The 60,948-nt window shown below is 43.2% G+C and overlaps 2 protein-coding genes and 2 pseudogenes across 6 annotated transcripts; 1 reads left to right on the top strand and 3 right to left on the bottom strand.

Moving 5' to 3' along the window:
* The first annotated feature begins 7,785 nt into the window (after positions 1 to 7,785).
* Positions 7,786 to 9,531, top strand: LOC106597996 (aerolysin-like protein; annotated as a pseudogene). Its single transcript, XR_014379928.1, has 2 exons — positions 7,786 to 8,615; positions 8,943 to 9,531. The product of XR_014379928.1 is annotated as an aerolysin-like protein (transcript).
* A 10,906-nt stretch (positions 9,532 to 20,437) lies between these two features.
* LOC106566390 (aerolysin-like protein) lies at positions 20,438 to 27,807 on the bottom strand. 2 transcript variants are annotated; one of them, XM_045692889.2, is made up of 4 exons: positions 27,671 to 27,807; positions 23,595 to 23,625; positions 21,480 to 22,001; positions 20,438 to 21,187 (listed from the first exon to the last, which is right to left on the bottom strand). In XM_045692889.2, the coding sequence occupies exons 3-4, from the start codon at positions 21,960 to 21,962 to the stop codon at positions 20,738 to 20,740; spliced, it is 933 nt and encodes a 310-aa protein (XP_045548845.1). In that variant the 5' UTR covers positions 21,963 to 22,001; positions 23,595 to 23,625; positions 27,671 to 27,807; the 3' UTR covers positions 20,438 to 20,737. The 2 variants fall into 2 exon arrangements, with proteins under 2 accessions (XP_045548845.1, XP_045548844.1); XM_045692888.2 differs by lacking the exons at positions 23,595 to 23,625; positions 27,671 to 27,807 and having other exon boundaries at positions 21,480 to 23,281.
* Positions 27,808 to 34,186: 6,379 nt separating this feature from the next.
* nattl (Natterin-like protein) lies at positions 34,187 to 43,900 on the bottom strand. Of its 2 annotated transcripts, NM_001140837.1 has the most exons (4): positions 43,658 to 43,786; positions 39,116 to 39,149; positions 35,283 to 35,792; positions 34,189 to 34,993 (listed from the first exon to the last, which is right to left on the bottom strand). In NM_001140837.1, exons 3-4 carry the CDS (start codon positions 35,763 to 35,765, stop codon positions 34,544 to 34,546), a joined length of 933 nt encoding a protein of 310 aa, NP_001134309.1. In that variant the 5' UTR covers positions 35,766 to 35,792; positions 39,116 to 39,149; positions 43,658 to 43,786; the 3' UTR covers positions 34,189 to 34,543. The 2 variants fall into 2 exon arrangements, with proteins under 2 accessions (XP_013989832.2, NP_001134309.1); XM_014134357.3 differs by lacking the exon at positions 39,116 to 39,149 and having other exon boundaries at positions 34,187 to 34,993; positions 43,658 to 43,900.
* A 9,795-nt stretch (positions 43,901 to 53,695) lies between these two features.
* LOC106566389 (aerolysin-like protein) lies at positions 53,696 to 57,103 on the bottom strand (annotated as a pseudogene). Its single transcript, XR_014379982.1, has 4 exons — positions 56,723 to 57,103; positions 56,229 to 56,395; positions 55,127 to 55,952; positions 53,696 to 54,773 (listed from the first exon to the last, which is right to left on the bottom strand). The product of XR_014379982.1 is annotated as an aerolysin-like protein (transcript).
* Positions 57,104 to 60,948: the final 3,845 nt, after the last annotated feature.

Raw genomic sequence — 60,948 nt, 5'->3', positions numbered from 1 at the left:
CACACTATGTTTGGGAAAAAGTATTTTTTCTTGTATATATTTCCCATTTGAGTCTATAAGGAGTACAATCTGTGTCTTGTGTATGTCCTCAGTGGGTGTGGGGGGGTTGTCAGGAGGGCTAGCAGGGTGGCTGACAGGGGGGGTGCTCAGAGGGGGTGAGATCCCCTGGGCTTGTGTCACGTCCTGACCAGCAGAGGGAGCAATTGTATTAGTTTTGGTCAGGACGTGGCAGAGATTTTTGTGTTACGTGTGAGTTGGTTGTTGGACTCCCAATTGAAGGCAGGTGTGTTGAGTTGCCTTTGATTGGGAGTCCTACATAGTAGTGTGTGTTTTTCCTTGTGGTTGTGGGTAATTGTTTCTGTTCAGTGTGTTATGCTGTCAGTACTGTTGAGCTGTCGGTTGTTTATTGTTTTTGTAAGTGTATAGTGTTCCGTTTGCATTACAGATGACGAACACGAACTCCGCTGCATTTTGGTCCACTTCTCTCCATGACGACAGCCCTTACAGCTTGGGGTTCTTCATTTGTCTGTTTTGCTGTGATGTCGACGCTATGGTCAGGGTCTGGTGTGGACTGTTCTGCTGTGGTGTCGAGACTTTTGTCGGGAGCTGAGGTGGACTGTTCTGCTGGCTTCTCAGCGGGTGTGGCTATCTCTCTAGTGGGTTGTTCTCTGTCACACGCCATCCCCTCACCTTCTCCTCCAGCAGTCTGATCCTCTCCTCTAGTGCTCTGTTCTTCTCCTGCTCTTGATTTTTATATTCTTGATGTTGTCTCCCCACAGTCCAGAGTGCAGATATGTCTCTCTCCACCCCCAGCTCTCTGGGTCTGGTTAAGGGGGGGTTGTTGTGCTGGACTGTTGTCTGGGTCTGTGCTGACTAGAGTGTAATCACCTGCTGTTCCAGCTGGGTAAATGTATCCTTCATTTCAATGAGGTAGTACTCTGTGCTGGGATGTTGACTTTCTGCTTGGGGTTGCTCGTCTATGGAGTTATATAATGAAGAGGTCTGGTCTGACCAGCTCGGGGTGGGGGTATCTTTCTCAAGGGAGAGCTTCTCCTGCTGGGCTAATTATTTTATTAGGTGAAAATCCAGCTGAAACTGTTTTGGGTTGCCCTGTATCAATAATGTTCCAGACTTTTAGAGATTTATATTAGCTGACTCAGAGTCGTCGTTGTCTAGCATCCTGAGTTTCCACCCCTCGTTAACACCACCACCCCATTTAACAGAGGGGTAGTGTACTAATAAAGCACTGTGCCATGCCAGGGGATGGTTTGTGTGAAAGATGAGGATGCTGATGTTCCCATTTTTATAATAGTCAGCAAAAAGTGTCTCTTGATTTTGCATAAGGAGCTTCATTTTCTTGCCTTATCATTCTTTACATACACAGGGTACTGTATTTTATTATATCTATATATTTTTTTGTACAATATATTTATTGGCATATTTTTTTATTTTATTTAACAATCAGCAAAATATGACACAGATAATGCCCCGTTATTCCTTCCACCTACACAGAACACCATGCTACATGGAGGGTACTGTATTTTAATTACCTCTGAACAGCGGGAGGCAGCTTCTAAGGCATCTCCATTTGGTTGGAGTAGACTGTGCGGCTTTCCTGCCATTGTTGGGCTAAAGGGCTTTGACACCTCTCACTTGACACGTCAGTGCTAATTGTATCAAGCTTGGCAGCCTTAATTTAGCGTTCAGTCCTTATAAAGTAATGTAATGTATTTTTCTTCTTGGCTTTTGGAAATAAAATATAGCTCCAGACTAAACATTACTCACTCAGTTCCAGGTTGGATGGTGTTTTCAAGATTCTGATGTTTTCCAGAGCATTTCACTGTAGAGCCTCCAGCCCTGCTTAATATGCCTCAGCTAACCCTCTTGTCCCACCTCCCACACATGCGGTGACCTCACCTGGTTTAATCGATGTCTCTAGAGACAATACCTCTCTCATCATCACTCAATGCCTAGGTTTACCTCTACTGTACTCACATCCTACCATACCTTTGTCTGTACATTATGCATTGAATCTATTCTTCCGCGCCCAGAAACCTGCTCTTTTTACTCTCTTGCCTCCCATCGAACGTACTAGACGACCAGTTCTTACAGCCTTTAGCCGTACCCTTATCCTACTCCTCTGCTCCTCTGGTGCTGTAGAGGTTCATCCAGGCTCTGCAGTGCCTAGCTCCACTCCCATTCCCCAGGCGCTCTCATTTCTTGACTTCTGTAACCGTAAAAGCCTTGGTTTCATGCATGTTAACATTAAAAGCCTCCTCCCTAAGTTTGTTTTATTCACTGCTTTAGCACACTCTGCTAACCCGGATGTCCTAGTCATGTCTGAATCCTGGCTTAGGTAGGCCACCAAAAACACTGAAATTTCCATCCCTAACTATAACATTTTCCGACAAGATAGAACTGCCAAAGGGGGCGGAGTTGCAATCTACTGCCAAAATATCCTGCAGAGTTCTGTCATACTATCCAGGTCTGTGCCCAAACAATTCGAGCCTTCTACTTCTAAAAATCCACCTTTCCAGAAACAGGTCTATCACCGTTGCCGCTTGTTATAGATCCCCTTCAGCCCCCAGCTGTGCCCTGGACACCATATGTGAATTGATTGCCCTACATCTATCTTCAGAGCTCGTACTGTTAGGTGGCCTAAACTAGGACATGCTTAACACCCCGGCCTACCTACAATCTAAGCTAGATGGCCTCAATCTCACACAAATTATCAAGGAACCTACCAGGTACAACCCCAAATCCGTAAACACAGGCACCCTCATGGAATTCATCCTAACCAACCTGCTCTCTAAATACACCTCTGCTCTCTTCAACTAGGATCTTAGAGATCCCTGCCTCATTGCCAGCGTCTGTAAAGGGTCTGCGGTCAAACGTCGACCCCTCATTACTGTGAAACGCTCCCTAAAACACTTCAGCGAGCAGGCCTTTCTAATCAACCTGGCCCAGGTATCCTGGAAGTATATTGACCTCATTCCGTCAGTAGAGGATGTGCTTTCCTCATCATCTTAAATAAGCATTCCCCGGTCAAAAAGTGTAGAACCAGGAACAGATATAGCCCTTGGTTCACTCCAGACCTGACTGCCCTTGTCTAGCACAAAAACATCCTGTGGTGTACTGCATTAGCATCAAATAGCCCCTGCAATATGCAACCTTTCAGGGAAGTTAGGAACCAATATACACAGGCAGTTAGGAAAGCAAAGGCTAGAAATGTGCATCCTGTAGCATTAATAGAAAACGTTTTGGGACACCGTATAGTCCATGGAGAATAAGAGCACCTCCTCCCAGCTTCCCACTGCACTGAGGCTAGGAAATACTGTCACCACCGATAAATCCACGATAATTGAGAATTTCAATTGGCATTTTTCTACGGCTGGCCATGCTTTCCACCTGGCTACCCCTACCCCGGTCAACAGCCCTGCACCCCCCACAGCAACTTGCCCAAGCCTCCCCATTTCTCCTTCACCCAAATCTTGATAGCTGATGTTCTGAAAGAGTTGCAAAATCTGGACCCCTACAAATCAGCTGGGCTAGACAATCTGGACCCTCTCTTTCTAAAATTATCCACCGCAATTGTTGCAACCCCTATTACTAGCCTGTTCTACCTCTCTTTCGTATCGTCTGAGATCCCCAAAGATTGGAAAGCTGTCTGGTTAGACTGTAAACTCTCCTTCCAGACTCAAATATAGCTTCTCCATTCCAAAATTAAATCTAAAATCGGCTGTCTATTTCACAACAAAGCATCCTTCACTCATGCTGCCGAACATACCCTCGTAAAACTGACTATCCTACGGATCCTTGACTTCGGCGATGTCATTTACAAAATAGCCTCCAACACTCTACTCAGCAAATTGGATGTAGTCTATCACAGTGCCATCCATTTTGTCACCAAAGCCCCTTATACTATCCACCACTCCAGGTCTTCTATACGTCTTTGTAAAGCCCACCTTATCTCAGCTCACTGGTCACCATAGCAGCACCCACCCATAGCACGCACTCCAGCAGGTATATTTCACTGGTCACCCCCAAAGCCAATTCCTCTTTTGGCTGCCTTTCCTTCCAGTTCTATGCTGCCAATGACTGGAACGAATTGCAAAAATCACTGAGGCTGGAGACTCAAATCTCCCTCACTAACTTTAAGCATCAGCTGTCAGAGCAGCTCATAGATCTTTGCACCTGTACATAGCCCATCTGTAAATAGCCCATCTGTCACGAATTCCGCCGAAGTCGGTCCCTCTCCTTGTTCGGGCGGCATTCGGCGGTCAACGTCACCGGTATTCTAGCCATCGCCGCTCCACTTTTCATTTTCCATTTGTTTTGTCTTGTTTTCCTGCACAACTGGTTTACATCTCCTCAATATTACTATATGTATTTAGCCCTCTGTTCCCTCTATGTCTGTGTGGGGTATTGTTTATTGTCAAGGTTGACACGCTAATGGCTGGTTTGCGCCGTGTTTTGTTTTGTACCCGTCCTTTGTGGCAGCCGGTACTTTGTACTTGGTTTTCGTACTTTGTGCTGCCTCACTTGTTCTTTGGGCATTTGTTTTTGTGGCACGGTTGCGTTCTGTTCAAATGATTGCCTAAGTAAAATGCTTTGTGCTCTCATCTCTGCTCTCCTGCGCCTGACTTCCATGCACCAGCTACACCCACCGTTGACACCATCCAACTAACTCATCCCCATATTGCTATTTATTATTTTCCTTCTTTGCACCCCAGTATCTCTACTTGCACATTCATCTTCTGCACATCTATCACTCCAGTGTTTAACCTCTCTAGGGGGTGTGGGACGCTAGCGATCAGTTACTTTACCAACTTTATTATCCATAATGTAAATTTAATGCATAAACAGGCATGTTATCAACAAACGGATGCTTATCTGGCTCCAACTTCTGCTCCTCTGTGTGCAGCGATAGACCCTGCCGCAGCTGAACAGGAGGGGAGGGACTCAACTCTCTCACACTCTTGTTTGCTTTCTGTGCCTTCTGCCTTGATACATAACTGCTAATAAATCCAAAATAATGAAGTTGATATAGTTCACCACGTATATTTATCTGTTGAAATCAAATTATTTGTGGACATTAGTCAGGTGCATCCCTAGAAGAGACATGATTTGCTGGAATGATTTTTCAGAGAGTGATTGCAGAGTGAGGGGCAGTCATAGAAGCTGGATTTTCTCTCAGAACATTTTACATACTGATAGCTGACAGTGTGTAATGACAATTTCACCATATTGTTAAGTCTTACCTAGTGCATCTTTAACATGGAAGCTTACATAAATGAGATGATTTATATCCATCTTCGAAACTAAGGCCTGCATAAGTGTTTTCACATGGTGGACGTTGGCCTGCCCTGCTGATCCTGTGTAATATGTTCAGGTCAGTGACTAAACACATGTTTCTCTAGCTAGCTGCTGATCCTGTGTAATATGTTCAGGTCAGTGACTAAACACAGGTTTCTCTAGCTATTCATATTTATTGTTGCGTGTTCATGTTGTATTTATACTACACTGCTCAAAAAAATAAAGGGAACACTTAAACAACACATCCTAGATCTGAATGAAAGAAATAATCTTATTAAATACTTTTTTCTTTACATGGTTGAATGTGCTGACAACAAAATCACACAAAAATAATCATTGGAAATCCAATTTATCAACCCATGGAGGTCTGGATTTGGAGTCACACTCAAAATTAAAGTGGAAAACCACACTACAGGCTGATCCAACATTGATGTAATGTCCTTAAAACAAGTCAAAATGAGGCTCAGTAGTGTGTGGCCTCCATGTGCCTGTATGACCTCCCTACAACGCCTGGGCATGCTCCTGATGAGGTGGCGGATGGTCTCCTGAGGGATCTCCTCCCAGACCTGGACTAAAGCATCCGCCAACTCCTGGACAGTCTGTGGTGCAACGTGGCGTTGGTGGATGGACCGAGACATGATGTCCCAGATGTGCTCAATTGGATTCAGGTCTGGGGAACGGGCGGGCCAGTCCATAGCATCAATGCCTTCCTCTTGCAGGAACTGCTGACACACTCCAGCCACATGAGGTCTAGCATTGTCTTGCATTAGGAGGAACCCAGGGCCAACCGCACCAGCATATGGTCTCACAAGGGGTCTGAGGATCTCATCTCGGTACCTAATGGCAGTCAGGCTACCTCTGGCGAGCACATGGAGGGCTGTGCGGCCCCCCAAAGAAATGCCACCCCACACCATGACTGACCCACCGCCAAACCGGTCATGCTGGAGGATGTTGCAGGCAGCAGAACGTTCTCCACGGCGTCTCCAGACTCTGTCATGTCTGTCACATGTGCTCAGTGTGAACCTGCTTTCATCTGTGAAGAGCACAGGGCGCCAGTGGCGAATTTGCCAATCTTGGTGTTCTCTGGCAAATGCCAAACGTCCTGCACGGTGTTGGGCTGTAAGCACAACCCCCACCTGTGGACGTCAGGCCCTCATACCACCCTCATGGAGTCTGTTTCTGACCGTTTGAGCAGACACATGCACATTTGTGGCCTGCTGGAGGTCATTTTGCAGGGCTCTGGCAGTGCTCCTCCTGCTCCTCCTTGCACAAAGGCGGAGGTAGCGGTCCTGCTGCTGGGTTGTTGCCTTCCTACGGCCTCCTCCACGTCTCCTGATGTACTGGCCTGTCTTCTGGTAGCGCCTCCATGCTCTGGAGACTACGCTGACAGACACAGCAAACCTTCTTGCCACAGCTCGCATTGATGTGCCATCCTGGATGAGCTGCACTACCTGAGCCACTTGTGTGGGTTGTAGACTCCGTCTCATGCTACCACTAGAGTGAAAGCACCTCCAGCATTCAAAAGTGACCAAAACATCAGCCAGGAAGCATAGGAACTGAGAAGTGGTCTGTGGTCACCACCTGCTGAACCACTCCTTTATTGGGGGTGTCTTGCTTATTGCCTGTAATTTCCACCTGTTGTCTATTCCATTTGCACAACAGCATGTGAAATTTATTGTCAATCAGTGTTGCTTCCTAAGTGGACAGTTTGATTTCACAGAAGTGTGATTGACTTGGAGTTACATTGTGTTGTTTAAGTGTTCCCTTTATTTTTTTGAGCAGTATATATCACTGGGATTAATTTGACTCCGATATGCAGATGTTTATGACAGTATGATGTTTCGTTGTTCCTATATAGTAGATTGAGTCTAGTGCTTAATACCAAGCTTTCCTTTTCATCTTGATTTGACTAACACAGCTAGTACTTCATCTTGAAATGACAGATTCTAAATTATTAAACTGCAGGTAAAGGTGAACTGCACTGCAGCTCTAACATGTCTAGTGTCTAAAGCGTTTATGGGTGTCTGTCTACACTTTCTACCAGGCATTCTGGAGAAGAGCAGGCGCAACCTTGTGATCATAGATATTCATATTTAGGGTCTTAAAGTACATAGTTCAAGAATAGGGCAATACAATTTATGACTACACTACCAATGATGCAGCTGTTGCATTGCTTGCATACTACAGTATCTTCACATGCAGGTAAAATAAAATACTTTAGCATTCTTAAACCATTTAAAATTGAAGTAAAGTTTGTATCTACATTCAATAATCAAGTTTGAATTATTCAGTCATGTTTTAGGTGTTACTTGACTAAATCTGATGTTTGTTTTAATTGGACAGATACTTTAAAAGGTTGACAGACCCTGTTCTATATTAGACAGTGTCATAATATATTAATGCATACCTGTGAATACTGCAGCCTGTGTTAATGAATATTGTTATATATTAATTAATAATATATTACATTTCAAAGTGGCAACTTTGTTTGGAAAGGTGAGTTCCAGCACCATAACCATCGTCATATTCTGAAGTGGAATCTGTAACATTCATGATTCTTCGTAGTTATAGCAACATCAGAATTAATTTTAGAAGTGCATAGAGACTTGCTCACCAACACAACAATATGTTTACATACATCATTACACAAGTCAGCAAGTTGATCAGGAAGAAACAGCAGGAGGTAGAATGGGGAGGTGCTGAGAGTAGGCGAGGAACTCCAAGGCTTTGAATGTCTGAATCAGAGCTCCTTTGAGTTGGTTGCTTCTTAAATTGATCTGTACAAATTGGTATTTGAGGTTACGTGACGCACACACATGGCAACCACACTGCAGTTGATCGGTGGTGGAGGAGGCAGTTCATTTGAATTCCACGGCATGAAAAACGGTGCCACCCTCAAGAAGATCGGAGTGGCGGTGGAAGGCTGGCAGGTCAAAGCTGTGTGGACGGAGCTTACCGACGGGCGTGTTGCGACGTTTGGAGACGCGAACACTTTCAATTAGTTTGAGTTGTACCTTGGCGAGCGCATCACCAAGCTGTCTCTGTGGGGTAACCGCGCCGGCACACGTCTGGGTGCCATCAAGTTCACGACGAGTCAGAACCGGCAGTTCTTTGAAAAAATGACCAGCTGGGGACTGAAGACTGAGTACACCATCGATGTGGGGTCCGGAATCTGCCTGGGGCTGCAGGGCAGGTCTGGCTGGGACCTCGACAGCATGGGCTTCCTCTTCATCAACACCATCAAGTCGTCCGTGCTGACCGACATGGAGTATCCCACCCTGTCCCTCTTCAAACACCAGGTGAGCTCTTCTATAGATGTGTGTAGACGACTCAGGAAAACTCTACCGATGCTCTAACATTAACAGGGCTGTCCACTTTAAAACATATAATCCAATATGGGGGTTGACATTCATCAGGCATCTGTTTAATTGGCCTTGGTCAGTAAAATAGCCCCCACACCCTTTTTTCTTTTTAAACCTTTACACATATGCACCAGGTCAAGATAGCACACACACCTGTTATTATTATTGGCTTTCTAAAAATCTATTTATCAGTTCCTCACTGATTAGTTCTTAAATTGTCTTTGTCTTGTTTGAACAACTTGTATCTTTGTGTGATGATTTTAGGTGACCCCAGAATATGTGAAATCTGTGTCTCACCACAACGACACCTTGGTTCAAGAAAAGTCCATTACATACAGCAAGACCCTGACCAAGACTTCCTCCTGGTCCGTCAGCAACAAGATAGAATCCACCTTGAATGTGTCGGTCAAAGCGGGGATCCCGGATCTGGTTGAGGCGTCATCAGTGTTCAGCTTGACTGTGGGAGTGGAGCAATCCACCAGCCTGCACAAGACAGAGACCATAACAGAATCGGATACCATCAACGTGAAGATCCCGCCAGGGAAGACCATGGATGTTGAGATCACAGTGGGGAAAGCAAATATCGACCTTGACTACAGGGCCACAGTGAAAGTCACCTGCATGAATGGCAGTCAGCTGGTCTTCCCATCCAACGGCATCTACACTGGTGTGACTTACACTTCAGCGAGGGTATCCACAAAGGAGAGATGAGACAAGTGTGACTTCATGAATAATAAGCACAGTAACAGAATGTGACACCATTACTGATTATTTGTGTGGCTTCTCTGTTATTATGATCATCTTTGACTGATTCTAATTGAACCCAGTTGACCCAGTTTTTTTATTTGTCTCAGCAGAGGGTATAACAACAAGTGGGTCATTCCTACAATACGGTGCCTTTTGTGTCCAATGACATGTTTATAACACATTTTGTGTGAATTATTGAACAACATTAATTTAAAAATGTTTTGTTACATGTTTAGTCCCCCATTTACCATAAACATAATGTTACGTAACGATAATTAATTTTATAAAGAATTTGTCTTGTGTGTTTGCCATATCTCCAGTTAAATTCCCATTGGATATACTATTCATAAAATGTACAAATATTGTAATTATCATTACATTGAGTTCTCTTTCTAACAAATTGTTTATTATGATTAACACATGCAGTCACTGAAACACGCGCACATTCACGCTACACATCACATCTGTTAACAGAGTTGTATTGTGATTGCTAAATACTGCACAATTTAAACACTTGCCCCAATCCCCCTAACCCAAAAGACGTGTAAATATTGGACTATACATTGTGTAGAATACAAGCAGCATCTCAGTTGCATATCAGTTACAACTAACAGCATTTTTGTTGTAATTCTAGTCACTATGGGGCAGCAGGTAGCCTAGTGGTTACAGAGTTGGGCCATTAACCGATAGGTTGCTAGATCAAATCCCTGAGATGACAAGGTATAAATCTGTTCTGCCCCTGAACAAGGCACTTAACCCACTGTTCCTAGGCTTGTCATAGCTGTTGAAGAGTGGGAAAACATTCCACAGGTCACAATCAACAGCCTGATCAACTCTATGTGAAGGAGATGCGTCGCACTACATGAGGCAAATGGTGGTCATATCAGATACTGACTGGTTTTCTGATCCACTCCCCTACCTTTTTTATTATGTGTCTTTGACCAACAGATGCATATCTGTATTCCCAGTCAAGTGAAATCTACAGATTTGCCTTTTCCCACATGTGTTATGTTGCAGCTGTAATGAATTCTCAGGGAGAAAAAGGTGTAGATTAGAGCGTGGCAGGTGTTTATTTCGCCTTCGCAGAAGGCAGGAATCGTGGTCGCAGGCAATGGTCATACACAGGTAGGCAAACAGGCAGGTGAATCAAAACTAGGATTGAAGGCTATAACAGGTTCTGACAAATGAGCTAGGAAAAGGCTTAGTAGAGTCAAAACGAACAATACCTCACAAAGGCACAAACAGAATGAACTTAACTAAATAAGGAGCTTATGAGACCAGGTGAGTAACGAACACAGGTGAAATCAATGAACAAAAAGGAAAGACAGGGTTACGTTCAAGAATACAAAGAAACAGGGCTACGTTCAAGAACACAATGTTGACTAAGAAAATAAATACAGAACTTTACAGCAGCCTTGTTCTAAAATGTATTCAATAATTATTTTCCCTCATCAAGAGGGCTATGGCTTACGAAACTTGGCATCGGAGTAGTAGGGATAGGCTGGCGGAGAACAATACCCCATAATACTCCACAATACCCCATAATGACAAAGCGAAAAAAGGTTTTTTGAAATGTTTGCAAATTTTAATAAAAATTATTATTAAAAATAAAAAACAGAAATAGCTAATTTATGTAAGTATTCAGACCCTTTGCTGTGTCGAAATTGAGCTCAGTTGCATCCTGTTTCCATCGATCATCCTTGACATGTTTCTACAACTTGGAGTCACCATGTGGGAAATTCAATTGATTGGACATGATGTGGAAAGGCATACACCTGTGTATACAAGGTCCCAGAGTTGACAATGCATGTCAGAGCAAAAACCAAGTCATGAGGTCAAAGGAATTGTCCGTAGACCCCCGAGACAGGATTGTGTCCAGGCACAGATCTGGAGAAGGGTACCAAAATATTTCTGCAACATTGAATGTCCCCAAGAACACAGTGGCCTCTTAAATGGAAGAAGTTTGGAACCCCCAAGACTCTACCAAGAGCTGGAAGCCAGGCCAAATTGAGCAATCAGGAGAGAAGGGCCTTGGTCAGAGAGGTGACAAGATTCTCTGGTCTGATGAAACCAAGATTGAACTCTTTGGCCTGAATGCCAAGCGTCACGTCTGGATAAAACCTGGCACCATCCCTACGGTGAAGCATGGTGGTGACAGCATCATTCTGTGGGAATATTTTTCAGCGGCAAGGACTAGGAGACTAGTCAGGATCGAGGGAAAGATGAACAGAGCAAAGTACAGAGAGATCCTTGATGAAAACCTGCTTGAGGATGCTCAGGACCTCAGACTGGGGCAAAGGTTCACATTCCAACAGTACAACAACCCTAAGCACACAGCCAAGACAAAGCTGGAGTGGCTTTTGGACAAGGCTCTGAATGTCCTTGAGTGGCCCAGTCAGAGCCTGGTCTTGAATTCGATTGAACATCTCTGGAGAGACCTGAAAATAGCTGTGTAGCGACTCTCCACATCCAACCTGACAGAGCTTGAGAAGAATGGGAGAAAATCCCCAAATGCTTGAGTGCCAGGCATGTAGCAAGAAGATTCGAGGCTGTAATCGCTGCCAAAGGTGCTTCAACATAGTTCTGAGTAAAGGGTCTGGATACTTATGTAAATGTGATATTCAGTTTTTTATAACATTTGCCAAAATTTCTCAAAAAACGTTTTTGCTTTGTCATTATGTGGTTTGTTTGTAAAAACATTAATTATTTAATCCATTTTAGAATAAGGTTGTAACGTAACGTAAAAAAGTCAAGGTGTCTGAATACTTTCCGAATGCACTGTATATTATCTATTGCGGGTGTGAAAAGTAACACATACACTGAGTGCACATAACATCAAGATCACCTGCTCTTTCCGTGACATAGAGTTATCAGGTGAATCCAGGTGAAAGCTATGGTCCCTTATTGATGTCACTTGTTAAATCCACTTCAATCACTGTAGATGAAGGGGAGACAGGCTAAAGAAGGATTTTTAAGCCTTGAGACAATTAAGACATGGATTTTGTATGTGTGCCATTCAGAGGGTGAATGGGCAAGACAAAAGATTTAAGTGGTATGGTAGTAGGTGCCAGGCGCACCGGTATGTGTCAAGAATTGCAACACATCTGGGTTTTTCATGCTCAACAGTTTCCCGTGTGTGTCAAGAATGGTCCACCATCCAAATGACATTGAGCCATCTTGACACAACTGTGGGAAGCATTGGAGTCAACATTAGCCAGCAACCCTATGGAACGCTTTTGAAACCTTGTAGACACCTTATGTTCTCATTTACAACTGCGACCTGGCCAAGATAAAGCAAAGCAGTGCGACAAAAACAACAACATGGGATAACATGGGATGGGATAAACACATGTACAGTAAATAACACAATAGAAAAATCAATGTACAGTGTGTGCAAACGTAGTAAGGTTAGGGAGGTAAGGCAATAAATAGGCCATAGTGGCAAACATTTGGAAATTAAACGCTGGAGTTAAAGATGTGCAGATGATGATGTGCAAGTAGAGATACTGGGGTGCAAAAGAGCAACAAAAAAAATAACAGTATGGGGATGAGGTAGTTGGGTGTGCTATTTACAGATGGGCTGTGTACAGGTACGGTGATCGGTAAACTGCTCTTACAGCTGATGCTTAACCTGTTATGGCTAGGGGGCAGTATTTTCACGCCTGGATAAAAAACGTACCCGATTTAATCTGGTTACCACTCCTACCCAGTAAGTAGAATATGCATATACTTATTACATATGGATAGAAAACACCCTAAAGTTTCTAAAACTGTTTGAATGGTGTCTGTGAGTATAACAGAACTCATTTGGCAGGCAAAAACCTGACAAGGTTTCAGGCAGGAAGTGGCCTGTCTGACAAGGTGTCGTTCTTCTTGTCTCTGTTTATTGAAGAGTGAGGATCTTAGCTGTCCCGTGACACTTCCTACGGCTGCCATAGGGTCTCAGAAGGCGGTAAAAAGCTGAATCGTGGCTTTGCAGGCTCTGGCTGAAAAAAAGTAGCGCGTTTGGGTAGTGGCTGGTTACAGTACTGTGAGACTCAGGATCGTGCCCGCGTCGACCGAAAGCTTTGTTTACTTTCCTCTGTTTACCGAAAAGGAGATTCCCGGTTGGAATATTATCGCTTTTTTACGAGAAAAATTGCATAAAAATGGATTTTAAACAGCGGTTGACATGCTTCGAAGTACGGTAATGGAATATTTAGATTTTCTTTGTCACGAATTGCGCCATGCGCACGACCCTGATTTACCATTTCAGATAGTGTCTGGGACGCACGAACAAAACGCCGCTATTCGGATATAACGATGGATTATTTTGGACCAAACCAACATTTGTTATTGAAGTAGCAGTCCTGGGAGTGCATTCTGACGAAGACAACAAAAGGTAATCAAACTTTTATAATAGTAAACCTGATATTGGTGAGTGCTAAACTTGCCGGGTGTCTAAATAGCGAGCCCGTGATGCCTGGGCTATGTACTTAGAATATTGCAAAATGTGCTTTCACCAAAAAGCTATTTTAAAATCGGACATATCGAGTGCATAGAGGAGGTCTGTATCTATAATTCTTAAAATAATTGTTATGCTTTTTGTGAACGTTTATTGTGAGTAATTTAGTAAAATGTTAGCGAATTCCCCGGAAGTTTGCGGGGGGTATGCTAGTTCTGAACGTCACATGCTAATGTAAAAAGCTGGTTTTTGATATAAATATGAACTTGATTGAACAAAACATGCATGTATTGTATAACATAATGTCCTAGGGTTGTCATCTGATGAAGATCATCAAAGGTGAGTGCTGCATTTAGCTGTGTTCTGGGTTTTGGTGACATTATATGCTGGCTTGAAAAATGGGTGTCTGATTATTTCTGGCTTGGTACTCTGCTGACATAATCTAATGTTTTGCTTTCGTTGTAAAGCCTTTTTGAAATCGGACAGTGTGGTTAGATTAACGAGAGTCTTGTCTTTAAATAGCTGTAAAATAGTAGTATGTTTGAGAAATTGAAGTAATAGGATTTTTATGGTTTTGAAAATCGCGCCACAGGCTGCCAGTGGCTGTTACGTAGGTGGGACGCAAGCGTCCCACCTAGCCCATAGAGGTTAAAAGAACTCTGACACACTGTAATCACACAGCCACAACTCAGAACCCAGCTCAGGAGAAAACAAAGCTAAGTGAATCATACTAAGTGACTTCGCCATATAAAATAATATGTTGTGAGAACTCTGCTTCTTCCAGAGAAGGAGAAAGAGGTTGTGGTAGTGAAGTGGTTGAATAAAAAATGTATTGTTTATAATTATGCTGCACATTGTAGAATAGAAAGCAGCTGCAAATGGGAAAATTGAGTTGGCCACCTTCTCTCTGCCTTGGAAAACGTTTCAGCAAACACATAATTCTAACCTCTAAGAGCTTGGACCGCTAAAAACTGTTCGTTTTGAAATGAAATATCTTTGTCAGCCTTCATTTATCATGGTGAAGTCACTTTTATGCTCATTCTCACTTGTTGAGTTCTGCGAGTGAGTGGCTTCCATGGCTGATTCGATTTAATTTGACTAGCCACCCCCCAGACCGCCATGGTTTGGTGGGCCATTCACCCCGACTTCCCCCCATCTCAATCTCTCCCTCTAGACTCTCTTCCCCCTGTTCTTTCAAAAGCTCTCTGTGTCACCAGACTGTTTAAAACAAACAGCGGCCCTATTTTGGTATCTAATCCATTAGTTTTCTGTTTCTTCTCTCCGGCCCTGGAGCACGCAGAGTATTAGGTGTCCATGGGATCCACAACTACTCTAACCCTCCCCTCCGTGACTGATTTTAGATTTCAAACACTGGATGACATCATATATGGTAGGCAAAGGACAGGCGGGCCGCTTGGGCTGGCCCGGAGGACAGGCGGGCCGCTCGGGCTGGCCCGGAGGACAGGCGGGCCGCTCGGGCTGGCCCGGAGGACAGGCGGGCCGCTCGGGCTGGCCCGGAGGACATGCGTGCCGCTCGGGCTGGCCCGGAGGACAGGCGGGCCGCTCTGGCGGCTCCGGGCAGTCGGGCCGCTCTGGCGGTTCCGGGCAGTCGGGCCGCTCTGGCGGCTCCGGGCAGTCTGGCCGCTCTGGCGGCTCCGGGCAGTCGGGCCGCTCTGGCGGCTCCGGGCAGTTGGGGCGCTCTGGCGGCTCCGGGCAGTCGGGCTGCTCTGGCGGCGCCTGACTGGCGGGCGGCTCTGGCGGCTCCTGACTGGCGGGCGGCTCTGGCGACTCCTGACTGGCGGGCGGCTCTGGCGACTCTTGACTGGCGGACAGCTCTGGCGACTCTTGACTGGCGGACAGCTCTGGCGACTCTTGACTGGCGGACAGCTCTGGCGACTCTTGACTGGCGGACAGCTCTGGCGACTCTTGACTGGCGGACAGCTCTGGCGACTCTTGACTGGCGGACAGCTCTGGCGACTCTTGACTGGCGGACAGCTCTGGCGACTCTTGACTGGCGGACAGCTCTGGCGACTCTTGACTGGCAGAAAGCTCTGGCGACTCTTGACTGGCGGACAGCTCTGGGGACTCTTGACTGGCGGACAGCTCTGGTGACTCTTGACTGGCGAGGCTGACGCACTAGACGCTTGATGCGTGGGGCTGGTACTGGACGTGCCAGCCTGGACGTGCCAGCCTCAGCGTAACATGGCGCCCTCCACCTCATACGCACCTCCTTGTAATCACGGGTAGCTGGCTTACGGCTCTTCCTTGGCCTGACCAAACTACCCGTGTGCCCCCCCCCCAAAAAATATTGGGGGTGCCTCTCCGGCTTCCTCGCCAGCCGTGTTCTAGCATAACGTTCGCGTTGGTTCCTCTGTCCAGCTGCCTCCACTCTCCTGAGTGCCTCCACCTGTTCCCATGGGAGGCGATCCCTTCTGGCCAGGATCTCTTCCCAAGTGTAGACTCCCTTGCCGTCCAGGACGTCCTCCCATGTCCATTCATCCACCCTGTTCTCCTGTGGCTTCCTCCTCTTCCGCTGCTTGGTCCTTTTGTGGTGGGTAGTTCTGACACAATCGTCGTCAAGAATGGACCAAGGCGCAGCAGGTATGTCTATACTCATGTTTTTTAATTTAAAAAAAGGAGTAAAGTATCCACTGGACAAAAACAATAAAGACGACCACAACAGTCTTGCAGGCACATACAACGCAGTGCAAGGACAACTACCCACAATCCCAAAGAAAAACACACCCTTCTATATAGGACTCCCAATCAAAGGCAACTCAACACACCTGCCTTCAATTGGGAGTCCAATCCCCAACACAAACCCTTAACATACAAAAAACCTGCCACATCCTGACCAAAACTGATACAATACCTCCCTCTGCTGGTCAGGACGTGACACAATTATCCTCCCCCCGGGACAATCAACAGGTTGGCGTGAACCACCACACAGTTAAAATATGGCGCTCTCAACCTCACCTCCATGTGCCTGTCATCATCTCCAACCATGAAACATGAAGATCACCACTAATTACAAGGACAAACAAAGTTAGTATTTATTTAGTATTTAGTATTTATTTAAGTATTTATTTAGCTTAACTTTAGTGTTAATTCATAAATATGATCACTTTGTATTTATACTTTTAATCAACAAATGCATGAATGGAAAGAGTAGAGCTGTAAACAAAAGGTTTTGCGCAAAACTAAACTAAATCAATTGGCATGCCTCATACATTTATTTTCCTTTTCACAGGTGAACAACAATGGAAATAGCTGAGAACTTTGCTACAGTTATCAAAGGTCTTCCACTGTAAATAAAATAAAATCAAATATATTTATATAGCCCTTCTTACATCAGCTGATATTTCAAAGTGCTGTACAGAAACCCAGCCTAAAACCCCAAACAGCAAGCAATGCAGGTGTAGAAGCACGGTGGCTAGGAAAAACTCCCTAGAAAGGCCAAAACCTAGGAAGAAACCTAGAGAGGAACCAGGCTATGAGGGGTGGCCAGTCCTCTTCTGGCTGTGCCGAGTGGAGATTATAACAGCACATGGCCAAGATGTTCAAATGTTCATAAATGACCAGCATGGTCAAATAATAATAATCATAGTAGTTGTCGAGGGTGCAACAAGTCAGCAACTCAAGAGTAAGTGTCAGTTGGCTTTTTCATAGCCGATCTTTGAGAGTATCTCTACCGCTCCTGCTGTCTCTAGAGAGATGAAAACAGCAGGTCTGGGACAGGTAGCACGTCCGGTGAACAGGTCAGGGTTCCATAGCCGCAGGCAGAACAGTTGAAACTGGAGCAGCAGCATGGCCAGGTGGACTGGGGACAGCAAGGAGTCATCATGCCAGGTAGTCCTGAGGCATGGTCCTAGGGCTCAGGTCCTCTGAGAGAGAGAAAGAAAGAGAGAAAGAGAGAATTAGAGAGAGCATATTTAAATTCACACAGGACACCGGATAAGACAAGAGAAATACTCCAGATGTAACAGACTGACCCTAGCCCCCCGACTCATAAACTACTGCAGCATAAATACTGGAGGCTGAGACAGGAGGGGTCAGGAGACACTGTGGCCCCATCCGATGAAACCCCCGGACAGGGCCAAACAGGCAGGATATAACCCCACCCACTTTGCCAAATCACAGCCCCCAAACAGTTTTAATCAGTGACTCATTGGACGTTTTTAACGTTAGAGATCAGCTCTGTGACAACGATTTTCAATGAAACATAGATAAAAGGAAAACATGAGTAAAATGTCATTTAAGTGCAGCTACAAGAGGATATAACCTACATACAAATAGGCTACACATAATATGGTCTATGAAAGACCTATGAAGTGTGACACCACCATCTAGTGGTCATCTAGCTACATCCACTAAGTAGAAACACCAAGAGTGAATAATTGATGTAAAACCAAAGTAACGATGCAAAATATTCTAAATGAAAGGGTTCTTTGTTTTAGGTCAGCAGGGAGTCGCCTAATACAGTACTATCATTTGACCTCTCTGAGAAAAAGCACACAGATTAACAATTCTATGCAATAACATTAATGTCCTGCCAAATTATTTCCGTAGGTGAACTGTGAATGTCCGAAAAAATATATTTGATCTGTAACCTGTAGGAAGTATGTGAAATATAGCCCATTACCTTTACCCTCTTATAATGATAATCTATTGTCTCTACTGTCAGGCCGAAGATAGTATTTAGTCTATATTCTTAGCCTGTTAGGGCTAGGGGGCAGTATTTGCACGGCTGGATAAAAAAAATGTACCCGATTTAATCTGGTTACTAATCCTACCCAGTAACTAGAATATGCATATACTTATTATATATGGATAGAAAACACTCTAAAGTTTCTAAAACTGTTTGAATGGTGTCTGTGAGTATAACAGAACTCATTTGGCAGGCAAAACCCTGAGACATTTTCTGACAGGAAGTGGATACCTGATGTGTTGTATTACCTTTAAACCTATGCCATTGAAAAACACAGGGGCTGAGGAATATTTTGGCACTTCCTATTGCTTCCACTAGATGTCACCAGCCTTTACAAAGTGTTTTGAGTCTTCTGGAGGGAGATCTGACCGAACAAGAGCCATGGAACGATGATGGCCCATTAGACACCTGGCGCGCGAGTTCATGTTGGGTACCCTCGTTCCAATACGTTATAAAAGAGAATGCATTCGTCCACCTTGAATATTATTCATGTTCTGGTTAAAAAAGGCCCTAATGATTTATGCTATACAACGTTTGACATGTTTGAACGAACGTAAATATATTTTTTCCCCTCGTTCATGAAGTGAAGTCCGGCGGGCTTAGATCATGTGCTAACAAGACGGAGATTTTTGGACATAAATGATGAGCTTTTTTGAACAAAACTACATTCGTTATGGACCTGTGATACCTGGAAGTGACATCTGATGAAGAGAATCAAAGGTAATGGATTATTTACATAGTATTTTCGATTTTAGATCTCCCCAACATGACGACTAGTCTGTATCGCAACGCGTATTTTTCTGGGCGCAGTGCTCAGATTATTGCAAAGTGTGATTTCCCAGTAAGGTTATTTTTAAATCTGGCAAGTTTATTGCGTTCAAGAGATGTAAATCTATAATTCTTTAAATGACAATATAATATTTTACCAATGTTTTCTAATTTTAATTATTTAATTTTTGGTGCTGACTTGACTGCCGGTTATTGGAGGGAAACGATTTCCTCAACATCAATGCCATAGTAAAACGCTGTTTTTGGATATAAATATGAACTTGATAGAACTAAAAATGCATGCATTGTCTAACATAATGTCCTAGGAGTGTCATCTGATGGAGATTGTAAAAGGTTAGTGCATCATTTTAGCTGGTTTTATGATTTTGGTGACCCTGTCTTTGAAATGACAAAACATTACACACAACTCTTGTAAATGTACTGTCCTAACATACTCTAAATTTATGCTTTCGCCGTAAAACCTTTTTGAAATCGTAAAACGTGGTTAGATTAAGGAGATGTTTATCTTTCAAAGGGTGTAAAATAGTTGTATGTTTGAAAAATTTGAATTTTGACATTTATTTGGATTCAAATTTGCCGCTCTTGAAATGCACCTGCTGTTGATGGAGTGCACCACGGGTGGGACGCCTGCGTCCCACCTAGCCCATAGAGGTTAATAGCTGTCTATTTACCACCACAAACCGATGCTGGCACTAACACGCACCAATGTGCTGTGTAAGGCCATAAGAAAACAGGAAAACGCTCATCCAGAGGCGGCGCTCCTAGTGGCCGGGGACTTCAATGCAGGAAAACTTAAATCCATTTTACCTCATTTCTACCAGCATGTTAAATGTGCAACCAGAGAAGAAAACTATGTGTGTGTTAGTGACTGCATGTGTGCTAACAAACACATTAGATTATTCTTATATTAAATAATAAATGAATTATGATTAACAATTAGTTAGAAAGAGAACAACTCAATGTAATGATAATTACAATAATTTGTGAATTATATGAATAGTATATCCAATGGAAGTTGAATAAACGTAACTGGGGATATGGCGAAAGGTTACTGAAACACAAGACAAATGGTTTATTACAAATGACATTTATTATAGTTACATAACATTGTTTTTTATGGTAAATGGGGTCTAAGCATATAAGAAAACATTTTGTAGTGAATGTTGTTCAATAATTCACACAGAATATGTGTTAACATGTCATTGGACACAAAAGGCACCAGATTGTAGGAATGACCCACCTGCTGTTATACCCTCTGCTGAGACAGAAAGAAAGTGCTGAGTCAACTGGGTTCAGTTAGAATCACTTGAAATTGATCACAGTAAAAAGAAAAGGCACTCAAACAATTAGTTAATACTATCACTGTACTTATTATCTCTCCTTTGTGGATACCCTCGCTGAAGTGTAAGTCACACCAGTGTAGGTGCCGTTGGATGGGAAGACCAGCTGACTGCCATTCATGCAGGTGACTTTCACTTTGGCCTCGTAGTCGAGGTCGATATTTGCTCTCCCCACTGTGATCTCAACATCCAGGGTCTTCCCTGGTGGGATCTTCACGTTGATGGTGTCCGATTCTGTTATGGTCTCTGTCTTCTCCAGGCTGGTGGAATGCTCCACTCCCACGGTCAAGCTGAAACCTGATGTCACCTCGACCAGATCTGGGATCCCCGCTTTAACTGACACATTCAAGGTGGATTCTATCTTGTTGCTGACGGACCAGGAGGACGTTTTGGTCAGTGTCTTGCTGTATGCAATGGATTCTTCTTGAACCAAGGAGGTGTCGTTGTGGTGAGACAGGGATTTCACATATTCTGGGCTCACCTAAAATCAACACACACACACACAGACACACACACAAAGATACAAATTTTTCAGACGTGACAAAGACAATTTAAGAGCTAATCATCAGTGAGGAACTGATCAATTGATTTTTAGAAAGCCAACAATAATAACTAACGTGTCTGTATGTGTGTGTGACTGTCCTAGAAATGAGATGCCTGATGAATGTCGACCCCATATTGGATTATATGTTTTAATGTGGACAGCCCCCTTAATGTTAGAGCATCGGTAGAGTTTTCCTGAGCCGTCTACACACATCTATAAAAGAGCTCACCTGGGGTTTGAAGAGGGACAGGGTGGGATACGTCATGTCGGTCAGCACGGACGACTTGATGGTGTTGATGAAGAGGAAGCCCATGCAGTCGATGTCCGAGCCATACCTGCCCTGCAGCCCCAGGCAGATTCCGGACCCCACATCTATGGTGTACTCAGTCTTCAGTCCCCAGCTGGTCATTTTTTCAAAGAACTGACGGTTCTCACTCGTCGTGAACTTGATGGCACCCAGACGTGTGCCGGCGCCGTTACCCCACAGCGACAGCTTGGTGATGCGCTCGCCGAGTTTGAACTCAAACTCATTGAAAGTGTTTGCATCTCCAAAGGTCGCAACGCGCCCGTCGGTAAGCTCCGCCCGCACAGCTTTGACCTGCGAGCCTCCCACCGCCACTCCGATCTTCTTGAGGGTGGCACAGTTGTTCATGCCGTGGAATTCAAATGAACTGCCTCCTTGACCACCTATTAGTTCCAGTGTGGTTGCCATGTTGAGTGTGTGTGTGTGCGCGTGTGTGCGTCAAGTAACCTATAAAATATAAATTTGTACACATAACTTCAAGCTCCAACTCAAAGAAGATCTGATTCAGACATTCAAAGCACTAAAAGGAAATTAAAGTCAAGATATAAGGATCAAACGATAACCAAGGGATATAATGACTCTTGGTTGGAATTAGAGGTCGAGCAATATATCAGTCTAGGGCAGGGCTCTTCAACCTTGTTCCTGGAGAGCTACCCTCCTGTAGTTTCACACCGGGGCTCTCCAACCCTGATCATGGGAAGCTACCCTCCTGTAGGTTTTCACTACAACCCCAGTGGTAACTAACCTGATTCAGCTTGTCAAACAGTTAATTATTAGAATCAGATGGACTAGATTGGGATTGGAATTAAAAAATACAGGACGGTAGCTCTGGTCTAGGCTGAGTAAATCGCTGCACAATCCTCAGGTTACTGAGAATGACACATTCTTAAACTGCTCCTAACTCCTCCTTGTCCTCCACCCTCCTCTGATCTTTCCATCTTTATTCGCCTGGAATCTATCACACCCATTCCTTCCTCCTCAGCTAGAGACGTCAGAGTCACCATGGAGTCCCTCTCCTTCACCCAGCACATCCCCACTCTACCTCCTGCTGTTCCTTCCTGATCAACACCATGGAGTCCCTCTCCTTCACCCAGCACATCCCCACTCTACCTCCTGCTGTTTCTTCCTGATCAACACCATGGAGTCCCTCTCCTACTCCCAGCACCTCCCCACTCTACCTCCTGCTGTTTCTTCCTGATCAACACCATGGAGTCCCTCTCCTTCACCCAGCACCTCCCCACTCTACCTCCTGCTGTTTCTTCCTGATCAACACCATGGAGTCCCTCTCCTACTCCCAGCACCTCCCCACTCTACCTCCTGCTGTTTCTTCCTGATCAACACCATGGAGTCCCTCTCCTTCACCCAGCACCTCCCCACTCTACCTCCTGCTGTTTCTTCCTGATCAACACCATGGAGTCCCTCTCCTTCACCCAGCACCTCCCCACTCTACCTCCTGCTGTTTCTTCCTGATCAACACCATGGAGTCCCTCTCCTTCACCCAGCACATCCCCACTCTACCTCCTGCTGTTTCTTCCTGATCAACACCATGGAGTCCCTCTCCTTCACCCAGCACATCCCCACTCTACCTCCTGCTGTTTCTTCCTGATCAACACCATGGAGTCCCTCTCCTACTCCCAGCACCTCCCCACTCTACCTCCTGCTGTTTCTTCCTGATCAACACCATGGAGTCCCTCTCCTACTCCCAGCACCTCCCTACTCTACCTGCTGCTGTTTCTTCCTGATCAACACCATGGAGTCCTTCTCCTACTCCCAGCACCTCCCTACTCTACCTCCTGCTGTTTCGTCCTGATCAACATGGTGACTTATATGTAATAAACATATTGTTGTGTAAGTGATCACGTCTCTATGCACATTTGAAATTAATTCTGATGTTGATATAATTACAAATTATCATGAATAATGATGAGTACAAATGTTACAGATGCTACCTCAGAATATGATTACCTGCCCTGTAATGATGAGTATAAATGTTACAGATACCATGTCGGAATATGAGGTGTTTATGGTGCTGAAACTTACCTCTCCAAACAAAGTTGCTGCTTTTAAAAATCTGAATGAGTAAAGATTTAATTGAATTAATATGTAACAATATTCTTTAAGACAGGCTGCACAATTCACAGGTATTCACTAATATACACTGCTCAAAAAAATTAAGGGAACACTTAAACAACACAATGTAACTCCAAGTCAATCACACTTCTGTGAAATCAAACTGTCCACTTAGGAAGCAACACTGATTGACAATAAATGTCACATGCTGTTGTGCAAATGGAATAGACAACAGGTGGAAATTATAGGCAATTAGCAAGACACCCCCAATAAAGGAGTGGTTCTGCAGGTGGGGACCACAGACCACTTCTCGGTTCCTATGCTTCCTGGCTGATGTTTTGGTCACTTTTGAATGCTGGCGGTGCTTTCACTCTAGTGGTAGCATGAGACGGAGTCTACAACCCAAGCTCATCCAGGATGGCACATCAATGCGAGCTGTTGCAAGAAGGTTTGCTGTGTCTGTCAGCATAGTGTCCAGAGCATGGAGGCGCTACCAGGAGACAGGCCAGTACATCAGGAGACGTGGAGGAGGACGTAGGAGGGCAACAACCCAGCAGCAGGACCGCTACCTCCGCCTTTGTGCAACGAGGAGCAGGAGAAGCACTGCCAGAGCCCTGCAAAATGACCTCCAGCAGGCCACAAATGTGCATGTGTCTGCTCAAACGGTCAGAAACAGACTCCATGAGGGTGGTAAGAGGGCCCGACATCCACAGGTGGGGGGTTGTGCTTACAGCCCAACACCGTGCAGGACGTTTGGCATTTGCCAGAGAATACCAAGATTGGCAAATTCGCCACTGGCGCCCTGTGCTCTTCACAGATGAAAGCAGGTTCACACTGAGCATGTGACAGACGTGACAGAGTCTGGAGACGTCGTGGAGAACGTTCTGCTGCCTGCAACATCCTCCAGCATGACCGGTTTGGCGGTGGGTCAGTCATGGTGTGGGGTGGCATTTCTTTGGGGGGCCGCACAGCCCTCCATGTGCTCACCAGAGGTACCTGACTGCCATTAGGTACCGAGATGAGATCCTCAGACCCCTTGTGAGACCATATGCTGGTGCGGTTGGCCCTGGGTTCCTCCTAATGCAAGACAATGCTAGACCTCATGTGGCTGGAGTGTGTCAGCAGTTCCTGCAACAGGAAGGCATTGATGCTATGGACTGGCCCGCCCGTTCCCCAGACCTGAATCCAATTGAGCACATCTGGGACATCATGTCTCGCTCCATCCACCAATGCCACGTTGCACCACAGACTGTCCAGGAGTTGGCGGATGCTTTAGTCCAGGTCTGGGAGGAGATCCCTCAGGAGACCATCCGCCACCTCATCAGGAGCATGCCCAGGCGTTGTAGGGAGGTCATACAGCCACGTGGCGGCCACACACACTACTGAGCCTCATTTTGAATTGTTTTAAGGACATTGCATCAAAGTTGGATCAGCCTGTAGTGTGGTTTTCCACTTTAATTTTGAGTGTGACTCCAAATCCAGACCTCCATGGGTTGATAAATTGGATTTCCATTGATTATTTTTGTGTGATTTTGTTGTCAGCACATTCAACTATGTAAAGAAAAAAGTATTTAATAAGATTATTTCTTTCATTCAGATCTAGGATGTGTTGTTTAAGTGTTCCCTTTATTTTTTTGAGCAGTATATTATGATATAGAACAAACATCTTTAAAACAGGCTGCAGTATTCACAGGTATGCATTACTATGTTTTGACACTGTCTAATATAGAACAGGGTCTATCAACATTTTAAAGTATACAGTATGTCCAATTAAATGTAACATTCATATTTAGTCAAGTAATTCCTAAAACATGACTGTTAATAATTAAAACTTCATTTCTGAATGTAAATCGAAACTTTACCTCGATTTCAAATGGTTTCAGAAAGGTGAAGTATTTTATTTTACCGGAATTTAACTTTTTAAAATCTGTAATTTCAATACTAGTTATGTTAGTCAAATCAAGATGAAAAGGAACGTTTGGCATTAAGCACTACACTCAACAGTCTAATTTATAGGAACAACTAAACATCATACTTTCATACCACATTTGCATATCTGCGTCAAATGAATCCCTGTGATAATATAGTATAAATACAACATGAACATGCAACAATAAATATGAATTGCTAGAGAAATCTGTGTTTATTCACTGACCTGAACACATTACACAGGATCAGAAGAGCAGGCCAACGTCCACCATGTGAAAAGAAAAACAATAGCAGGCCAAAGTGAACAATGTGAATACAAAACATTATGTCATATATACTGATGAACTACAAATGATGACCAATAAGTCAACTGTTTCATCATTTAGGATCCATTTGTTCCCTGAAATGTGCAGTTAATTAGTAATAAAATCAACCTTAGTTAGCATGATGAGTTATTTAAGATTTTTTTTTTACTAACATACAATGCTTATGCATGCCTCAGTTTCAAAGATGGATGTAGATTCTCTAATTTAAGTAAGCTTTCATGTTATAGCTGCATTAGGTCATATTTATTTTTAACAATTTCGTGAAGTTGTCTTCACACATCGTCAGCTATCAGTATGTAAAATATTCTGAGAGAAGATCCAGCTTCTTTGACTGCCCCTCGCTCTGCAAACACTCTGAAAATTCATTCCAGCCAATCGTGTCCCTTCTGGGGATGTACCTAACTAATGTGCACAAATAATTAGATTTAAACAGATAAAAATACATGATGAATTATATCAATTTCATTATTTGTGATTCATTAACAGTTATGTCTGCAGGCAGAAGGCACAGAAAGCGAATGAGAACGTGTGTGAGAGTTGAGTCCCTCCCCTTCTGTTCAGCTGCGGCAGGGTCTATCGCTGCACACAGAGGAGCAGAAGTTGGAGCCAGATAAATGTTTGTTTCTTGCTAACATTCCTGTTCATTCATTCCATTTATATTATGGATAATAAAGTATGTAAAGTGACTGAACAAAGCCTTTGTTTTGCAGAGATGGCACGATTCACCTACTTTGAAAATTGGCAACCTTCCAGCTAACTTGATGGACTATTGCTAGCAAAGTCTGCTTTCTGCAGACTGACCTACTGCAGCTTTAACGGAGCAAAATTGCTGGCATGAAGAACTTCCTGTCTCAGTTCACCTTTCCCTGCAGTTCAATAATTTGGAATCTGACATTTCAGTACCCAATGCTAGATGTGTCAATCAGTGTATTCAAGATGAAGAGACAGCTTGATGTAAAGCACTACACTCAACTGTCTACTCACCTCACATTAAACATCATACTAACATAATACTTTTAAATTTAAAACAGAACAATAGGAGGCTAAAGTCAACCATGTGAAAACAAGGCAACAGTAAACATGTCGTCCCCCACAAATGATGCAGAACCCCCCTATTTATTTCACGATGGCTTCGGAGGGAAGGGCTGCCGTCTTATTGGCTCTCAACCAACCATGCTATTTTATTTGTTTTTACATTATGTTGCTGCTATTATTTGTTATTCTGATCTCTTACTTTTTAAAACATTTTTGGGGGTATTTTCTTAAAACGGCATTGTTGGTTAAGGGCTCGTAAGTAAGCATTTCACTGTAAGGTCTACAGCTGTTGTATTTGGCGCATCTGACAAATAACATTTGATTTGATTTGGGCCACTTTAGATATTGCGTGTGACTAACAAATTGCAGTTAATTGATATAGCTCCCTCCTTGGGCCAATCAGTGTAATTTTGTAAATGTTGGATCTCTATGGCAAGACGAATCATTCACCTAAGTTTTGTCAAAATCAGCCCAGTGCTCTCAGAGATATCTTGCTTTACTAACATGCAAACAAACATACAAACGGACAGACAGAGACAGATCCGTAATCCCCTCCCCAATTTCATTGTGGGGGACAACAAACCCGTACCATGATTGATTAACTAGACTTTTTAACTGATTTAGCAACTGTTTCAGGATATAGGAAGCATTTGTCTCCTGACATGTTTTTTTTAATTAGTTGGTTAAAATAAAAATGTAGCTCTCAAATATTCCTCATATAGCAAGATGAGTTATTTAGGGACAATGTGTACTTACATACAATGATATGCAGGCCTCAGTGTTAAGGATGACTATTGAAGATCTTGATTGAAGAAAACTGATTGGTTCTGAGATTGCGAGTGAAGTTTAATTGTGTAACACCAAAAGATGCAACAGCGGAATATGTGTCTCTGGAGTGGAGAAGCACTCTCTTATATAGCAGCAAAACTCCCCTCATGCCAATACAATGATGTGTGTCAGTAGTTTTCTACTGAATTGACACAAATCCTTTGACCTTGACGAAGACATTGCTTAATCATGACAAACGTGTATCAACAGTTTTAACCACTCTTGGCACCACCTTCTCTTCTTGCTGCCACATATTTTGGAGGTTTCCAGTCACTTGCCAAAACATGCTCATATGCAACAATACATTTCTCTACACATACTATACACTCTAAGAAGAAAGGTGATATCTAGAACCTAAAATGGTTCTTTGGCTGTCCCCATAGGAGAACCTTTTGAAGAACCCTTTTTGGTTTCAGGTAGAACCCTTTTGAGTTCCATGTAGAGTTCTGCAAGGAACCCAAAAGAGTTCAACCTGAAACCACAAAGAGTTCTATTTGGAACCAAAAATGGTTATCTTATGGGGAGAGCCTGATAACCATTTTGGATTCCTTTTATCTGAGACTGTAGTTTTTTTCACCAAAATAAAGTCTATGTGGTGGAAAATGTCTTATACTGAAGACATAGTAGTGAATTGTACAAGCTGTATGCATTCTCTGTTCTGTTCTGTTCGTGCAGGTGACTGGGTAAATACACAAAGGGACACAGTCATAACCTCACCCTCAGACAAGTTGTCAGAATGTCCAGAATATTTTCTGGAAGTTAAAATATGAGACCTTGCTCAATTTCTTTTGGAACTGAGCCCGCATGATAACAGCCAGCACATGCAGGAACAACCCATAATCATGCTTACATTTCTAAAAACCTGTTTTTGCTTTGCCCCTCCAGAGCTTCAGTAGACCTATACCAAGGTTTGTGAACCTCTCTGTACATTAAACAAATAAAGATTGCTTCATTTACTTTGAGTTTCTGAGTCCTTAGTGGTAAATTTCCACTACAATTCTGGCATCACAAACTTATGGTTGATTTCTCCATGGTGGGCAAACAGTGAAGTTCTGGCTGGGAACACCAGTGGCGTTTCCTTCACCCTGACATTTTATTGTGATAATCTTGAAAGATGTGTGTGGTGGCAAACGAACACCAGGGACACCTGAAGTCCATATTAAATGAATAATTCTTTATTGCCAGTTAGCTGGAGAGGTTGAAACAAACACGTACAAAACAAGTCTGCCACAAGTTCCGCCCGGGCGGTCCCTTTAGTTCTCTTATATTTATTTTTATTTATTTTATTTCACCTTTATTTAACCAGGTAGGCTAGTTGAGAACAAGTTCTCATTGACAACTGCGACCTGGCCAAGATAAATACTGCTACACACCAAAAAAATGACATGGCATGGTTCATAGGGTTGGTTCCTTTGTGGAAGCATTTAGGGAAATGTTCAATCACAATGATAATAGGTAAGTGCAGGTGTGTGTAATGATGGGGAGCAGGTGTCTGTAATATTGATTGCCAGAACCAGTGTTTAGTAGACCGGTGACGTGGAGCGCTGAAGAGGGGGAGTAGAAGTAGGCGTGATAGAGGGACATTCCACAGTGAAGAGAAATGCAGCCAAATTGGAATGGGAGTGAGTAAAACTTTCCATACTCATAAATATTCATACTGTGATAAATTACTGTAGACTGCTCCATGATAGCTTACACACTGTTCACCACCCCACTCCACCTGTTGGATCAATGTAGGGGAGAGCTGGGCCAAGAGTAACACAAGGTGAAAGTCACACTCCATTTAATCAGATAACACAGAATCTAGAATGACTTAAGAGAGAATATAGTAGATGGCACGGGCCAAAACAGCATGATTGATGGATAATTGATGGATGATGGATGATTTATGGATGATTGATGAATGATTGATGCATTTGATGGATGATTGAAGGATGATTGATGTGTTTGATGGACGATTGATGTAATTTGATGTATTTATTCTGAGCTCTTCCTTTTTTCTGACCTCTTAATGACCTCCTTAATGACCTCCTGCCTTCAGAATTATTCATCCTCTTTGAGTCTTTCCACATTTTGTTGTTACTGCCTGAATTAAAAAATGATTAAATGTTAATTTCTTCACCCATCTACAGATGGGCCAGCAGGTATCCTAGTGGTAGAGTGTTGGACTAATAACCGAAAGGTTGCAAGATCAAATCCCCGAACCGGCAATATAAAATAGTTTGTTCTTTCCCTGAACAAGGCAGTTAACCAATTAGGGCATCATTGAAAATAAGAATTTGTTCATAACTGTTTTGCTAGTTAAATAAAGATAAAAAAATAAAGACAGTACCCCATAATGACAAAGTGAAAACATGTATGTAGACATTTATAAGAAAAATGTAATGAAAATGAAATATCTCATTTGCATAAGTATTCACACCCCTGCATCAATACTTTGTAGAAGCACCTTTTTGGCTATTACAGTTTTTCTGTGTAAGACTTTAAGAGATTTGCACACCTGGATTGTACAATATTTTCCAATTATTCTTTTTAGCATTCTTCAAGCTCTGTCCAGTTTTATTTTGATCATTGCTTGACAGCCATTTTCAAGTCTTTCCATCAATTTTCAAGCTGATTTTAAGTCACAACTGTAACTAGGCCACTTAGGAACAGTCAATGTTGTCTTGCTTTTTATTTAACCGTTATTTAGCTAGGCAAGTCAGTAAAGAACAAATTCTTATTTACAATGACAGCCTAGGAACAATGGGTTAACTGCCTTGTTCAGGGGCAGAAGGACAGCTCAGGGATTCAATCCACCAACCTTCAGGTTACTGGCACAACATGCTAACCACTAGGCTACCTGCCACCCCTAGGTAAGCAACTCTGGCGTAGATTTTGCCTTGTGTTTTAGGTTATTGTCCTCCTGAAAAGTGAATTCATCTCCCAGTGTCTGTTGGAAAGCAGACTGAACCAGGTTTTCCTCTAGGATATTGCCTGTGCTTATAGCTGTGTTCCGTTCATTTTTATCCTAACAAACTCCCTAGTTTTTGCCGATGACAGTATACACATAACATGATGCAGCCACCACCATGTTTGAAAATATGAAGAGGGGTACTCAGTGGTGTGTTGTTTTGGATTTGACCCAAACATAAGGCTTTGTATTCAGGACAAAAAGTTCATTTCTGGCCACATTTTTTGCAGTATCACTTTAGTGCATTGTTGCAAACATGATGCATGTTTTTAATTTGAAATTTATTTTGCTATTGTGGAGTAACTACAATGTTGTTGATTCATCCTCAGATTTCTCATATCACAACCATAAACTCTGTAACTATTTTAAAGTCACGATTGGCATCCCTGAGCAGTTTCCTTCCTTTCCGGAAACTAAGTTAGGAAGGACGCCTGCTACTTTGTACTGACTGGGTTTATTGACACACCATCCAACGCCTAATTAATAACTTCACCATGCTCAAAGGGATATTCAGCTTCTGGTTTTTTTTGTATTTTTACATATCTTCCAATCAGTGCCCTTCTATGTGAGGCATTGGAAAACTTCCCTGGTCTTTATGGTTGAATCTGTGCTTGAAATTCACTACTCAACAGATAATTGTATGTGTGGGATACAGAGATGGGGTAGTAATAAAAAAATCTTGTTAACCAGCATTATTTAACACAAAATGAGTCAATGCAAATTATTTTGTATTTCGTTTAGCACATTTTTACTCCTGAACGTAATTAGGCTTGACATAGCAAAGGGGTTGAATACTTATTGACATTTCAGCTTTTAATTTTCTATTCAATTCTGAAATGTTCTAATAACATAATTCCACTTTGACATGATGGGGTATTGTGTGTTGATTAGTAACACAACATCTCAATTTAATCTATTTTAAATTCAGGCAATAACATAACAAAATGTGGAAAACGTTATGGGGTGTGAATACTGTACATCCGGTCAAGATCTTCTCTTCATGTTTAATGCAGGGTGTAAACTATACATTTTTGGACATGATTTAGCTGTCCCAGACAAGTTTTTAAGATTGTAGACAAAATCCCCATGTCGTTGCCTACTCAGAGCGTTCGACCATCACCGACTCTCGTTTAATGTGAGCGGATCAAAGACCGCAAAGACAAGTTTTGAGAATGTGATCAGCAGTAGCCAATGAGAGCTCACAAGATAAGAAGCCAGTGAGATGATGACGTTGTTTCGCATCACCCAGAATGTGTAGACTAGAGCTACGGGGGGCACTCAAGATGGCGACATGAGAGGTCATAAAATTTCTAGCAATTTTAGGGTTTTCTCACAAAAGTTATAATTTTAGGCTGCAGTTGCAACAAAAATATATATATAACCATACAATGTAGCTATTTTGAGTCATTTGTAATTTGTCAAGCCATTGAAAAACATTTTTTAACGATGTCCAACGAATAAGCTAGCTAACTATTGAAGAGTTTCAGCGTGTTTAGTTAACATTAGCTAGCTAACATCTTCATAGATAGCAGCATGGAATCAGGACATAGCCAAACTGTTGCTGAGATAATGGATGTTAAGACCACCAAGGAGAAAAGAGCCATTGCTGAAACTCATTCATAGCAGGAGAAGAAACTCACTGAAAATGGAGTCAAAGGTTAACGAGACTGACCGATACAATCGAAGATGGAATCTTCGAATGGACGGAATCGCAGAAAGATTTGACAAGAACACAAAGCAAAAGTGAAGGACATTTGCAGGGCAATAGTCCCGGAGGATGAGCAGAATATTGTTGTATGTTCTCTGGATGTGGTGCACCGCCTGGGTAGGCTGAGAGATGGGGAGAACAACCAGCCACCGGGACCAGTGATCATGACATTAATCTCCAAGAAAGCAAGGGATCTGACACGGAAAAGTGCAAAGAAAAATGACTATTTAAAGAACAACTTGAGGTTCAAGGAGGACCTGACAGCATTCGATAAAGAAGCTCAGAATCGTCTGTGGCTGATGATTGAAAGAGCAAGGAAGGAGAGGGAAAGTACACAATCATCAAATAAAATAAAATGTATTTATATAGCCCTTCTTACATCAGCTGATATCTCAAAGTGCTGTACAGAAACCTAGCCTAAAACCCCAAACAGCAAGCAATGCAGGTGTAGAAGCAGCAGCATGGCCAGGTGGACTGGGGACAGCAAGGAGTCATCATGCCAGGTAGTCCTGAGGCATGGTCCTAGGGCTCAGGTCCTCCGAGAGAGAGAAAGAAAGAGAGAAAGAGAGAATTAGAGAGAGCATATTTAAATTCACACAGGACACCGGATAAGACAAGAGAAATACTCCAGATGTAACAGACTGACCCTAGCCCCCCGACTCATAAACTACTGCAGCATAAATACTGGAGGCTGAGACAGGAGGAGTCAGGAGACACTGTGGCCCCATCCGATGAAACCCCCAGACAGGGCCAAACAGGAAGGATATAACCCCACCCACTTTGCCAAAGCACAGCCCCCAAACAGTTTTAATCAGTGACTCATTGGACGTTTTTAACGTTAGAGATCAGCTCTGTGACAACGATTTTCAATGAAACATAGATAAAAGGAAAAGCATGAGTAAAATGTAATTTAAGTGCAGGTACATGAGGATATAACCTACATACAAATAAATAAATACAATGCAAATAGGCTACACATAATATGGGTTATGAAAGACCTATGAAGTGTGACAGCACCATCTAGTGGTCATTTAGCTATATCCTCTAAGTAGAAACACTATGAGTGAATAAATTGATGTAAAACCAAAGCAACGATGCAACATATTCTAAATGAAAGGGTTCTTTGTTTTAGGTCAGCAGGGAGTCGACTACTACAGTACTATCATTTGATCTCTCTGAGAAAAAGCACACAGATTAACAATTCTATGCAATAAGATTAATGTCCTGTGAAATGATTTCCGTTGGTGAGTTGTCAATGTATGGAAAAATATATTTGATCTGTAACCTGTAGGAAGTATGTGAAATATAGCCCATTACCTTTACCATCTTATAATGATCATCTATTTTCTCTACTGTCAGGCAGAAGATAGTTTTTAGTCTATATTCTTAGTAGCTGTCTATTTACCACCACAAACCGATGCTGGCACTAACACCAACCAATGTGCTGTGTAAGGCCATAAGCAAACAGGAAAACGCTCAACCAGTAGCGGTGCTCCTAGTGGCCGGAGACTTCAATGCAGAAAAAATTAAATCCATTTTACCTCATTTCTACCAGCATGTTAAATGTGCAACCAGAGAAAGAAACTCTGTGCGTGTGTGAGTGACTGCGTGTGTGCTAACAAACATATTAGATTATTCTTATATTAAATAATTAATTAATCATGATTAACAATTAGTTAGAAAGAGAACAACTCAATGTAATGATAATTACAATATTTGTGAATTTTAAGGATAGTATATCCAATGGAAGTTGAATAAACTTAACTGGGGATATGGCGAAAGCTTACTGACACACAAGACAAATGGTTTATTACAAATGAAATGTATTACAGTTATGTAACATTGTTTTTTATGGTAAATGGGGGTCTAAGCAAATAAGAAAACATTTTGTAGTGAATGTTGTTCAATAATTCACACAAAATATGTGTTAACATGTCATTGGACACAAAAGGCACCAGATTGTAGGAATAACCCACCTGTTGTTATACCCTCTGCTGAGACAGAAATAAAGAGCTGAGTCAACATGGTTCAATTAGATTCACTCAAAGAAGATCATAATAACAGAGAAGGCACACAAATAATCAGTAATGGTGTCACATTCTATCACTGTGCTTATTATTCATGATGTCATACACTTGTCTCATCTCTCCTTTGTGGATACCCTCGCTGAAGTGTAAGTTACACCAGTGTAGATGCCGTTGGATGGGAAGACCAGCTGACTGCCATTCATGCAGGTGACTTTCACTGTGGCCCTGTAGTCAAGGTCGATAGTTGCTTTCCCCACTGTGATCTCAACATCCAGGGTCTTCCCTGGCGGGATCTTTACGTTGATGGTATCCGATTCTGTTATGGTCTCTGTCTTCTGCAGGCTGGTGGATTGCTCCACTCCCACGGTCAAGCTGAAACCTGATGTCACCTCTACCAGATCCGGGATCCCCGCTTTGACCGACACATTCAAGGTGGACTCTATCTTGTTGCTGACGGACCAGGAGGAAGTCTTGGTCAGGGTCTTGCTGTATGTAATGGACTCTTCTTGAACCAAGGACGTGTCGTTGTGGTGAGACAGGGATTTCACATATTCTGGGGTCACCTAAAATCAACACACACACAGACACACACACAAAGATACAAATTGTTCAGACAACACAAAGACAATTTAAGAACTAATTATCAGTGAGGAACTGATCAATAGATTTTTAGAAAGCCAACAATAATAACTAATGTGTCTGTATGTGTGTGTGACTGTCCTAGAAATGAGATGCCTGATGAATGTCGACCCCCATATTGGATTACAGGTTTTAAAGTGGACAGCCCCCTTAATGTTAGAGCATCGGTAGAGTTTTCCTGTGCCGTCTACACACATCTATAGAAGAGCTCACCTGGGGTTTGAAGAGGGACAGGGTGGGATACTCCATGTTGGTCAGCACGGATGACTTGATGGTGTTGATGAAGAGGAAGCCCATGCTGTCGATGTCCGAGCCAGACCTGCCCTGCAGCCCCAGGCAGATTCCGGACCCCACATCTATGGTGTACTCAGTCTTCAGTGGCCAGCTGGTCATTTTTTCAAAGAACTGACGATTCTTACTCGTTGTGAACTTGATGGCACCCAGACGTGTGCCGGCGCCGTTACCCCACAGAGACAGTTTGGTGATGCGCTCGCCGAGGTCAAACTGAAACTCATTGAAAGTGTGTGAATTTCCAAAGGTCGCTACGCGCCCGTCGGTAAGCTCCGCCCGCACAGCTTTGATCTGCCAGCCTTCCACCGCCACTCCGATCTTCTTGAGGGTGGCACCGTTGTCCATGCCGTGGAATTCAAATGAATTGCCTCCTCCACCACCAATCAAATGCAGAGTGGTTGCCATGTTGAGTGTTTGTGTGCGTCACGTAACCTGAAATAGAAATTTGTACAGATAAATTTAAGAAACCTCTAACTCAAACTCAGATCTGATTCAGACATTCAAAGCACCAAAAGGAAATTAAAAAACAAAATAAAAGGATCAAACAATAACCATGGGATATAATGACTCATTGTAGGAACTAGAGGTCGAGCAACACATCAGTCGAGGGCAGGGCTCTCCAACCCTGTTGCTGGACATCTAACCTCCTGTAGGTTTTCACTCCAGCCCCAGTTGTAACGAACATGATTATACCGTCTACTGCATCTTTCCTATGCCGTTCGGCCATCGCTCATCCATATATGATCCAAATATATTTTTATGTACATATTCTTATTCATTCCTTTACACATGTGTGTATAAGGTAGTTGTTGTGAAATTGTTAGATTACTTGTTAGATATTACTGCATGGTCGGAACTAGAAGCGCAAGCATTTCGCTACACTCGCATTAACATCTGCTAACCATTTGTAAGTGACAAATAATATTTGATTTGATTAGAATCAGGTGGACGAGATTGGGATTGGAATTAAAAAATTCAGGACGGTAGCTCTGTTCTATGGCGACCATATTGCTCCACAATCCTCAGGTCACTGAGAATGAAGCATTCTTAAATTGCTCCTAACTCCTCCTTGTCCTCCACCCTCCTCTGATCTTTCCATCTTTATTTGCCTGGAATCTATCACACCCATTCCTTCTTCCTCAGCTAGAGACGTCAAAGTCACCATGGAGTCCTTCTCCTACTCCCAGCACATCCCCACTCTACCTCCTGCTGTTCCTTCCTGATCAACACCATGGAGTCCCTCTCCTTCACCCAGCACATCCCCACTCTACCTCCTGCTGTTTCTTCCTGATCAACACCATGGAGTCCCTCTCCTTCACCCAGCACCTCCTCACTCTACCTCCTGCTGTTCCTTCCTGATCAACACCATGGAGTCCCTCTCCTACTCCCAGCACCTCCCTACTCTACCTCCTGCTGTTTCTTCCTGATCAACACCATGGAGTCCCTCTCCTTCACCCAGCACATCCCCACTCTACCTCCTGCTGTTTCTTCCTGATCAACACCATGGAGTCCCTCTCCTTCACCCAGCACATCCCCACTCTACCTCCTGCTGTTCCTTCCTGATCAACACCATGGAGTCCCTCTCCTTCACCCAGCACCTCCCTACTCTACCTCCTGCTGTTTCTTCCTGATCAACACCATGGAGTCCCTCTCCTACTCCCAGCACCTCCCTACTCTACCTCCTGCTGTTTCTTCCTGATCAACACCATGGAGTCCCTCTCCTACTCCCAGCACCTCCCTACTCTACCTCCTGCTGTTTCTTCCTGATCAACACCATGGAGTCCCTCTCCTACTCCCAGCACCTCCCTACTCTACCTCCTGCTGTTTCTTCCTGATCAACACCATGGAGTCCCTCTCCTTCACCCAGCACCTCCCTACTCTACCTCCTGCTGTTTCTTCCTGATCAACACCATGGAGTCCCTCTCCTTCACCCAGCACCTCCCTACTCTACCTCCTGCTGTTTCTTCCTGATCAACACCATGGAGTCCCTCTCCTACTCCCAGCACCTCCCCACTCTACCTCCTGCTGTTTCTTCCTGATCAACACCATGGAGTCCCTCTCCTACTCCCAGCACCTCCCTACTCTACCTCCTGCTGTTCCTTCCTGATCAACACCATGGAGTCCCTCTCCTTCACCCAGCACCTTCCCACTCTACCTCCTGCTGTTCCTTCCTGATCAACACCATGGAGTCCCTCTCCTTCACCCAGCACCTCCCTACTCTACCTCCTGCTGTTTCTTCCTGATCAACACCATGGAGTCCCTCTCCTTCACCCAGCACCTCCCCACTCTACCTCCTGCTGTTCCTTCCTGATCAACACCATGGAGTCCCTCTCCTTCACCCAGCACCTCCCTACTCTACCTCCTGCTGTTCCTTCCTGATCAACACCATGGAGTCCCTCTCCTTCACCCAGCACCTCCCCACTCTACCTCCTGCTGTTTCTTCCTGATCAACACCATGGAGTCCCTCTCCTTCACCCAGCACCTTCCCACTCTACCTCCTGCTGTTCCTTCCTGATCAACACCATGGAGTCCCTCTCCTTCACCCAGCACATCCCCACTCTACCTCCTGCTGTTTCTTCCTGATCAACACCATGGAGTCCCTCTCCTACTCCCAGCACCTCCCCACTCTACCTCCTGCTGTTTCTTCCTGATCAACACCATGGAGTCCCTCTCCTACTCCCAGCACCTCCCCACTCTACCTCCTGCTGTTTCTTCCTGATCAACACCATGGAGTCCCTCTCCTTCACCCAGCACCTCCTCACTCTACCTCCTGCTGTTCCTTCCTGATCAACACCATGGAGTCCCTCTCCTACTCCCAGCACCTCCCTACTCTACCTCCTGCTGTTTCTTCCTGATCAACACCATGGAGTCCCTCTCCTACTCCCAGCACCTCCCCACTCTACCTCCTGCTGTTCCTTCCTGATCAACACCATGGAGTCCCTCTCCTACTCCCAGCACCTCCCCACTCTACCTCCTGCTGTTCCTTCCTGATCAACACCATGGAGTCCCTCTCCTACTCCCAGCACCTTCCCACTCTACCTCCTGCTGTTTCTTCCTGATCAACACCATGGAGTCCCTCTCCTACTCCCAGCACCTTCCCACTCTACCTCCTGCTGTTCCTTCCTGATCAACACCATGGAGTCCCTCTCCTACTCCCAGCACCTTCCCACTCTACCCCCTGCTGTTTCTTCCTGATCAACACCATGGAGTCCCTCTCCTTCACCCAGCACCTCCCTACTCTACCTCCTGCTGTTTCTTCCTGATCAACACCATGGAGTCCCTCTCCTACTCCCAGCACCTCCCTACTCTACCCCCTGCTGTTTCTTCCTGATCAACACCATGGAGTCCCTCTCCTACTCCCAGCACCTTCCCACTCTACCCCCTGCTGTTTCTTCCTGATCAACACCATGGAGTCCCTCTCCTACTCCCAGCACATCCCCACTCTACCTCCTGCTGTTTCTTCCTGATCAACACCATGGAGTCCCTCTCCTACTCCCAGCACCTTCCCACTCTACCCCCTGCTGTTTCTTCCTGATCGACTTGGTGACTTATGTGTAATGATGAATATAAACATATTGTTGCGTATGAATGTTACAGATGCTACATCAGAATATGATAACCTGACCTATAATGATGAGTATGAATGTTACAGATGTTACAGTACGTCAGAATATGATAAACTGACCTATAATGATGAGTATGAATGTTACAGATTCCACGTCGGAATATGAGGTGTTTATGGTGCTGAAACTCACCTCTCCAAACAAAGTTTCTGCTTTTAAATAATATCTGAAAGAATAAAGATTGAAATGAATAAATATATAACAATATTCTTTAAGACAGGCTGCAGTATTCATAGGTATGCATTAATATATTATACTATAGAACAATATTCTTTAAGACAGGCTGCAGTATTTACAGGTATGTATTAATATATCTGGATTTCTGGATTTGGGTGAGGGAGAAGCTGGGGAGGCTCGGGCAAGTAACTGCGGGGGGTGCAGAGCTGTTGGCCGGGGTTGGGGTAGCCAGGAGGAAAGCATGGCCAGTCATAGAGAAATGCTTATTGAAATTTTGGATTATCATGGATTTATCGGTGTGACCGTGTTACCTAGCCTAAGTGCAGTGGGCAGCTGGGAGGAGGTGCTCTTGTTCTCCATGGACTTTAGTGTCCCTAAACCTTTTGGAGTTAGAGCTACAGGATGCAAATTTCCGTTTGAAAAAGCTAGCCTTTGCTTTCCTATTGGTTCCTGACTTCACTGAACAGTTGCATATCACGGGGACTATTCTATGCTATTGCAGTCCGCCACAGGATGTTTTTGTGCTGGGCAAGGGCAGTCAGGCAATCTTCTCCAGATTGCCTGGTAGAAAGTGTAGACAGACACCCATAAACACTTTTTAGACACTAGACATGTTAGAGCTGCAGTGCAGTTCACCTTTACCTGCAGTTGAATAGTTTAGCATCTGTCATTTCAGTATGAAATACTAGTTGTGTTAGTCAAATCAAGATGAAAAGGAAAGCTTGGTATTAAGCACTAGACTCAGTCTACTATATAGGAACAACTAAACATCATACTGTCATACCACATCTGCATATCTGAGTCAAATTTATCCCAGTGATATAGTATAAATACAACATGAACATGCAACAATAAATATGAATTGCTAGAGAAACCTGTGTTTAGTCACTGACCTGAACATATTACACAGGATCAGCAGCTAGCTAGAGAAACCTGTGTTTAGTCACTGACCTGGACATATTACACAGGATCAGCAGCTAGCTAGAGAAACCTGTGTTTAGTCACTGACCTGAACATATTACACAGGATCAGCAGCTAGCTAGAGAAACCTGTGTTTAGTCACTGACCTGAACATATTACATAGGATCAGCAGCTAGCTAGGGAAACCTGTGTTTAGTCACTGACCTGAACATATTACACAGGATCAGCAGAGCTAGCTAGAGAAACCTGTGTTTAGTCACTGACCTGAACATATTACACAGGATCAGCAGCTAGCTAGAGAAACCTGTGTTTAGTCACTGACCTGAACATATTACACAGGATCAGCAGCTAGCTAGAGAAACCTGTGTTTAGTCACTGACCTGAACATATTACACAGGATCAGCAGGGCAGGCCAACGTCCACCATGTGAAAACAAAAACAATAGCAGGCCAAAGTGAACAATGTCAATACAAAAAAATCATGTTATTTATACCGTTCAACTACAAATAATGACCAGTAAGTCAACTATCAACTGGAACCATTTGTATCATGAAAGGTGCAGTTAATTAGTAATAAAATCAACATTAGTTCCACATAATTTTTTCACTTAGCAAGATGAGTTGTTTAAGATTTGTTTTTTACTAACATGCAATGCTTATGCATGCCTCAGATTCAAAGATGGAAATAGATTCTCTAGTTTAAGTATGCTTTCATTTTAAAGCTGCATTAGGTTAAAAAAATAATAATAATTGAAATTGTCATCACGCACTGTCAGCTATCAGTATGTAAAATATTCTGAGAGAAGATCCAGCTTCTTTGACTGCCCTTCGCTCTGCAATCACTCTGAAAAATCGTTCTAGCCATTCGTGTCCCTACTAGGCATGTACCTAATGTGCACAAATATTTCGATTTATATAGATAAATATACATGATGAATTATATCAACTTCATTATTTGGGATTCATTAACAGCTTTGTCTGCAGGCAGAAGGCACAGAAAGCGAACGAGAGTGTGTGAGAGAGTTGAGTCCCTCCCCTCCTGTTCAGCTGGGGCAGGGTCTGTCGCTGCACACAGAGGAGCAGAAGTTGGAGCCAGATAAATGTTTGTTTCTTGGTAACATGCCTGTTTATGCATTTCATTTATATTTTGGATAATAAAGTTGGTACAGTGACTGAACAAAGCCTGTGTTTTTCCCAAGATAGCACCAGTCACCTCCGTTGAAAATGTCAGTACTCAATGCTAGATGTGTCAATCAGTGTATTCAAGATGAAGAGACAGCTTGATGTAAAGCACTACACTCAACTGTCTACTCACCTCACATTAAACATCATACTAACATAATACTTTTAAATTTAAAACAGAACAATAGGAGGCTAAAGTCAACCATGTGAAAACAAGGCAACAGTAAACATGTCGTCCCCCACAAATGATGCAGAACCCCCCTATTTATTTCACGATGGCTTCGGAGGGAAGGGCTGCCGTCTTATTGGCTCTCAACCAACCATGCTATTTTGTTTGTTTTTACATTATGTTGCTGCTAATATTTGTTATTCTGATCTCTTACTTTTTTGACATTTTTTGGGTGTATTTTCTTAAAACGGCATTGTTGGTTAAGGGCTCGTAAGTAAGCATTTCACTGTAAGGTCTACACCTGTTGTATTCGGCGCATCTGACAAGTAACATTTGATTTGATTTGATTTGGGCCAATTTAGATATTGCGTGTGACTAACAAATTGCAGTTAATTGCCATAGCTCCCACATTGGGCAAATCAGTTTGTAAATTTTGGATCTCTATGGCAAGATGAAACATTCACCTAAGTTTTGTCAAAATCAGCCCAGTGCTCTCAGAGATTCAGTCGGGGAAAAAAGTGTTTGATCCCCTGCTGATTTTGTACATTTGCCCACTGACAAAGAAAGGATCAGTCTATAATTTTAATGGTAGGTTTATTTGAACAGTGAGAGACAGAATAACAACAAAAATATCCAGAAAAACACATGTCAGAAATGTTAGAAATTGATTTGCATTTTAATGAGGGAAATAAGTATTTGACCCCATCTCAATCAGAAAGATTTCTGGCTCCCAGGTGTCTTTTATACAGGTAATGAGCTGAGATTAGGAGCACACTCTTAAAGGGGGTGCTCCTAACCGCAGGTTGTTACCTGTAAAAAAGACACTTGTCCACAGAAGCAATCAATCAATCAGACTCCAAACTCTCCACCATGGCCAAGATCAAAGAGCTCTCCAAGGATGTCAGGGACAAGATTGTCGACCTACACAAGGCTGGAATGGGCTACAAGACCATCGCCAAGCAGCTTGGTGAGAAGGTGACAACATTTGGTGCGATTATTCGCAAATGGAAGTAACACAAAAGAACTGTCAATATCCCTCGGCCTGGGGCTTCATGCAAGATCTCACCTCGTGGAGTTGCAATGATCATGAGAACGGTGAGGAATCAGCCCAGAACTACACGGGAGGATCTTGTCAATGACCTCAAGGCAGCTGGGACCAAATTCACCAAGAAAACAATTGGTAACACACTACGAAGTGAAGGACTAAAATCCTGCAGCGCCCGCAAGGTCCCCCTGCTCAAGAATACATATACATGCCCGTCTGAAGTTTGCCAATGAACATCTGAATGACTCAGAGGACAACTGGTGAAAGGGTTGTGGTCAGATGAGACCAAAATGGAGCTCTTTGACATCAACTCAACTCGCCGTGTTTGGAGGAGGAGGAATGCTGCCTATGACCCCAAGAACACCATCTCCACCATCAAACATGGAGGTGGAAACATTATGCTTTGGGGGTGTTTTTCTGCTAAGGGGACAGGACAACTTCACCGCATCAAAGGGATGATGGACCGGGCCATGTACCATCAAATCTTGGGTGAGAACCTCCTTCCCTGAGCCAGGGCATTGAAATTGGGTCTTGGATGGGTATTCCATTTTGACAATGACCCAAAACACACGGCCAAGGCAACAAAGGACTGGCTCAAGAAGAAGCACATTAAGGTCCTGGAGTGGCCTAGCCAGTCTCCAGACCTTAATCCCATAGAAAATCTGTGGAGGGAGCTGAAGGTTCGAGTTGCCAAACGTCAGCCTCGAAACCTTAATGACTTGGAGAAGATCTGCGAAGAGGAATGGACAAAATCCCTCCTGAGATGTGTGCAAACCTGGTGGCCAACTACAAGAAACGTCTGACCTCTGTGATTGCCAACAAGGGTTTTGCCACCAAGTACTAAGTCATGTTTTGCAGAGGGGTCAAATACTTATTTCCCTCATTAGAATGCAAATCATTTTATAAAATTTTTGACATGCGTTTTTCCATTTTTTTGTTGTTATTCTGTCTCTCACTATTCAAATAAACCTACTATTAAAATTATAGACTGATCATTTCTTTGTAAGTGGGCAAACGTACAAAATCAGCAGGGGATCAAATACTTTTTCCCCCCTGTTTCAGAATATAGGAATCATTTGTTCCCTGAAATGTTTTGTTAATTAGTTGGTCAAAATAAATATGTAGCTCTCAAATATTCCTCATATCGCAAGATGCGTTATTTCGGGACATTGTGTACTTACATACAATGATGTGCAGGCCTCAGTGTTAAGGATGACTATAGAAGATCTTGATGAAAGAAAACTGATTGGTTCCGAGATTCCGAGTGAAGTTCAATTGTTTATAACCAAAAATGCAACAGAGGAATACGTGTCTCTGGAGTGGAGAAGCACTCTCTTATATAGCAGCAAAACTCCCCTCATGCCAATACAATGATTTGTGTCAGTAGTTTTCTTTTGAATTAACACAAACCCTTTGACCTTGATGAAGCCATTGCATAATCATGACAAATATCTATCAACAGTTTTAACCACTCCTGACAACACTTCCTCTTCTTGCAGGAAGTGGCGCCACATATTGGTGGTTTCCAGTCACTTGCCAAAACATGCTCATATGCAACAACACCTTTCTCTACTCATACTATACACTCTACGAAGAAAGGTGATATCTAGAACCTAAAATGGTTCTTTGGCTGTCCCCATAGGAGAACCTTTTGAAGAACCCTTTTTGGTTCCAGGTAGAACCCTTTTGAGTTCCATGTAGAGTTATGCAAGGAACCCAAAAGAGTTCTACCTGAAACCACAAAGAGTTCTATTTGGAACCAAAAATGGTTCTCTTATGGGGAGATCCTGATACGTACTCATTATACATACTCATACATACTCATTATTACTCATACTGTGATAAATTACTGTAGACTGTTCCATGATAGCCTACATACTGTTCACCACCCCACTCCACCTGTTGGATCAATGTAGGGGAGAGCTGGGCCGAAAGTACCACAAGGACAAAGTAACACTCCATTTTATCAGATAACACAGAATCCAGAATGACTTAAGAGAGAATATCGTAGATGGCATGGGCCAAAACAGCATGATTGATGTGCTTGATGGATGATTGATGGATGATTGATGTGTTTGATGGATCATTGATGTGTTGGATGGATGATTGATGTGTTTGATGGATGATTGATGTGTTTGATGGATGATTGATGCATTTGATGGATGATTGATGTGTTTGATGGATGATTGATGGATGTTTGATGTGTTTGATGGATGATTGATGTGTTTGATGATTAATGGATGATTGATTTGTTTGATGGATGATTGATGTGTTTGATGATTGATGGATGATTGATGTGTTTGATGGATGATTGATGTGTTTGACGGATTGTTGATGTGTTTGATGGATGACTGATGCCTTTGATGGATGATTGATGGATGATTTATGTGTTTGATGTGTTTGATGGATGATTGATGTCTTTGATGGATGATTGATGTGTTTGATGGATGATTGATGTGTTTGATGGATGATTGATGTGTTTGATGGATGTTTTGATGTGTTTGATGGATGATTGATGTGTTTGATGGATGATTGATGTGTTTGATGGATGATTGATAGATGTTTGATGGATGATTGATGTGTTTGATGTATTTTTTCTGAGCTCCTCCTTTTGCTGACCTCCTTAATGACCTCCTTAATGACCTCCTTAATGACCTCCTGCCTTAATGACCTCCTGAAAAGATTCATAATCCTTCCCACATTTTGTTGTGTTACAGCCTGAATTCAAAATGGATTAAATATTAATTTGTTCACCCATCTACCGACAGTACCCCATAATAACAAAGTGAAAACATGTTTGTAGACATTTACAGCAAATATATTGAAAATGAAATACAGAAATATCTAATTTGCTTAATTAAGTCAATTCTTTGTAGAGGCTCCTTTGGTGGTGATTACAGCTGTGAGTCTTTCTGGGTAAGTCTCTAAGAGCTTAGCACACCTGGATTGTACAATATCTGCCCATTATTTTTTTAACATTCTTCAAGCTCTGTTAAGTTGATTGTTGATCACTGCTAGACATCGATTTTCAAGTCTTGCCATTGATTTTCAAGCTGTGACATTCAATGACGTCATGGTAAGCAACTCCAGTGTAGATCTGGCCTTGTGTTTTAGGTTATTGTCCTGAAGAAAGGTGAATTCATCTCCCAGTGTCTGTTGGAAAGCAGACTGAACCAGGTTTTACTCTAGGATTTTGCCTGTGCTTATAGCTGTATTAAGTTTATGTTTTATCCTAAAAAACTCCCTAGTCCTTGCCGATGACAAGCATACACATAACATGATGCAACCACCACTATGATTGAAAATATGAAGAGGGATACTCAGTGATGTGTTGTGTTGGATTTGACCCAAACATAACACTTTACATTCAGGACAAAACGTTCATTTCTTTGCCACATTTTTTGCAGTATCACTTTAATGCCTTGTTGCAAACATAATGTATGTTTTGGTATATTTGTATTCTGTACAGGCTTCCTTCATTTCACTCTGTCATTTATTTTGGTATTGTGGAGTAACTACAATGTTGTTGATCCATCCTCAGTTTTCTCATATCACAACCATTAAACTCTGTAACTGTTATAAAGTCACCACTGGCCTCATGGTGAAATCCCTGAGCAGTTTCCTTGCTCTCTGGAAACTGAGTTAGGAAGGACGCCTGTATCTTTGTAGTGACTGTGTGTATTGATATACCATCCAAAGCATAAATAATAACTTCACCATGCTCAAAGGGATATTCAGCTTCTGCTTTATTTTGAATTTTTTACACATCTACCGATCAGTGTCCTTCTTTGAGAAGCATTAGAAAACCTCCCTGGTCACTATGGTTGAATCTGTGCTTGAAATTCACTACTTCCCAAATACAGGTGTGCCAGGCTTTTGGCGACATACCCAAGAAGACTCGAGGCTGTAATCACTTCCAAAGGTGCTTCAACAAAGTACTGAGTAAAGGGTCTGTAAATGTGATGTTTAATTTTTCAATTTTTAATACATTCGGGTTAGGGTTAAATTTCTAAAAAACTGTTTTTGCTTCATCATTATAGGTATTGTGTGTAGATTGATGAGGGGGGGAAAAACAATTTAATCATTTTAGAATAAGGCTGTAACGTAACAAAACGTGGTTAAAAGTGAAGGGGTCTGAATACTTTATGAATGCACTGTATATAGTGTATGTACAATACTGCTAAGACTATCAGGTGCCTCACGGAGAATGTCATCTATCGGTGTGTTGTTGTTGTTAGGACTCAGACACGAAGGACACAGCACACCAAGAATTGGTCTAGGAGTCATATTTGGGATATTGTTTCAGTCTCTCATGCTTTTTTCTCACTCACAGTGTTCTCAGTGTTCTCAGAGTTATCAGTGTTCTTAGAGTTCTCAGAGTTTTGAGAGCTCTCAGTGTTCACACTGTTGTCAGTGTTGTCAATGTTCTCAGTCTTGTCAATGTTCTAAGTGTTGTCATTCTCAGTGTTCTCAGAGTTTTCAGTGTTCTCAAAGTTCTCAGGACTGACAGTGCATTTGTCACTACAACTTATATACTGGCAATTTCAGGCCTACATGGAAATTACTGTTTATACTTCAATCTACATGGGGCAACAATTTCAAACTGGTTGCATCACCACTTGGTTTGGAAACTGCTCGGCATCCGACCACAAGGGAGCTACAGAGGGTAGTGCGTATGGACCAGTACATCTCTGAGGCCGAGATTCCTGCCATCCAGGACCAAAATACTAGGCTGTGTCAAAGGAAGGCCCAAAAAATTGTCAAAGGCACCAGCCACCCAAAACATAGACTGTTCTCTCTGCTACCACATGGAACTCTGTACAGAAGCGTGAAGTCTGGGAACAAAAGGTTACTTAACAGCTTTTAACCCCAAGCCATAAGACTGCTGAACAATTTATACAATGGCTAGAAGGAATATTTGCACTGTCACCCTTACTTTATTTGTATTTATTCTTATTTTTTACACTGACTCTCTAGTACAGGCTAGATGTACACTCAGTGGACTCTAAACACACACTCACACGTACTACTGTAGACACACACACACACACACACACACACACACACACACACACACACACACACACACACACACACACATTACTTCACACTCTTCACATACACTGCTGGTACTCGCTGTTATCTATGCATAGTCACTTTACCCCTACCTACCTCCAGTTAACTGACAATTAAAAAAAAAAAAAATTATATGGACTTCAGGTGTCCCTGGTGTTGAATTTCCATACATGCATGCATACATATACACATATATACATACACATACCTATATAGACATACATACTTTTTCAAGAATATAGCTTTATTATTATTCCCCGCAAACCCTACCATCGATCCCCCAATTGGAGTAAACTAATAAACACTTCGGCTTTTACCTTCAATTTATTCATCTTATACACATTTTACAGACACAGTCTATTTTACAATAGTTATTTTTTGTTTGTTTTTAGTCCTTCCTCTATTTCTGATGTCCACATGTCCACACTGATGTAAACATGTCGACATGTTTACTGTTGCCTTGTTTTCACATGGTTGACTTTGGCCTCCTATTGTTCTGTTGTTCTGTTGAATTCAAAAGTATTATGTTAGTACAATGTTTAACCTCTCTTGGGTAGGGGGCAGTATTTTCACATCCGGATGAAAAGCATGCCCAAAGTAAACTGCATGTTACTCAGGCCCAGAAGCTAGATATGGATAGACAACACTCTAAAGTTTCTAAAACTGTTAAAATTATGTCTGTGAGTATAACAGAACTGATTTGGCAGGTGAAACCCCGAGGACAAACCATCCCCACCAAAAAATTCAGCCTACCACTCTTTTCAAGGCAAACTCCTCCCAGATTGCAGTTCCTATGGCTTCCACTAGATGCCAACAGTCATTAGAAAGAGTTTCATGATGGTTTTTGGAAAAATGAGTCAGAAATTGTAGTTTTTCTAGGTGGCTCCCATTTTGGCTGTAGTGTTTCCAAGCGCTTGGAAGAGAGCGTGTTCTTTGGTATTTTTCTCTGGTAAAGACAATAACGATTCTCCATCTTAAATTGTATCATTTATTTACGTATTAGGGTACCTAAGGTTTGATTATAAACGCTGTTTGACCTGTTTGGAAAAGTTTATTAGTAACGTTTGGGATTCATTTTGTATGCATTTTGATGGAGGGAAACTGGGTGGATTATTGACTGAAGCGCATCAGCTAAATTTAGTTTTTATGGATATAAAGAAGGACATTATCGAACAAAAGGACCATTTGTGATGTATCTGGGACCTTTTGGAGTGCCAACAGAAGAAGATCATCAAAGGTAAGGCATTTATTATATCGCTATTTCTGACTTTCGTGGCGCACTTGCCTGGTTGAAATATGTTTTTCATGCTTTTGTATGCGGGGCGCTGTCCTCAGATAATCGCATGGTGTGCTTTCGCCGTAAACCTTTTTGAAATCTGACACAGCGGCTGGATTAACAAGATGTTAAGGTTTATTTTGATGTATTACACTTGTGATTTTATGAAAGTTAAATATGAATAATTCTGTAGTTTGAATTTCGCGCTCTGCAATTTCACCGGATGTCGCTACCGTCCCACCTGCCCATAAGAAGTTAATGTGAGGTGAGTAGACAGTTGAGTGTAGTGCTTTACATCATCTCTCTTCATCTTAAATACACTGATTAACACATTTAGCATTGGGTACTGAAATGTCAGTTTCCAATAACTGAACTGAAAGGAAAGGTGAACTGAGACAGGAAGTTCTTCATGCCAGCAATTTTGCTCCGTTAATTAAAGCTGCAGTAGGTAAGTCTGGAGAAAGCTGGCGAAAGTTGGCGATTTTCAAAGTAGGTGACTGGTACCTTCTCGACAAAAAACAGGCTTTGTTCAGTCACTTCACTAACATTATTGTCCTTAATATAAATTGAATGCATAAACAGGCATGTTACCAACAAATGAACATTCTTCTGGCTCCAACTTCTGCTCCTCTGTGTGCAGCGATAGACCCTGCCACAGCTGAGCAGGAGGGGAGGGTCTCAACTCTCTCACACATTCTCGTTTGCTTTCTGTGCCTTCTGCCTGCAGACAAAACTGCTATTAAATCCCAAATAATGAAGTTGATATAATTCATCACGTAAACGTATATATTTAAATCTAATTATTTGTGCACATTAGGTACATCCCTAGTAGGGACACGATTGGCTGGAATGATTTTTCAGAGAGTGATTGCAGAGCGAGAGGCAGTCAAAGAAGCTGGATCTTCTCTCAGAACATTTTACATACTGATAGCTGACAATGTGTGATGACAACTTCACCAAATTGTTAAAATAAATCTTACCTAATGCAGCTTTGACATGAAAGCTTATTTAAATCTATATCTTTGAAACTGCCCTGCTGATCCTGTGTAATATTGTCGCTTATTGGACCCTATGATCACTCGGCTACACAGCTGATGCCTGCTGGACTGTTCATTAACACGGTACTTCATTTTGTTTATCAGTCGGCCCCACCCTCGAACTCATTCATCGCCATTTAACCGTTGTTGTTGTCTTAGCTGTTTACCCGTGGTTGTCTTACCCCTTGTTGTCTTAGCTCTCACCTAGCTTAACTGGTGCCTCCAGAGATCCAACTTCTCTCATCGTCACTCAATGCCTAGGTTTACGTCCACTGTACTCGCACCCTACCATACCCTTGTCTGTACATTATGCCCTGAATCTATCCTACCACGCCCAGAAATCTGCTCCTTTTATTCTCTGTTCCCAACGCACTAGACGACCAGTTCTTATATAGCCTTTAGCCGGACCCTCATCCTACTCCTCCTCTGTCCCTCTGGTGATGTAGAGGTTAATCCAGGCCCTGTGTGGCCCCAGGCTCTCTCATTTGTTGACTTCTGTAACCGTAAAAGCCTTGGGTTCATGCATGTTAACATCAGAAGCCTCGTCCCTTGCTTTTTTCACTGCTTTAGCACACTCTGCCAACCCTGATGTCCTAGCCATGTCTGTATCCTGGCTTAGGAAGGCAATCAAATATTCTGAAATTTCCATCCCGAACTACAACATTTTCCGTCAAGATAGAACTGCTAAAGGGGGCGGAGTTTAAATCTACTGCAGAGATAGCCTGCAGAGTTCTGTCATACTATCCAGGTCTACGCCCAAACAGTTTGAGCTTCTACTTTTAAAAATCCATCTCTCCAGATATAAGTCACTCAATCTTGACGCTGGTTATAGACCCCCCTCAGCTTCCAGCTGTGTCCTGGACACCATATGTGAATTGATTGCCCCCCATTTATCTTCCGGGTTCGTACTGTTAGGTGACCTAAACTGGATATGCTTAACACCCCGGCCATCCTACAATCTAAGCGAGATGCCCTCAATCTCACACAAATTATCAAGGAACCTACCAGGTACAACCCGGAATCCGTTAACATGGGCACCCTCATAGATATCATCCTGACCAACTTGCCCTCTAAATACACCTCTGCTGTTTTCAACCAGGATCTCAGCGATCACTGCCTCATTGCCTGCGTCCGTTATGGGTCCACTGTCAAACGACCACCTCTCATCACTGTCAAACGCTCCCGAAAACACTTCTGCGAGCAGGCTTTTCTATTATCGACCTGGCCCGGGTATCCTGGAAGGATATTGACCTCATCCCGTCAGTAGAGGATGCCTGGTAGTTCTTTAAAAGTGCTTTCCTCACCATCTTAAATAAGCATGCCCCTTTCAAAAAATGTAGAACTAAGAACAGATATAGCCCTTGTTTCGCTCAAGACTTGACTGCCCTTGACCAGCACAAAAACATCCTGTGGCATACTGCACTGGTATTGAATAGTTCTCCCGACATGCAACTTTTCAGGGAAGTCAGGAACCAATATACACAGTCATTTAGGAAAGCAAAGGCTAGCTTTTTCAAACAGAAATTAGCATCCTGCAGCTCTAATTCCAAAAAGTTTTGGAACACTGTAAAGTCTATGGAGAATAAGAGCACCTCCACAAACTGCCCACTGCAATGAGGCTAGGAAACACTGTCACCGCCGATAAATTTACGATAATCGAGAATTTAAATAAGCATTTCTCTACGGCTGTCCATGCTTTCCACCTGGCTACCCCAACCTCGGCAAACAGCTCTGCACCCCCCGCAGAACTTCCCCAAGACCCCCACACCCCCCCACCCTACACTTCTATTTCACCCAAATCCAGACAGCTGATTTTCTGAAAGAGCAGCAAAATCTGGATCCTTACAAATCAGCTGGGCTAGACAATCTGGACCCTCTCTTCCTAAAATTATCCGCCACAATTGTTGCAACCACTATTACTAGCCTGTTCAACCTCTCATATCGTCTGAGATCCCCAAAGATTGGAAAGCTGCCGCGGTCATCCCCATCTTCAAAGGGGGTGACACTCTAGACCCAAACTGTTACAGACCTATATCTATCCTGCCCAGCCTTTCTAAGGTCTTCGAAAGCCAAGTTAACAAACAGATCACTGACCATTTCGAATCCCACTGTACCTTCATCGCTATGCTATCTGGTTTCCGAGCTGGTCATGGGTGCACCTCAGCCACGCTCAAGGTCCTAAATGAATTCATAACCGCCATCGATTAGAGACAAAACTGTGCAGACATATTCATCGACCTGGCCAAGGCTTACGACACTGTCAATCACCTCATTCGTATCGGCAGACTCAACAGCCTTGGTTTCTCAAATGACTGCCTCGCCTAGTTCACCAACTACTTCTCAGACAGAGTTCAGTGTGTAAAATCGGAGAGCGTGTTGTCCGGACCTCTGGCAATCTCTATGGGGGTGCCACAGGGTTCAATTCTCGGGCCGAATCTCTGTATACATCAGTGATATAGCTCTTGCTGCTGGTGATTCTCTGATCCACCTCTATGCAGATGACACCATTCTGTATACTTCTGGCCTTCTTGGACACTGTTAACTAACCTCCAGACGAGCTTCAATGCCATACAACTCTCATTCCGTGGCCTCCAACTGCTCTTAAATGCAAGTAAAACTAAATGCATGCTCTTCAACCGATCGCTGCCCTCAAATACCTAGGTGTCTGGTTAGATTGTAAACTTTCCTTCCAGACTCACATTAAACATCTCCAAACCAAAATGAAAGGTAGAATCAGCTTCCTATATCGCAACAAAGCCTCCTTCACTCATGCTGCCAAACATACCCTCATAAAACTGACTGTCCTACCAATCCTTGACTTCGGTGATGTCATTTACAAAATAGCATCCGACACTACTCAGCAAATTGGATGTAGTCTATCACAGTGTCATCCTTTTTGTCACCAAAGCCCCTTATACTACCCACCACTGCGACCTGTATGCACTCGTTGGCTGGCCCTCGCTACATATTCGTCGCCAAACCCACTGGCTCCAGGTCATCTATAAGTCTTTGCTAGGTAAAGCCCCGCCTTATCTCAGCTCACTGGTCACCATAGCAACACCCACCCGTAGCACGTGCTCCAGCAGGTATATTTCACTGGTCATCCCCAAAGCCAACACCTCTTTTGGCCGCGTTTCCTTCCAGTTCTCTGCTGCCAATGACTGGAACGAATTGCAAAAATTACTGAAGCTGGAGACTTATATCTCCCTCACTAACTTTAAGCATCAGTTGTAAGAGCAGTTTACCGATCACCGTACCTGTACACAGCCCATCTTTAAATAGCACACCCAACTACCTCATCCCCATACTGTCATTTTTCTTGTTGCTCTTTTGCACCCCAGTATCTCTACTTGCAAATCATCATCTGCACATCTTTAACTCCAGCGTTTAATTTCCAAATTTTTGCCACTATGGCCTATTTATTGCCTTACCTCCCTAAACTTACTACGTTTGCACAAACTGTACATAGATTTTTCTATTGTGTTATTGACTGTACATGTGTTTATCCCATCCCATGTTGTTGTTTTTGTCACACTGCTTTGCTTTATCTTGGCCAGGTCGCAGTTGTAAATGAGGACACAAGGTTTCTACACGGTGTCAAAAGCGTTCCATAGGGTTGCTGGCTAATGTTGACTCCAATGCTTCCCACAGTTGTGTCAAGATGGCTCAATGTAGTTTGGATGGTGGACCATTCTTGACACACACAGGAAACTGTTGAGCATGAAAAACCCAGCAGTGTTGCAATTCTTGACACATACCGGTGCGCCTGGCACCTACTACCATACCCTTTTCAAAGGCACTTAATTTCATAAAGAATTTGTCAACTTCCATTGGATATACTATTCATTTAATGTACAAATATTGTAATTATCATTGCACTTAGTTCTCTTTCTAACATTGTTTATTATGTTTAACACATGCAGTCACTGAAACACACGCACATTCACGCTACACATCACATCTGTTAACAGAGTTGTATTGTGATTGCTAAATACTGCACAATTTAAACACTTGCACCAATCCCCCTAACCCAAAAGACATGTAAATATTGGACTATACATTGTGTAGAATACAAGCAGCATCTCAGTTGCATATCAATTACAACTAACAGCTTTTTTGGTGTAATTCTAGTCACTATGGGGCAGCAGGTAGCCTAGTGGTTAAGTTATCGTACCGTAACATTGTGTTTATGGTAAATGGGGGAACTAACCATTTAACAAAACATTTTGAAATTAATGTTGTTCAATAATTCAAACAAAGTGTTATAAACATGTCATCGGACACAAAAGGCACCAGATTGTAGGAAAGACCCACCTATTATTATACCCTCTGCTGAGACAGAAAGAAAAACTGGGTCAACTAGAATCACTCAAAGATCATAACAGAGAAGACACAAATAATCAGTAATGGTGTCACATTGTATCACTGTGCATACTATTCATGATGTCAAACACTTGTCTCATCTCTCCTTTATGGATACCCTCGCTGAAGTGTAAGTCACACCAGTGTAGATGCCATTGGATGGGAAGACCAGCTGACTGCCATTCATGCAGGTGACTTTCACTGTGGCCCTGTAGTCAAGGTCGATATTTCCTTTCCCCATTGTGATCTCAACATCCATGGTCTTCCCTGGCAGGATCTTCACTTTGATAGTGTCCGATTCTGTTATGGTCTTTTCTTCTGCAGGCTGGTGGATTGCTCCACTCCCACGGTCAAGCTGAACCCTGATGACACCTCTACCAGATCCGGGATCCCCGCTTTGACCGACACATTCAAGGTGGATTCTATCTTGTTGCTGACGGACCAGGAGGAAGTCTTGGTCAGGGTCTTGCTGTATGCAATGGACTTTTCTTGAACCAAGGAGGTGTCGTTGTGGTGAGACATGGATTTCACATATTCTGGGGTCACCTAAAATCAACACACAAAGATACAAGTTGTTCAAACAAAACAAAGACAATTTAAGAACTAATCAGTGTGGAACTGATAAATAGATTTTTATAAAGCCAACAATAATAACGGGTGTGTGTGCCATCTTGGCCTGGTGCATATGTGTAAAGGTTTAAAAAATAAAAAAGGGTGTTTGGGCTATTTTACTGACCAAGGCCAATTAAACATAAGGCATGACTGTCCTAGAAATGAGATGCCTGATGAATATCGACCCCCATATTGGATTACATATTTTAAAGTAGACAGCCCCTTTAATGTTAGAGCATCAGTAGAGTTTTCCTGAGCAGTCTACACCCATCTATAGAAGAGCTCACCTGGGGTTTGAAGAGGGACAGGGTGGGATACTCCATGTCGGTCAGCACGGACGACTTGATGGTGTTGATGAAGAGGAAGCCCATGCAGTCAATGTCCGAGCCAGACCTGCCCTGCAGCCCCAGGCAGATTCCAGAACCCACATCGATGGTGTACTCAGTCTTCAGTCCCCAGCTGGTCATTTTTTCAAAAAACTGCCGGTTCTTACTCGTCGTGAACTTGATGGCACCCAGACGTGTGCCGGCGCCGTTACCCCACAGAGACAGCTTGGTAATGTGCTCGCCAAGGTACAACTCAAACTCATTGAAAGTGTTTGCGTCGCCAAAGGTCGCAACGCGCCCGTCAGTCAGCTCCGCCCGCACAGCTTTCACCTGCCAGCCTTCCACCGCCACGCCGATCTTCTTGAGGGTGGCACCGTTTTTCATGCCATGGAATTCAAATGAACTGCCTCCTCCACCACCGATCAAGTGCAGTGTGGTTGCCATGTGTGCGTGTCACGTAACCTGAAATACACATTTGTACAGATCCATTTAAGAAGCCTCCAACTCAAAGGAGCTCTGATTCAGACATTAAAAGCCATGGAGTTCCTCTCCTACTCTCAGCACCTCACCACTCTACCTCCTGCTGTTTCTTCCTGATTAACTTGGTGACTTGTGTAATGATGTATGTAAACATATTGTTGTGTTGGTGAGCAAGTCTCTATGCACTTCTAAAATTAATTCTGATGTTGCTATAACTTCGAAGAATCATGAATGTTACAGATTCCACTTCAGAATATGATGATGGTTATGATGCTGGAACTCCTATCCAAACAAAGTTGCCAAATATCTGAAAGAATAAAGATGGAATTTTATTAATTAATATATAACAATATTCATTAACACAGGCTGCAGTATTCGCAGGTATGCATTAATATATTATGACACTGTCTAATATAGAACAGGGTCTCAACCTTTTAAAGCATCTGTCCAATTAAATCTAACCATCAGATTTAGTCAAGTAACTCCTAAAACGTGGCTGAATAATTCAAACTTGATTATTGAATGTAGATAAACTTGACCTCGATTTTAAATGGTTTCAGAATGGTTTAGTATTTTCTTTTACCTGCATGTGAAGATACTGTAGTATGCAAGCAATGCAAGCAATGCAACAGCTGCATCATTGGTAGTGTAGTCATAATTTGTATTGCCCGATTCTTGAACTATGTACTTTAAGACCCTAAATAGGAATATCTATGATCACAAGGTTGCGCCTGCTCTTCTCCAGATTGCCTGGTAGAAAGTGTAGACAAACACCCATAAACGCTTTAGACACTAGACATGTTAGAGCTGCAGTGCAGTTCACCTTTACCTGCAGTTTAATCATTTAGAATCTGTCATTTCAGTATGAAATATTAGTTGTGTTAATCAAATCAAGATGAAAATGAAAGCTTGGTATTAAGCACTAGACTCAGTCTACTATATAGGAACAACTAAACATCATACTGTCATAAACATCTGCATATCGGAGTCAAATTAATCCCAGTGATAGTATAAATACAACTTGAACACGCAACAATAAATATGAATAGCTAGAGAAACCTGTGTTTAGTCACTGACCTGAACACATTACACAGGATCAGCAGGGCAGGCCAACGTCCACCATGTGAAAACACTTATGCAGGCCTTAGTTTCAAAGATGGATATAGATTCTCTAATTTAAGTAAGCTTCCATGTTAAAGATGCATTAGGTTAGACTTAACAATTTGGTGAAATTGTCATTACACACTGTCAGCTATCAGTATGTAAAATGTTCTGAGAGAAGATCCAGCTTCTATGACTACCCCTCGCTCTGCAATCACTCTGAAAAATCATTCCAGCCAATCATGTCTCTTCTAGGGATGCACCTGACTAATGTCCACAAATCATTTGATTTAAGTAGATACATATACGTGATGAACTATATCAACTTCATTGTTTGGGATTTATTAGCAGTTAGGCATCAAGGCAGAAGGCACAGAAAGCAAACAAATGTGTGAGAGTTGAGTCCCTCCCCTCCTGTTCAGCTGCGGCAGGGTCTATCGCTGCACACAGAGGAACAGAAGTTGGAGCCAGATAAGCATCCGTTTGTTGATAACATGCCTGTTTATGCATTCACTTTACATTATGGATATTAAAGTTGGTAAAGTAACTGATCAAAGACAGTTTTTTTGCAGAGATGGCACCAGTCACCTACGTTGAAAATTGGCAACTTTCCAGCTAACTTCTTGCACTCTAAGTCTGCTTTCTCCAGACTGACCTACTGCAGCTTTAACAGAGCAAAATGGCTGGCATGAAGAACTTCCTGTTTCAGTTCCCTTCAGTTATTTGGAACCTGACATTTCAGTACCCAATGCTAGATGTGTCAATCAAAGCATTTGTTACGTACACGTCTTGGAGGGGGGGGGGAAACGCAACACCCTGCTACACGCAACTCCCTGTGGAGTGAAAGAGGTATGGGATTGCAGGTGCGGGCAAGGATGACAGAGGCAGAGAATTAAGTTAACAGGGGCTGGACAGAACCAAAACAAAGAAAATAACAGTTAGAGCCCCCTTTCCTACCGTCCCACAACTTTCCTAACTAACACCAACTGGCGCACTAACCAAAATACAAGGGATGGTGCGCCTAGGTCTTACCTAGTGTGCAGACATAGTACATACTATGGGTATATGCATGCCCACAGGCCTCTTGCCTAAGCACTCCCAAGGTGCCTCCCCCCCTCGGAGCAAAATCAGAATAATTACTAACGTAAAGTGAACAATTTCAATGATCAAAAACAGTCCTTTTGACATACACATACATCTGCAGGACCACCTACAAAATACTTTACAATATACAGACCAACCACAAAACATACCAAGACGCTCTCCCTGAGCAACAACCAACACAGGACATCAAAGAAGATCTCTCTTCCTTAAAAAATAAAATAAAAATAAAAAAGGAACACTGGCTTATAAAGCTGCAGAAGGAGTTTGTAATTGCCGACAGCTGTATCCCCTAACGAGAGGGCGGGATCAGAGCTCCAATTTGCACTGGGGCCGACCAATCAGCTGCTTGGGGGAATCCAGGAAGCCATTTCCTGAAATATACACTGCTCAAAAAAATAAAGGGAACACTAAAATAACACATCCTAGATCTGAATCTATGAAATAATCTTATTAAATACTTTTTTCTTTACATAGTTGAATGTGCTGACAACAAAATCACACAAGGATAATCAATGGAAATCCAATTTATCAACCCATGGAGGTCTGGATTTGGAGTCACACTCAAAATTAAAGTGGAAAACCACACTACAGGCTGATCCAACTTTGATGTAATGTCCTTAAAACAAGTCAAAATGAGGCTCAGTAGTGTGTGTGGCCTCCACGTGCCTGTATGACCTTCCTACAACGCCTGGGCATGCTCCTGATGAGGTGGCGGATGGTCTCCTGAGGGATCTCCTCCCAGACCTGGATTAAAGTATCCGCCAACTCCTGGACAGTCTGTGTTGCAACGTGGCGTTGGTGGATGGAGCGAGACATGATGTCCCAGATGCTCAATTGGATTCAGGTCTGGGGAACGGGCGGGCCAGTCCATAGCATCAATGCCTTCCTCTTGCAGGAGCTGCTGACACACTCCAGCCACATGAGGTCTAGCATTGTCTTGCATTAGGAGGAACCCAGGGCCAACCGCACCAGCATATGGTCTCACAAGGGGTCTGAGGATCTCATCTCGGTACCTAATGGCAGTCAGGCTACCTCTGGCGAGCACATGGAGGGCTGTGCGGCCCCCCAAAGAAATGCCACCCCACACCATGACTGATCCACCGCCAAACCGGTCATGCTGGAGGATGTTGCAGGCAGCAGAACGTTCTCCACGGTGTCTCCAGACTCTGTCACGTCTGTCACATGTGCTCAGTGTGAACCTGCTTTCATCTGTGAAGAGCACAGGGCGCCAGTGGCGAATTTGCCAATCATGTTGTTCTCTGGCAAATGCCAAACGTCCTGCACGGTGTTGGGCTATAAGCACAACCCCACCTGTGGACGTCGGGCCCTCATACCACCCTCATGGAGTCTGTTTCTGACCGTTTGAGCAAACACATGCACATTTGTGGCCTGCTGGAGGTAATTTTGCAGGACTCTGGCAGTGCTCCTCCTGCTCCTCCTTGCACAAAGGCGGAGGTAGCGGTCCTGCTGCTGGGTTATTGCCCTCCTACGGCCTCCTCCACGTCTCCCCTTATGTACTGGCCTGTCTCCTGGTAGCGCCTCCATGCTCTGGACACTACACTGACAGACACAGCAAACCTTCTTGCCACAGCTCGCATTGATGTGCCATCCTGGATGAGCTGCACTACCTGAGCCACTTGTGTGGGTTGTAGACTCCGTCTCATGCTACCACTAGAGTGAAAGCACCGCCAGCATTCAAAAGTGACCAAAACATCAGCCAGGAAGCATAAGAACTGAGAAGTGGTCTGTGGTCACCACCTGCAGAACCACTCCTTTATTGGGGGTGTCTTGCTAAATGCCTATAATTTCCACCTGTTGTCTATTCCAATTGCACAACAGCATGTGAAATGTATTGTCAATCACTGTTGCTTCCTAAGTGGACAGTTTGATTTCACAGAAGTGTGATTGACTTGGAGTTACATTGTGTTGTTTAAGTGTTCCCTTTATTTTTTTGAGCAGTATACATGTACACAAACCCACAACACAGAGACTGTGGAACGTAACACACCCACCCCAAAACCTGCAAACTCCCAGTTTGCAACAACAAAAACCAACATGCATCCCCAGTTACTACACCCGTGAGAGTGTCGGCAACCACATTCGCCAAACCCTTCACACATTGAATCTGTACATTGTATCCTTGTACAATCAGAGCCAACTGCATAAGGTGGCGGTTGTGATTCTACATTTGCTTCAAAAACACCAAACAATTATGGCCCGTGAAGACCAGTACAGGCAAGGCACTGGAGCCCACACATACCTCAAAAGGCTAGCAATAAAGCCAGCTTCTCTTGTTCAATGGTGGAGTACCTTGACTGACATGAGTTGAACTTACAGGAGAAGAAACTGATGGGCTGATCCATTCCCTCTTCATCTTCCTGCAAGAGAACCGCACCCACCCCCACTACACTAGCGTCTACCTCCAACTTAAAAGGGTTGTCAAAGTTGGGGGCGGCAAGCACTGGGGCACTACAAAGTCGCACTTTGGCGGACTCACAAGCATAGTTACATTCCTGGGACCACTTAAATGGTACTTTGGGACTGAGCAGAGATGTAAGGGGAGCTCCTACTGTTGAAAAATTCTTGCAGAACGTACGATAGTACCCTACCATCCCTAGGAATCTGCGCAACTGGCGGCGAGTTGTGGGAGCAGGAAAAGCAACAATTGCTTCCACTTTGCCAGTTACTGGGCGCACTTTGCCTCGTCCCACCTGTTTCCCTAAGTAAGTCACAGTAGCCTTCCCAAACTCACTTGGCCAAATTGAGGGTTAAAGATGCTTTCTCCAACCTCTGAAACACACTTTAACTTCTTACGTGTAGGGGGCAGTATTTTCACTTTCAGATGAAATACGTGCCCATATTAAACTGCCTCCTACTCAAACTCAGAAGCTAGGATATGCATATTATTAGTAGATTGGATAGAAAACACTCTGCAGTTTCTAAGACTGTTTGAATGATGTCTGTGAGTATAACAGAACTCATATGGCAGGCAAAAACCTGAGAAAAATCCAACCAGGAAGTGGAAATCTGATGCGTGGAATCTTTCCAAGTCATTGCCTATCTAACACACAGTGACTTAGGTTTCATTTTGCACTTCC

The sequence above is a fragment of the Salmo salar genome, chromosome 13 (assembly GCF_965601325.2).
Source record: "Salmo salar chromosome 13, fSalSal1, whole genome shotgun sequence".
Classification (NCBI taxonomy): Eukaryota; Metazoa; Chordata; class Actinopteri; order Salmoniformes; family Salmonidae; genus Salmo; species Salmo salar.
Note: the sequence above shows the minus strand (reverse complement) of the source record. Positions and strands in the feature narration are given on the sequence as shown.

Bases quoted from the DNA above. Each gene is read 5' to 3' on its own strand.
- LOC106566390 (XM_045692889.2), bottom strand. From the start codon at position 21,962: ATGGCAACCACACTGGAACTAATAGGTGGTCAAGGAGGCAGTTCATTT. The intron at 21,188-21,479 runs GTGAGCTCTTTT...TGTTGATTTTAG, and splicing joins TGTCCCTCTTCAAACCCCAG to GTGAGCCCAGAATATGTGAA.
- nattl (XM_014134357.3), bottom strand. From the start codon at position 35,765: ATGGCAACCACTCTGCATTTGATTGGTGGTGGAGGAGGCAATTCATTT. The intron at 34,994-35,282 runs GTGAGCTCTTCT...TGTTGATTTTAG, and splicing joins TGTCCCTCTTCAAACCCCAG to GTGACCCCAGAATATGTGAA.